The sequence below is a fragment of the Aptenodytes patagonicus genome, chromosome 11 (assembly GCF_965638725.1).
Source record: "Aptenodytes patagonicus chromosome 11, bAptPat1.pri.cur, whole genome shotgun sequence".
Lineage (NCBI taxonomy): Eukaryota > Metazoa > Chordata > Aves > Sphenisciformes > Spheniscidae > Aptenodytes > Aptenodytes patagonicus.
In genome coordinates, this window is record NC_134959.1 from 19,816,445 (window position 1) to 19,878,098 (window position 61,654).

A 61,654-nucleotide genomic window follows, 5' to 3' on the forward strand; every position below is an offset into this window, starting at 1 on the left:
GCTTATATAGCAGAACATGAGTCAGAAAGAACATTTCTTAGCACAGAAGACCTGAAAAGACCATCACTCCTCCATGTCTGAATGAGAAGTTGAGAAAGGATAAGAATAAGCATGAGAATGAGGGATGACAAAGGAATGTTTTGTTCAAGGTTAGACAAGCACAAACGGAACAGCTAGAGGTTATAAATGTTTGCATTTTTTAATAGGGTGCTGAAAGGCATTTTGCAGATAAATGCAGACATAAAGTCCATGCTTCGAGGAGCTCAAAATCCAAACATTAAATTTTGGCCAGCTGTTCAACGCGATGTTGGACTGTCCTTTAGGTTTCCCTAGAACAAAAAGATCCTTCTTAACAACTGTTGGCATGTCCAGAAACTAAGATATGATCTCTTCTGTTGCCCCTCTGAACTGCGCTAGTGAATGCAGGAGAGTTGGATGCAGATGCTGTACAACAACGCCCTACCACAGTGTGACCGAGGAAGGTCTACAGACTGGAAATCTCAGAGTGCCCTGCTGTGTAAGGCTGACCCTGTAAGCTGACTAACCCCCCCTGAAGGGGCCCAGTTAGTGCAGAATGCTTGTCTCAAACCAGTACAGTATTAGAATACCTATCCTTTCAGGTCTGCTTCCAATTTACTGATTGGTACAGCAGAAAATGATCTTGATCTAAAAAGACTAGTGCGGTGGTTTTCTGCTAAGTCTGAGAAACTGAATCTCTCTCCGAAGTGGTGTCACTCCCAATGAAATTCTCTGGGACACACACAAAAACATTCCTAAGTTCATGCCAAGAGGCACTTCCTTGTATTCGCATCCCTTCTTGGACCTAAATTAAGTTTAGTGGGTGCCTTTAGCTTAAGAACATAAGAAAGGCCATGGTAGTTCAAAGAGAAAGTCCCATCTAGCTCTGTTGTGGCTGTCCCTGGTGGTTAGGAGCACATGCCTAGAGAAGAACATAAGAGACAAGCAGCCTGATTTTTCCTTTTATAAACTTGACAAGCTTCTAAGAGTCAGTGGTTCAGGGGCTGCCAGAGCTGGATGCCTTTAGACCATTTTTCAGCAACTGATTGATCTGTGAACTCGGTAGGTTTAGTACTAGAGTTAGGATCAGATCTGGCATTATTCACCGTGACTGTATGCCTATTCATTGACATTAACATTTCCTACCTCATCTGTGGGCTGTGACCATGAACTGCAGAGGCTGTATTTCACTGCTTAATGCAAGTGAATGATATATAGTTAGCCAGCTCAACTTGACACCCTTATTTTGAGACAGTTCATACTCTTTCTTGCTCATAAGAGCTCACAGACCTGTAGCATAAGAGTTTTCATCACCACATGTGCTCTTAATGAGCAACTCAAGCACCTGAGAAAACACAGCCTAGTTGGCAGTTATAAGCAGCCATCACTCTTGGATCTTCTTCTCATGGTTCAGTGATGCGGTGTTTGGCACACTCACCGCATGCAGTCAAAGGAAGCACAGAGTTACCAATGTAGCATTTGGGTCACAAGAGAGCTTGCGAAACTGAGGGGTAGCACTACCTGCCCTCCAAATGTGTTCCCTTCGCTGTATACAGCATATGGATTGGACTCCCATAAGTACTTCTGCTGTCAGTGTGTTTAAGTGGAGTAAAGGTCTTGTTTGTCTTGGATTAATTTTAAGTTTGGAACAAGGAGAGTAAGTTGCAATTTCCTTCTTTCACCCTATTTCATTGTGTCACAATCCCATGCACACTTACCAAGTCTGATACTTGGTATCAGACACTCCTGACACTTCAGCAAGGAACCTTTTCAGAAGAAAACCTGACTCAGATACCTCCAGAATGGAAGCATTAATGCTTTTCAGTTACACACAGTTCCAGGTGATGTGTACTGCACAAGTGTCTGAAAGTCACTCACAGTTGGCTGTAACAAACTTTGATAGATCACTTCAGACGTTTCTGATGTCTTCATTAGCACTTGCTGCCTGCAGAGAGAAAACTACCTTGCATTGGTTGATGCAGAAGACACAAAATAGATTATAATGCCAAATCTTTAGAATGTCTCTTTTTCTGCCAGTAGTATAGAAGATCCTTGAGTAAATACAAGTCTGGAAAATATATATTAACTGTAACTTCAGCAAATCCTGTTGTAAGAGAACGGAGAAATTAACTTTCACCTTTTTTACTTGCCAACTAACTTCACCCATGTGTTGGAAGTATTTAGATGAATTTAACATTCTTGAATTATTTGGGCTCCATATTCTTATAAATATTTATACTCAGTATGAATCCAAGACAGTGTCTCCAGCTAAAAATAGTATACTGATTTGTGGCTTTGCAAACATGAGATGAGAAGTCAGAGCATTACAAACTACATACAGCAAGTATGTGTAATTACGCTCATTAAAATACTTTAAGTGGAAAAATTTTCATTACCCCGGGATACAAGAAAAGCAGGGCAGACACCCCCTGGATCCTGGTTGCAAGCAACTTTTACCAAGACCATGTAATCCCGTATTTCTAGCAATTTGCTCAGACTCTCAGGGACTTGCTTCTAGCCCTGAAGCTAGAACCTGTCTGTGCAGAGCTGGGGCAGATACACAGCCACTTCCTGGGTAAATCCCTGTAAAATTACTCTGTGGGTTTCTGGAAGGCTAATGGGAGAACTCTGGTCTGGACTTCCAAGTGTCAGAGTTAGAATTTGAAAAATGCCATGGAAAAGCTCTAAGCAGGACATTTAGAGTCCTGGTCTTCCAAGATTTTATTGTTTAAAAAGCAATTTGCTTGACTGCAAGCAGAGTATTTAGTGTTGCCACTCAATGGATTCTGCCTACAAATGGGATCTTCTGGAAGTAGAAGTATAAATGAAAACATCACTATCCCATAATTGCCATCTGTCTGATACTCTGCAGCTGCCTTCATTAGAATGGACATTTTACTTTCATTCTACTACTGTCTGGTTTGGTTTTAAAAGCATAAATCCTCAGTACACATTTTCTCTCCCACACATTTAGACTTTCTCCTTTCCCCCTTCACGTTGTTTCCCAAAGATCCCAGTATGATTCTGCCCTACAGAATGAGGGGGGACCACGATCCTTTTCACTTCTCCTCTGAATGAAAGCACAGCAGGAAGAACTCCTGTAGTAATGTTTATTCAGCTGTGAAACAGTCTTCCAAAGGAAGTAGCAGAATTACTAACACCTGAGTCATTTTATCACAGTGACCCAAAGTACTGCAGAATGTATGTCCTCCACTAGCAGAGCAGAGCTGATCCTGTATTGTCAAAAACCTGTAGATCATAAAAGACATCCTCCCTTGTTTGAAGAATCCAAAATAAAATACAAATCAATAAAATAAAAGTTGTGCATTGATTCTTCTTACTAGGCAATAAATGCTTTGTTAAGCTTCTGATTCTTGTTCTTTTCCAATCCATGTTGCATGGAAATGTGCTCAGTTTAATGTCTTTCCTCTTGATAGGTGACTGTGCATAGCTAGCAGGAAATGGACACCAGAGAATACATATTTACTGAATGTCTTAGAATAATGAAGTGACTGGAATTTAACAGTTTTAATTAATCCCCAACACACTTTCCCTCTAATTACTTAGTTATAAACCTAATCTTCTTGGTAAACTACTCTCTCTTCCATTTGTCAGGATGTCAGATACATTTTTAATATATTTACTCATTTCATTGGCACACACATGTTTCCACAGGAAACATGATATTTACAGTGAAAGCAATCATACTCCTAGTACACATGTTAACTATAGCACTTCTCATAAGTATAATTCTCTGGCCTGGAGCAGAAGCAGAAATAAAAGATGGCAGATAAAGAATCAAATTCAGATGGTTCCATAATGCCCCTTGCCTAGCATTTTCTCATGGTCTCACCCATTCTCTGCACATGTGTGACAGTAATCCAAAGGAGTGCGCACTTACTGACTGGTCAACCTCTAAAAGAAGGTCCTGCTTGCATTACTGGATTGCTAGCACTGCGATGGAACACATTTTAATGACCTAAATATTAAATCTTTTGAATTAATTTCATGTTGGTCTAAGTGCAGAAACTTTAGATTATGTCTAATTTTTTCAAATTGAATCTTCAGATAGAGTAAGAAACATCACCCCGTTCTGCAGCTGCTGAACCAATTCAGGCTCCAAATGGTTAACCTCTTCAAAATTAAAAAAAAAAAGCATTCTTCCTTCTGGGCTTCCTCACTATAGCCGAAACTGAAAACAGAAGTGCCAGAATACCACAATAAAGGCTGCTCTTACTGTATTTTTGAACTGACTAGAAGAGACAAGAAGATCAAGAAACCCTGTGACAGATAATAAAAGACAAGCGCTTGAAAACTGAATTGTGATGTGGCCACCAGAAATACCACTCTCAGAAGCAAAAATACTTGCAAGTGCGTCCCTAGAGAACGGACTGCCAAGCCCTGGCTCAGCAGCTATGTTCTTTTTTCAAGCTAGATTATGCAAGAATCTTCTGTAAGAGCATGAACGAAGAAAAGCAGCAGTGGCTTTTGTCAGGCATCAAGCTATCATGAAAATCTAGGAATTATCATATTAGATTAGGCTATGCCCCCTATTAAGTTCCTCTTAGCAGTCATTAGCCCCAGATGCTCCAGAGGAAGCTGAGACAGTCCTAGTATATCATATCCCGCAGGAGACCTTTCCTCCCTGTTTCCCATAGTCAGCATTTGGATAAAGCACTGAAGTATCAGAGAAGGACTGCCTCCTCTGTGCTCGCAAGAGCTCAGAGAAAATGCATATAACTTGGCCCCTAACATATGTTTCTGGATCCTTTCAGAGTAATTCAGGGTTAGCTCTAGTCCAAAGAACACTTCATTTGTAAACATTTTTAATAAAGCAATGGAAGCCACCCACATTCTGCTGGGACAGTACGGGTTTGTGTTTCTGAGCTCTTGAACCATTTCAGCAATAAACTGATGCACACCAGGATCCTTTTAAATGTCCTATCAGGCAGTAAGTGATATTTTGCATGGTGAGCTAATTAATTTAATAAAAAGGAGTCATCCAACTAAATTTTTGCTATGAACACACACAACAGTAGCCCCAGCTCAAATGTTTATGCAAGATGAGTACACAGCCCAGTTTTTTCCCTATTACCTTTTGAGAGGCAGCAAGGCAGCCTCAGGCAGGTCTCTGTCTCCTTGGGAACGTCACTGGGGAGCTGTACCACTTCAGACTTCTTCAAAATAGGAAAACATTTCAAAACCAACCACACACTTTAATTACTGGCAATTAGAAATTCCTGGTTTTGTGTGTTTACAGCTGAAAAATGTTAATGTGTGCCAGTTGTGTCAGAAAGTTTGATTAAGCTCTTTAAACTGAACTTGAAAAACTTAAAACGCTCCAAACACTCTATGATCAGAGTATCTTGGGGGGCTTTCCAAAGTGACATGTAGAAGTCAGAACCGCTTTAATAGTCTCCTCACTGCTCCCAGTGGACCACGGCTTGCCTTGCAAAGGCACACACCCAACATAGTTGGCAGAAGAGATTTCTATCTGGCGGCTTTACAAAGACTAAGCAGCATCTTAATCACATCTAAGGTCACCATCTGAATGGTAAACTGGAGTTACAGCTAAGGTTCAGATGAATATACCTGGTATATAGTGGGGTATATGAGCAACTATGAAATGAGATAAAGGTGAGGCTGTATGGGTTAGCTTCTTTTTCAGCATACAGCAGAGCTGTGTTAGTAGTTTTCTTAGAAAAGTAAAGGCTGAAAGAAACAGCATCAATAAGAAAGTGATGTTAGACTAAGTTCATAAGCAAAATACAAAGAGAACAAAAGGTACCTTTTCTGGCCTAACAGAGATGATATTTCCATAGATATGTAAGGCTGATGATGAATGCTTGCTACAGAGCTCTCCATGTGTCATAAAATATGAGCAATAAAATAAAGTCAAAGAATTGAAAAGACAAATGACAAGCCTCTGTGCATCACTAATGAATGATGAGGGTAGGAAGGAAGAAGATAACCCTCCATGCATATAATAATGATGTCTTTGACTGGTGGTGCTTCTCTATGCCTGCACGTTTAATAAGATGTGTTAGAATTAAAAATTTAAAAATCAAGTCCATGTGCTCCATAAAATATGAGGAAAGAAGCAACTCCAGCCTAAGTTAAGATCTTAGCATTGTACATCCTATTAAAGAATGAGATGTGTTCATTTATGCAAATGCTCATAAATGAAGCATGGCAGTATTCTAACACTGATAACAAAACAAGTCATACAGTCAGTAATCTCATGTCTCATTAAAGGAAGAATTTTGGTACTTAGCAAAGAGTTGGTAGTCCACAGGAAATTATTTTGTACTATGACCTTGACAACAATAAAAAACTGAATTAAAGAAAGTGCTGGTCACAGAAGTTTCTTGTAGTAAAGTAAGCAGAAGTAGAAACAGCATGACCATTATAGTACTCAGAAATGCCATTGCAGTGAGTTTTATGCTGAATGCGAAGCGCAAACTGTGTGTCTGGAGAGTATGCTGGAGGGGCAGAAAGAAAAGTGGGTCTGTGCAACCAGATGATGGGGTGAGGCTGAAGTCCTGGAGGAGAAACACATCATAAAACAGGTAACAGAGTAAGAGCATCTCACACTTTTTAAAAAGAAAGACCCACAATCCATCATGATCTCTCTCATACCTTGACATATTTTTTCTACAAACACCATTAACAACTCCCCCCCCCCCGCAACCTTGTTTGAACTTAAAAATGATGAAAATGTGCTTTAATGAACCATTAGTGTGTCTCAAATGTCTTCCAGGCTAAGTCTACTCAATTTACAAAGCAAGCGATTTCTTTTTTTCCTTTTTTTTTCCACGCTGCCAGCTCTGCAAATGCAACCTGGAATCAGAGGTCTGATCCTAAGGGCTCAAGTATCATCACCAATAATAAAAATCTGGTAACTGAAATTTACCTGAGAGTGATGCTGTTAATGTGTCAGAGCAGAAAACCAGCTCACTTTCCCACAACTATATTGTCTCTTAATTGTTAGCAATGATAAAAGCTCATTTCCGTTAAGTAAGCAGATACATCAGACATATGGGGAGCAAGTCTAGGGGGTGAGTGCCATTGTTTTATAGTAATTTCCCTCAACTGTAATGGCATTTAAGAAGTTGCAGTGTGTAAACTAGAAGTAGGATACGCATGTGGGCATTGTGTGAGAGACAGCTAGAGTAAGAAAAGCATCTGGCTTCTATACAATAGGAATCTTAAACCTTAAAGCAATTAAAGGTCTTTAAAGTAAGGAGCCCTGTCCTGTTCCCCCGTTAAGTGAATGGCCATCTTCCAAGGTCTGCAAGAGGAAGAGTCCACCATCAAAACTTTCAGGAGTAAAACACAAGCTATTTTGTTTTACTACACTTGAAAAGTCAAGACACAAAGGTGTTTGCTGTAAAGAACTCATAACATTAAGGTTCTTAGTTATGCAAATTTCCTTAGTTTACTACATAATGAGAACAAAATTATTTTTAGCAGTATATTCTGCGCAAAAAGGACTGTAAAAAAAAAATCTATTCTCATGACTCACAATGGGGAGAGAGGACAGGCAGCACCTTTAGCCCGCAGGGGCTGGGAGAGAGGGAAGCATTGCTGGGTTGTATGATAAAAGGTTCTGCCCATGCTTCAGGGGAGTATATTACACATCTTCTAAACAGACATTGCTGCATAGCTCTCAGAATGAGAAGCAAGTAACAGACTTCACAACTAGTATTATATGCCAGTAAGAGGCGAGTGATTTTTCCACATAGCCTTGCCTATTCACACTTTCATTATAGCCGTGTACTAACACTGAACAAGTTGACTTGGCCAGCCCAAACTTACTGTTTGGTGGAAGTGAAAAGCAGAACGAATGCAGTAAAATTTAAATCCAAGGCTTGGTGTCATGGGAGAGAAAAAGGCAAACTTCTTACAAAGGAACTTGGAGAATGGCGAGTAAGAGCTGCACCAAAAATCATATTTTAAAATTTTTATCCAGCTGAATGACAGAGCTTGTCACTTCTATGTAGTATAAATGACTGAATAGTTGGGATGAGCAATAATACCATGGCAGATTGAGTCAAGCCAAGATTTGATTCTTAGCTCTGCTACCAATTCATGCAGATAAATCATTCAAAGTCTTTGTGCTTTGACTTTTCCATCTGAGAAAGGAGATATTCAGCTTAGTTCACAGAAGTGTTGAAATGTTGATCATTTTTATGCACACAGCAATGTGAACTCATTGGGTGAAAGGTGCTTTGGAAGTATTAAATATTCTCCTTGCTATTAAGCCTGCTTTCCTCTTCGTACTGTTTCTGAACTTCAGCCCATTAGAACTTGACAGTATAGAATTTACATTCTTTGCAATGATAAATGCATTTAATTTTCTTCAAGCAAATACATTCCAATTCAGCATTTAAGCATAAGACTAATCTCTTTTGTTTCACATGACTATTGAGTAAAAACAAGTGCTCAAGTGCTTTGTCAAACTGAGGCCATAAGAGTTTCTGCAAGAATAAGCAGCAATTGGCAGTTGAACCCTGTAATTTGGAAAAAGTTCTCTTCCAAATCTTGAAGAAACTATCAATAATTTGGTTGCTATCCCACCAAAATGGATGTGGTGTAGTATCTGTACACACAGGTTTAAAAAAAAAAAACCCAAACAAATTTCCTATCATAGTTTTAACTCTACCTCTAGAGCTGCAATATCCCCTGTTACATCTTGCTCCGACTTTGAAGGGGAAAGCAGCACTAACTGCACATCTAAGAAGTTTGAGGGAAGAGACAGATTCTTCCCTTCACCATCCTTACAGGGACTGTGTTTTCTTTTGCAGTTATATCAAGTACAGTGCATTTCCTAAAACCATGAGAATCTAATACACCAACAATGTCTCTGACCGTTTCTGCTATCCTCCTGTTTTACACATCAGTAGTAGTTATATTTCTTACACAATCAAAAAATTGATCCAGAGTATAAAGAGTTTTGTGCAACCTATGAGGTGTAAATTCATGAATTCCTCTAGAGTACATGCAGTGAAATGAGCTATATCCACGCATATTTCATTGATTCAGATCTGTATATTCACATCAGTAGTGAACGATTACTATGAATCAGTTCTCATGATATCGGCAATAAACCAGAAAGTAATATAAACAGTGCTCACTTAGACTGGTTTTCCTGAGACATTGTATTAGGTCAGAGACTCACTGTGACAAGGGCTGCAGTTTGCAATCTGCAACATTACAGATTATTAGGATTTCATCTGACTTCAATATAACTAGGTTTCCTTTATCAGAATTAAATCCAGAAGGCTGAGGATGATCTTTCTTTTTTTTTCCCCCATATCAAAACTTTGAAATCTTGAGATATGACAAGTCAAGCAACCATAGCCCCAGCTCTACACACAGTATCAGGGAACCTTAAAGAGCCTGATGAACTTAAGTGAAACAAACGAAAATGGAAGTTTCTGTGCATACAAGCTAATGTACCTATGAAATAGCCTAGCACAGAACAGTCTACAGGTAAGCCGTAGTAAGATTGAATTAATGAGCAACGGACACACAAATATTCCTTGAAATGGTGAATTCTGGGAGGGAAATGTGGGCCTGTTCTGTCTGGAGCAGAAAACCAGAAGAGCTAACGTGTAAAAATCTCCAATGGATACATAATGAAAAACCTAATAAAGCATCTGAGTAGCTGGGACACCTAAAGAGCCATCCTTCCCCCAAACTCAGGTATTATTAAGGTAAGCAAAAACTAAATTCTGTCATCAGGAAAGATATTGGGTCAGTTCTTTTAGAAACACGGTGAAGATTAACTTATACACAATTGGCAGTAGCAAATGCTGAGCGTCACTATGCTCAGAAAGGAGTGGAGATGGAGGACTGGGTCTTGGACCAAGAGTGTGAAAAAGCTTCTTGTCTTAATTTATGAGACCTCTGTAGACCAAAATAAATGGTAAATCACTTATTTCATTCCCCAAAAAAGCCTAAATGCCCTACCCCGCCCCCCCCTTAGGAACAGAGAAAGTTGGTTTTTTTAAGGTTACAGATTTCTCATTTGCAAATTACCTGAGAGAGATTTGTAGACTGCAGGTACAAGCACCAGAGGAGTGGACAAAAGCTCAGTAAAGCAGTGTCCAGAATGTAACCAGTGTTCTGGGTAAAACATCCTGTCTCGTCTCAGGTGACATGTGAACTGCCATTCCCAAAGCTACTCAGGAGTTCAAGCAGAAGATAATTAACTATGACTGTTGAGGTTGCAAAGACTCCCAATGTGAAGAGCCAAAACCAAGAGGACTTGCTGCATTTTAAAGTATATCCCTTCCTGGAATAGGCAGATGACTCCATCACAGATGGTAATGCTAAAACAGTAAGATAAAGGAAACAGTAATACTGTACAGACGCCGCTGCACCATAGAAGACGGCATGTTTTCAGTAATGCCTTTTAATCCGTCATTGTACACAGAAGTTCCCACTGCTTTGTTTACTATAATCAAAACATGTATTGATTTGTTTATGATCATAATTCCTAATTCAAATCTTTCTCTATTACATCACAGCAGAGGGGAGAAAAGGAAATACAGAAATAAAACCAAAGTAAATCTCCATTTAGATTTCAGTGTAAAATCTTAAGCACTTTATTCTTTGAAACAGAGAAAAAAATACATGATCCAGATTTTGTGTGCAGCAGTAGTAGTATTATTTAATATCATCTTAAAATCAGGAACAAAAAACAGTATAAAACTTGTGTCAATGGCCGTAGAATCAGTCTTCCTGACAGGAAAACGTGGACATACTGTATGGCCCATCAAGTTGCCTCTGGAAGTAGTTTAGCCATTTATTTGCCCTGTATTAATAATGGTCAAGCATGAAGGACATTAACGGCTCATAAAAAGCATAGAAAGTGTAATAAAAACGTTGAAAGACAAAAAGTTGGAATTTAATCCCTTTATAGAAACATTCTCACTGACCATTAAAATGCTGCCTTTATTCAGTCATTCCCATTAACAACTAACACAGACCGCTAAAGGACAGGCAGGTGGTGCCGCTGGTTCAGGTTCTCACTCTAATGGAGGTTTTCCTTTGAACTCAATACCTCCCGCCTAACCACTGAGGGCTGGTAGACTTTCCTCACTTCTCCCCTCTGGGATTCCCATGGTGCCCTTAGATTTTTCTCCTTTCTGGCATCTTTGAGGTTGTGATTCTGTTCCTAAGATCTCTGTGATGGACCAATGACCTAGTACATCTTGTTAAAGAAAAAGAAGCTGACCTTGATACCTAATTATACAAGAAAGGAGGTCACTAAATAAAAGCCGTGAGCCTGATTTACTTAACAGCCTGCTCAAACAGCTCCTGCTACAAATGCACTGCCGGTAACTGTCTGAACAATCCTGGTATAGACACTGAACATACTTCACATCTGAGCTTGAAAATAATCCAAAGCTTTTCCAGCAGCACAAAATACTGCTCAACCAGAGGAGAATGTGCAATTAGATGACATTTACTTTGGTTTAACATTCTGAAAATGACCCAAGCCCAGCCCCAGCTGCCCTAACAATGGCTGGACATGCAGAAACAGCCCAGTGCTATTAAGACTCATATACAAATATATCTGCCAGCCAAACAGCCTTAAATAATCAAATATGAGTAAAAGTTTACTGTAGCAATTTGACAATAAAAGCAAAAGAAAAAACTCCAGATAAAACTCCCCCACAATTGTGCCCAGGATTAAATTTTAACAGTTTACAAATGGTAGTTTTTAGCAGTTGGTTGAATTACTGCGTGAAAAGTTAGTAATGTAAAACCAACAAAGCTTTTGCAACATTACCAAGAGCAACCACTGAAGAAATCAAGTAATGTCTCCTTTCCAGGGAAGTTATTTTATATTCATAAGATATATTTATATTTTTATAACTAAGAAATTATTGTCACTGCAAAGGTAAAGATGGTAACTACAGATGGTTGAATGATGTTCAAAATTTATCAAACATTTTTTCAGCAACTGCTGAAAAATTGTGAATTGTATTTTCCTACTGTTAAACCATTTCTATAGCTAGTAAATAAGACATTTCTGAATTTTTGCCAGCTTGCAGTGACTAATTTATTCAAATGCAATTTTTTCCATTATTCATCTCCCTCTCAAGGTGATTTTTTTGAAAGATCTTGATGTGATTTATTGACCAATTTCCCTTAGTTCTATTAAATTGTAAATTTTGTTTAATTTATTCGCTTTTGTATATGTAGCGGGTAGTTATTCTTGTTGGCTGGTTTTGTTTGTTTCTGATGGTAAGATCATAGATTGGCCTCCATGCACAGGATGGGGAAACTTAGGAACCCCAAACAATCAACTAATCCCACAGAAAGGAAGACCCATCCCTTAGTAGACCAGACCAGATGATAAACCTTAAAATACAACCCACAGCTGTAAACTCAAAGCCACAAATGTCCTCTGAATTTTCACCCTAAGAAGGCAGAGTAACCAGCCAAACTATGAAGTCCATTCAAAGAACTTCACAGAAGTCACTGCAGTAATGGGATAGCAGTATAAGTCCCCTAGATAAAAAACATATTTTATAAGAAATTCAGGCAAATCAAGGTATACAGTAGGACCAAATAAACTGAAACAAATTCAACTGCCATAAGAAAACCACATTCCCTGGCACCACAGATCTAATCTACAGCAATATATTCTGCTACATATTTGCTTAAGTCCAGTTATCATCACATAGGCCAGAAAGAGATGTAATTGATCACTGCACCAGGCTGAACTCTTCAAAAATACATTAATTTCCCCTACGTTGTCTGAGTGAAAGCACTGCCTCAGTTTCCCTTTATGTGAAATAAGAATTCTCCTACTGCCTTGACAAGAGTCCTGGAATGACTACTTGATCCATACACAGAATTTTAACACCCCACCTCTACAAATAATAAATAAGTATGTAAGCATCATACAAATTTGTGTCCTTTTTTTCCCCCCCCTACCAATACAGACATTTTAAATATATAAGGATTTTAGAAGGAGAAAAAGGGGTAGGAGGAGTAATCAAATGACTGCAGGCCCCTCAGCCTTACCATTTTTCCAGAGTCTATAACAACAGGGACCTCTCTATTTCAAAAAAAGCCCATTCTGTTCTCTGAATCTGCTGTAATGAAATGGAATTTGCATTCAGCATACACCACTAGTGGTCAGAGGGAATCACTGTCTCCATCAAATATTGTGCACTCTAAATCCTTTGCTAGTTCAACTGCTATACATTTGATTTTAATTAAAGTTCTGTCATGAATTATAAAAGACTAGATCTTCAAAGTCATTAATTAAGGCCCCTCGGTGTCTGAACACTAACATTATAATGACAAGTGAGATGTACAGTGCCTATCAACAAGTGTCTGCACGGCAGCAGCAGCAAAGCAAGCAGAACTATTATTCTGACATGTTCAGGATTGCACTTGTCGATTGTTACAGCAAAGAGATCTCCCATGAATACAAACAGAACAGCCATGGGGAATAGTTAAGCTTTGGCATGGCACTGTCTGTAAGTAATGTGCCTCTTCCCAAAATTTGAGAAATGGGTCACTCAGTGAGTTACTCCTTAGGGTCTGTCTCTGAAATCTGCGCAGCAGACATTCCATAGCTCTTGTACTATGGGGCTTAGGAGCTGATCACACAATCACATCAACTTAGCTCTTGCTCTTACTATGGGTGTAGCAGTGGCTACCTTACTAGCTACAGGCCAGGTCCCATCATGCTTAATCACATCTTTCACTGCAAGGTGCCTCATTAATATCAACAGGCTCACTGACAAAATATGATGCAAGCCAACATCAATATGGATGGCAGAATCTGTCCCTAGTGCTAGTTATGTTCATGCTGAGTTTACCAAGCTTAAGCAAATACAGAAGCATCGAGACTTCATTCTTTTGCTGAGCCACCAGTGATCTGGAGTATCTTTTAAAGACAAATTAGTTCTGCACATTTTATCCACAAGATCCAGTTTAACTGGGGTTAAACCACGACATTTTCAAATAGAGAAGCCATTGGCCAGATGACACTTCACAAAGTGAAATACGAATGAACACAAAATAGCTAGGTGTTTTTCCTACATTGCAACCAACTGGGCAAACTCTAACGGTAAGTGATAACCTCATTTGTAAATCACTATGGAACTGGACTCTTGAAAATAAGGGGAAGAGTCAATATGTGAAAAGGGAGAAAAAGTATAAAATCAGATGTTTTTCTTTGAAATAATACAAACTGATACACTTCTTCATGATTTAAGCAGGGTGCTTGGGTTTACGTCGGAAACAACCCAGGTTTTCTGTGCCCTTTACAGATGCACTGTCCTCAGACAATACTGGTAACTCAAAACCAAAAAATCCTTACTCAAAATCAGCTAGACTCATTTTCCAAAATAAAGGTTTCCTCTTACTCCTCTGCAGTTGAAAGCTTGACACTAAAACCTTTTTCTCACCTCACTGCTGAGGAGCAGTTTGAACTTTGTTTTCTCTCTACAAACCACAGATGGTGCGGGCAGCCAGCCCTGTTGGAGCTAACAAGCAATGCCCTTGAGGAAGCCAGAGTCATCTCCTCACTCGAGCTTTTCTTTCCTCGAGCAGCTTATCTGGACCAACAGACCAACCTGATTTCCTTTAAATTCAACGGCCCTATAAGCTAGGAGGGAGTTCTTCAGACTCATTCTGAAAAACATTATCAATACGCACTTTCACAATATTCCACACTAGTTGTCCAATTTATGATCTCTATTATCAATTAATTGTTCTTGTAGAGAAACTATTTCTCTGAGTATTTTCACAGTTTCCCCATAAGGAATTGTCCTATACCGTGCTCCATTTCTGGCGATTTAGGAATATTCCCTCGCATTATTAAACATCATCATTTTTAGTGAAAGCACTATACTTTCCATTTTATTGGCCTAATTTTCACTGAAGACACATTTCAATTAGTGACCTTAACAGTTAATAGGTCAGGCTTATGCTACTTACTATAATCAGTTTCTAAATGGACATACCTAAAATAATTTTTTTTAATTATATCTATTCTCTGTCTGAAATTCAGGGGTGACGAAATTCAGGGGTGACAAGCAGGCAATGACCAACTCCAAACGGAAGTGTTTGAAATTAGTTTCTAACCGAATTCACAAAGGCTTTATGATTTCTGAACTAACTAGCTAGCAGAATGCTCAATAGCAATGAGTAATCAGAACGCCCCAAATTCAAGTTACAAGAACCTACCAGATGTCACTTTATCCTACTAGCCACCTGAAATCAAAATAGTTAAAACAGGTAAGAATTACATTGGAAAAACGTGTAGGGACAAGACATAAATTTATCAAAGGAGTCTGCATTTTAAACCTTCTCTAGACTATCTGGCAGTGTTAAGAAGGCACAAAGAAGTTTGTCCTGGTGACACATGTAAACTTGGCCTGGGGTTTTGCCCAAAGTAGTTCAGTGTATTTCCACTGAACTAATTCACCCAACAGAAGCTTTGCAATGCCAATTAACACCAGCTGAGGACACAAGCAGGAATTTCTGGTTCAGGCAGAAGCATAATGAACAAATGCAATGGAAAATGCTTTGTCGAGAGTAACAGATTTACTTAAAATTCATTTCTAATTTAGTAGCAAGCTGACAAATGAAATCCATGTGTCAACGGAACTTCACATCCTTAGGACCTAATTTCCCAGAACAGAAGGGATGAGAGAAACAAAAGCAAAAATATAATTGCTACCTTAAATGCTGAAAATCACATCTGGTACCAACTGCTGACCCTTTGTATGTTGTCCCGCTCTCACCCCTTCGTGCACGCACACACACACTGATTTCCAACAGTTTAAAGACTCCCTCATGTGGTGGTCAGATATGGTGAATTAGATCACTGGAGTCTGAGCCAGCCGCTGAGCAGGCAGAGAGCATATCCAGATAATAAATGATGTGGATGTTTAAGGCGTACGTTCTGTTAGGATCAACCCTTCAACATACATGTCTTAGATGAGCTCACTTGCCTGCAATATAAATGAGTTCTTGCTGAAGTTATTAATCCTTTTAAGCTCAAATGGGGACTTCTGTGACTAATCATTGCTTCCTGGAGACAACTTTACTAAAACAGATAAACTGCTAGTACTATGCCTTTCTCTGTTCCTACAGGGGCACATGTCTCCATCAGTCAACTGCAGCAGACATCCACTACTTCTATTATAGGCATTGAATGGCAGGTACCTGGAGCTTAGTGTCTTGCCAGTGCCAAACACCAGGAAGAATGTAGTCCCTTAGTATATGAATACTATTACTTGCATAGATGGTCCATCTTCAGCAGAGGTACCAGCAGTGAGCAGATAAATGATACATATGCGAACTGACAAGGAGCCAAAGGCCTGGGTAAACTGGACCTGGGATAGTCCCATGGGCACCTTTCCTGAAGCCCAGGCAAACTTGTCCATCACCTGAGCTTCAGGTTTTCCAGTCGCTTAGAAGTTCTGAACGAAACCCTCTGAGAACACCACGTTGGCTCTTTCTGGCAATTTTAATCTGTTATTTCTTTTTGAAGAACCCTGCTAAAGTCAGTGCAAGTCCATCTACGTTAATCAAATTGTTGTTTTGCTTCCTAAACTTGAAGCTATTCACTGACAGCGCAGAACCTGGAAGAAGTAACAAATACAAGAAGAGGTTATACATATGTACCACAGTAGTTTACTTGAAGACACACATCCCACTGCACCCAGCTGACTCTCTAATCAGATGATCAGCTGCTTTCTTGAGATCTTAATTGTCCTGACGATTATTTAGTTCTTCAGCCTAGCAACAGGTTTCAATTTATAACATGAAACCCTACTAAGAATAAATCCATCATTCTCCCATGGACTGTGCTCACTGACACTCTGCCTAACATATTCCTCTGGAACCACCAGGAAATCATCAGCTTTTGATAAAATTTTGGAATTGGTGACAGTAGGAATTGCTACAGTGCATTTCCAGAGGGATGACTCCTCTGCCAGCAAATTACCCAGGACAACATCTGAAATCTAATCCTGAAACTGCTGAGTGCTCCTGAATAATTTCAAAAATAATTTTCTGAAAACAGAAAAGTCCTTTGATAAAACCAGAATGTTAATACACGCTCATGTGTCTCATAGTCAGATCTACTGAGATATGTAGCTTACAGCTCACAAGACATCATGATTCCCTATTTACTGTTATTACTGAAGTATATCCTCAAAAGAGGCATTTGCCATCTCGACTGTGTTGTTTCTGCCATACAGTTCCTATTAATGCATGAAAGTAGGCATTTAGAAATCAAATCTGGCATCTTACTCAAAGTAGATGGTTTAAAATTTTCAATATGGAGTGGTTCTAACCTGAAACAAACACGGTAACTAGAGAAGAGCTTTTTATGACTAAGGAGAGATAAATTAATGTATATACCAAATAAATATCTTACCTAATATGGAAGTTATATGCAACATTGAAATTAATTTTTTCCACAAATACATAAAGGCTGTAGTTGTAGTTATAACTGTGTTCACTTTCTGTAGATAATCCAGAGGTAGCATCTATGTACATAGACAAAATATCTCATAGAGTAAGTATTAATGTAAGAGAAAGGAGATCTAGGTTACTCTTTTAGCTCTTCCATAAAGTTGGTAGATGGCCGTATATGGTCCCTTCTCAGGGGGCTTCTTCCTCTTTCTCTTTGTTTTGTATGGCTTCTTTCCTGAATTTTTAACTTCCAGGAATCTATTCAGAAGTCACTAATTAATGTTAGAGGTAATCTCTTCAGAGTATGGAGTGTCGAGGAATGTTTATGCACTAAACATTAATAGCAGTTAAACCGCCAATCTGTCAATATCAAAATACATCAGTTCAAATGTTTCAGAGTCTGTCTCCCTGATTTTAAGCTTATCTAGTCTGAGAACAGAAAACACATCATACCATGTCTTTTCAAATTCAGCAAGAGCGGTAGGATCATGGAGTAATTTGGGCTGCAACAGAGCTCAGGAAGTCATCTAGCCCAACCTCTGGCTCAAAGCAGAGGCCTGCCAGCAGGAGAATTTCCCTACTTTCAGGATTTAGCACCACTGCATTCCCAGCCTGAAAAACCAGCACTTCTGTAGTACACTGAGAACAGGATGATCCCATGGAGCTTAAAGAGAAATATGAGGAGATAGGAAACATTTTACCCCAAATTCAGTCATAATGCAATAGGACTTCTTCTCTCACAAAGAAGTGTCACCAGTATTTATTTTGCTTATCTGAAAGAGGGCACCTCAGCTAGTATCTCATAAACCGCTACTGATCTCATGTGTTAAAGGAAGAGAATGCCTTTCACTGAATGGTCAGAAACTCAATATGCGGATTCACCCAGTAGCCATAAATCCAATTTTCCATTATGTATTATGTTTCCTAATTGAACATAACTTGCTTAACTGCTCACTAGCTGAAGTAATACCAGCAAAGCAGTTTACCAGCAAAACTGCAATCAAAGGTGAGAAAGAACGCTGCACTGCAGGTCTGTATGGTTTCTGTTACTTTGGTGATTTTTTTTTTTTGAGGAAATGTATTTAGAAGGTGACCTCCACCTACTCTCACTGCCAGCAAAGATAAGAAACAAAAATACAGTGAGATTTTCAAACTGCACGGACTGCACAGCCCATTCAAAAGTTTCCGCATCCATTTCTGATTTGACGTTCATTAGGACACACTGAGAATTGAGCATTCATTAGATTTCAGTGAGGCAACAGGAATGTGCTAGGACGTATTTGGCTTTAAATGGCTTCACTGCAGTACCCTTCTAAATGAAAGCTACTAAAGGCATCATAAATTACATTATAATTCTTATGAAAATGATGTGGTTCTTATGCTTTAAGATTTACAGCAGCCCTTGACCTACTGCAGAGCACAGCGATAACTGCAGAATCTTGCAACACAACATGTAATATTTTTACTTGCTTAATTAAGGATCAGTTAAGAGTAACTTGGCACATCTAGTGAAGGCTTTCTTAGCCTTTGTTCTCTTACAGTTTCACGTGGCCGGACACAAATATGAGCTGTCATCACAAACAAAGCAGGAGAGTCATTCCCCACAACCAAGTGCAGGGCTGTGGAAAAACTGGATCATATTTTCAGAACTGCCTTTATTAAAGCAACTCCTAGAAACGACTGTGGTTTTTTGCTGATGGGGAAAAGCTAAAACAGAAGATGTAATTTCAAAGCCGAACCATTAGGGGAAAGTTGTTCACTGTAACTCAAGTGCCGTTGGAATCATACATGAAAGCATGAGAGGGCATAGAATCATAGAATCATAGAATCATTGAGGTTGGAAAAGACCTCTAAGATCATCGAGTCCAACCGTCAACCCAACACCACCAGGCCCACTAAACCATGTCCCTAAGCGCCTCATCTACACGTCTTTTAAATACCTCCAGGGATGGGGACTCCACCACTTCCCTGGGCAGCCTGTTCCAATGTTTCACCACTCTTTCAGGAAAGACATTTTTCCTTACATCCAATCTAAACCTCCCCTGCCGCAACTTGAGGCCATTTCCTCTCGTCCTATCGCTTGTTACTTCGGAGAAAAGACCAACACCCACCTCGCTACAACCTCCTTTCAGGTAGTTGTAGAGAGCGATGAGGTCTCCCCCTCAGCCTCCTTTTCTCCAGGCTGAACAACCCCAGTTCCCTCAGCCGCTCCTCATCAGACTTGTTCTCCAGACCCCTCACCAGCCTCGTTGCCCTTCTCTGGACACGCTCCAGCACCTCAACGTCCTTCTTGTAGTGAGGATAAATACAAAGCTACTTGCTTATAAAGAAAGCTCCATTCATGTATGAAGTTCCTGTAACTCCTCTTTCTCTCTTGAGCATTAAGTGCTGCTTCCCATGGCTAATTCACCCAGCGGCCGTGCATACGGCTGCTGTGTTGGGTTGTCAATGGAACTGTATGGGCAGCAAAAGCTGCTAATGCTTTCTCTCTGAACCTCTCAGCCCACCCTTTGAAATCCTTGCCTGTATATAAGACTATTCAGTTCATGGATGATGGGGTGCAGTTAGCTAAATAGCTTGATATTAGCATAAATCAAAGAACTGTCAATATTAACTATTTACAATCAAACATCAAAATATTATGAGTAAGTACCAAACACCAGAAAAGTATTTCCTTTTCATTAACAGCCTATTTGGTAACAAGAGCCATATCCAGAAAACTTTCATTTAACATTCAGTGGAAAGCCGTGACAACCTTTATGCTGAAACACAGCTCAGGTGAACTGTGATGGCTGGACTCATGTTCAATAGAAACTGTTCTGTGACACTTGGCTGGCCAGAACACAGTTTGCATTTATGCAGAATTGCCAGCCTCCCATCTTAAGAAGTCATGAGCCAAGCCTCTAGATTAGGGATATTCAGCTAAAAAAATATTCCGCCTGCAATAACATCTCAAAGCTGGCAATATTATGAATGACACAATAAAAAGACTGTCCATAACAATAGCCGTATTTACACCAGAATTTCAGACTAAGGCAGCTGCACCAGCGGACCAAACCCCCAGCATAGGCAAACCCTGAATTTTACACAATTCCCCTGACGTCAATTATTGAGGATAATTTCTATTGCTGAATCTGCCTAATGATCTCTTACATGGTGATACACCATACCTATTGGTGGCAAAGCCTCAAGCTGGTTTTAAAACCAAACAAACCACAAGAATCTTATTCAGAGAGCTCTGCACGCACGTTCCGCACAGACCAGGGAGGGAGCGACGCTCAGGCCAAGTGCGGGTGAGCCCTGTGTACACAGACCTACCGTTTGTATAGCCTAAGCAGGAGAGGGACAAGAAGCCTCACTCGGCTGCACTGGCCCGTGCAGGATCTGCCTCAAAATCCATAATCAAAATGTTTACTGTAAGGCACTGTGTAGGAGTGTAACCACATATGACTAAAACAGATTATTATGTCTGTGGCAAGAAAATAGGCTAAAAAATAATAAAAATGCTTAGCCAGGAATTTTTTTTTTTTTTTTTTAATTTAAGATATATGTGGGAGACTTCGTCTTCAAGATTAAGTCAGATTTTGCTTTTTGCTGCTCTCTGGCATAACTCAATGCTTTCATATATGCAAATGAGGAGAAAATGTGGCCTCTTTCAGCGGTAATAAGTATCTGCCTGTTGCTACCTTAAAATCACAGCAATCACATCTGGTAACTGCCCTTTTCTCATGTTTCCACTAGTTTTCAGACTTCCTCTTGTGGTAGCTTGAGACTGCGCATCTGGATGTTTTAAACATACAAAGGAATTGCTAGAGCAAGCAAAAGAGCAAACGGTGCAGAGAGTTAAGATGTGCAGATAAGCAACTGGTGCACTGTGCAGCTAAAGTAACGGACAGGCAGCCAGGGAAAATCTTTTTCCAAAGAGGAGAGCACAAGTTTAGGCAGAATGAAGACTCACATTGTCTGTGGCTTCGTTTTTAAAGTACTATTAATCCAAGTATATCTTTTTAACAAAACTTTAGCTGCACCGTCACCAATCATTAAGTTTCCTGGAGACAGCACTCCCAAAACAGACAAAGAACTAGCAGTGGTAAGTGTTGGTTTCATCTTTGCTTTAGATTTATATTGTTGTTTCATAAGCAGATGTTTCTTTCTTGTTTCAGCTGAGGCTAAGGAATGACTGTAGCATTCTCTCCCTAGAGTCTCTGGAAGTGCTAGCTAGCTAGCAAAGGTATCAGCTTTCAAAAGTTAAAACTAAAGCCAAGTAACGTTTCCTCTCTTAAAATTTTTAAAGCCAGCAAAGAAAGTCTGGGTTTTTTTCCCTTAAGTCTGACCGTACAAAATAATTTCATTAAATCATCGCGACTATAATCAAAAGATTGCAATGGTAAGAGGGGAGAAGGACAAACAAGAGACATCTAATTTTTCTACTTAAATCAAGTAGAAATGAGGGCTGTTGAGACTCACTTAATGCATGTATCATAGATTTCAGAAGTTTGTTTTCCAGATTGTTTACCGTGCGTTGCATAAACACAGCTTTAAGGGACAATTACAATCGAAAGCTGGCTTGAGTTTCAGAAGCCATTGTGACTAGCTTTGACTTCGGAAAAAAAAAAATCTCATCAGAGGTTTAAAGAAATATTTTTTTCCAAATTCAATCTGGAACAAAAAAAGGAGTTTGGATTTCTGTGACATTAGCAAATTATAGCTATAACTCTACAGCATTATATTCTAACCTTATTTTAGCCCTGTGGACCTTCATAAAAATGACATTATGGGGAAGTCCATTTAAGGGGAGATTGAGATGGATTATCCTTATTTTAGCATGTAAATTATAGACATTTCTCTTCTTCAGCAGTAAGTCCATTTTAAGGAAGATTGAGATAAATTATTCTTATTTTAGGACATAGAGGTTTGAAAGTTGGTTACTTTTCTTTAGGAGTTGGTGTGCATCTTGGGAAAGCTTGCCAGGTTAAAGAAGGTCTGGGGGAGGGTAGAGAGAGAACTTCCAGATGGGAGCTGTGGTGGAAAGTTTAGGAAAAACAGACAAACTGACCCAAAAAGGGCACCCCTCAGCCTTTAACAAAACAAATTCACCCAAGGTTTTGCCTTAGCAGCACAGCAGCCAGGGGATTGGGAGGGGGGAGGGAGGGGGGGCAGTGCATGTGGGAGAGGAGAGTGGGGTCCCACATGTCTAATTGTAATTGAACCACTCTTAAACAACCTATTTTCTTAGACACACTCAGGCTTTTACTCAATAACAGCAATCCACATCTCCCCTCATCTCTGTTTCTTTCGAACAACCTATTTATTATGTGTACTCAGAGGAAAATTACAAGCTGGTTTAACACTGCAGTTCTTCTTTGTCTTTCTTGTAGTATTCTTGGGTAATGCTAACTGGCTGCCTTTCCCTCACACCCTCCACCAGAACAGCTCCAACGCTCAGCATCAGAACACAAATTGCTATGTTGCAGCTGGACCCTGTTTCATTAATGGGCTGGATCAAAATTCCAGATCACCACAGCTCCCTGCTGACTCCGAGGAAACTGAATTTCGCAGCCTAGGCCAAGATGTGGTTTACATAGACACTACATTTTCTTCAAGATTCTCTTCTCATAGAACAGCTGGTTATGTTCATTTCTCATCTTCAGTAAAATCTCCATTTTAGGAAAAACTGAGAGGGGTTAGCTTTTTATTTAGAATCCTAGCAAGTAAAATTCTTTACAATGCCTCATTTTATATTTTTGGTTGTATATCTTACTCCCAAACCTAAAATGGCAAGAGCAGCATCCTGCTTCTTCAGTAAACTTCAGTTCTGACGCATAGTCTATATTATATCATGGTACCTCATTGGGAGATGCAAACAGAAGCATAAGAAAATCTATCAAATTACATTAAAATGAAAATTGGGATAAGAACAGATCCTCCAAACTGGCCCGTTTGATTATGTTCTTAATGCATTTCACAATTTCCACCAGGCCCCATTAACTATGAGTAGACGGAAGCTTAGTGGTAGCAAAGGTGAAACCATTCTGTGTCCATTATTTGCCAGTGCCACAGACTCCACTGGAGAAATACCACATCAGAAGTTATAAGAATCACAAAAACTAGGCATAGTCTGTGCTTAGTCAGTAGGTGGATGGCGGACCTTCTGAAGGAAATGGTGTAACATCTTGATTAAATCCATTTCTGAGTAAGCTCTGAACCATTTCCTATGCAGGGTAGATGAGGTACGCCTGGACTTAATGAGGTGGTGGTGAAATCCGGGCTTGACCAACTGCAGTCATCAAATATCCTTTGCTATATTTTGCCAATGTAGTGGTCTTATCCCAGTCTTCTGCGCAAACTTCAGTCAATTAATTAGATACATAAAGTAAGATTTCCCTCAGGAATACTTCCTGGCACAAGAACTTAAACGTGCAGTCATTTTATCAGGCTTCTTGTAATCCTCAGTTAGAAATAATTCTCTCTGATATTTCTGATACATTTTTGGCAAATATACCTTTACCTTATTTAGGGTGTTTTCCTACCTTGGATTTGTAGTAAATATTTTGGATACAACTCCTGAAGGATGCTTCTTCCTCTGCTACAGACCATTTTACTGGAAAGATAAATAACTTGCAACCTTCCTGTCTAACAGCATCATTAGCAAGGGCATCTCTCAGCTCTGTGCCCTGCTAAGCACCAGTTTGGGTGGCCTACACACCAGTTTAGGAACACCCGCCATTTGACATGGCTGTAGCTTTTCTTTTAGAGCTAGGCATAAAATATCGCAAACCCAGACTTGAGTGTGGAGTGCCTGAAATCTCTGTGCAAGAGAATCGTAAGATTCACTTTACTGGATAAAGCCTACAACCCCAGATAGTTTAGTCAAGCTGTTTAGAACCTGTGAATGAAAATAATTAGATAATGACAGGTTGTTATCATTATAGAAGTACCCAAACGAACATCTTCATCATAATCCCATTTATCTACTCCTCAATGAGGATAGAAATTCAACAATCTAAAGCTGTATGTAATCTGAACTGCGTGACAGAGCCTATCTGTGCAACAGTCCAAGCTAAGGCAACAGCCTGAGTTACAGGTTTTTTCAAATTCAGGCTGGATCCAAACACTGAATCCAAAACCTCTAGCTAGCCAGCAGTCTGTTGTGTGGCCATGTTTGTTAGTCTCCAGTTAGGAACAGAGTTGACAAAGGATTTTATACAATTGCTGAAAATGTAAGTGGAAGTCTTCTCGTTTGCTTCTTGTCACTCTTTTTCATTTGAATGACTATGGTTTTATAGCAGGTTTCACCACGTGCTAGAGAATGCCAGGCATTCTCTCAGCGTTGGTCCCTACCCCAAGAAGCTCACAGTTATTCTGCCGGTCAACACTGAACTTAAGGGAAAAAAATACTAAATTGTGTGAGCTCGCTTGTGTATTGCACAGAAGGTGGGGACCATGTACGGATATTCAGGACCACAGCTGTTTATCTACAGTTTAGTTTAACATAAACACACAACCTATCAACACACATCTCAAAGACATGTCTGCTTAACTGAAACAATTGTCAGGGAACAGACTAACCCATTGCTCCTCTGGGATTAGAAGCAGCAGCAAACAACGGACAGACTTTTTTTTTCCTTTTTAACTGCACTACACCTGCTAATTAGGTCATACTGATCAAAACGGAAAGTGGAGGAGACTTGGGTGGGTATTATTTTAGATAAGAGGTTAAAATAATGGGATTTTTGATACTTTATGACCACTGGTTTCTAAGGAGAGAGAATTTTGTGATCTGCCACCATGGTTGTACCAGAAAGACCAGTCTGGCCATAATCTGCTGGAGTGTTTGGTGGAGTTTTAACTATGCAGATATTGATTGGCTGCAGTGTCCAGGCAACTGACATGTTACCAAAGACCTTCCTCGGGTCTTCGCAATGTTTGACTCAAAAGCAAACACACAACATTCAAATAGCTCTATGTGGCTTGAATAAGCAATGCTTTTTTTCTTTTCAATTAATGTGGTCTCATTTGTGTGGTTGCTTTGATACCTTGACAAGTTTCTCAATAATCCAGTCTTCCAAGAAAAAGAATACACAAAAATCTAGAACTGTAAGCAGATTTATACATTGTAAAGAAACCAAAAAAGATAAACCCATTTTTACTTTGTAGTTCTACGTTAAAGCTCTATGCTCTACTTACTAATAAAGCAATTCATTAAGTAAAGGTGATAGCTAATAGTGGAACTGATTGCTTAATTAGCAATGTTGTGTGATCAAGGATGGTTTGTGTCAATTAAGGAGATTCTGCTGGTCTCTCAGTTACTAATAATAGCAATTTTGAAAAGAAAACTTGCAAATTACAGAGGGAAAGATAACATGGAATTACAGTATTTATTTGTAATGATTAACTATTTCTTTTATGAATTTTAAAGTCTTTGTTCTGTGCTTTTTTTTCAAGCAATACCTGAATAAATACTATGGGTGCCCAAAAGACAATTGCAATTTATTTGTCCTGAAAGATACTTTGAAGAAAATGCAGAAATTTTTTGGGCTGCCTGAAACAGGAGATTTGGATCAAAATACTATTGAGACCATGAAGAAACCCCGCTGTGGTAACCCAGATGTAGCCAATTACAACTTCTTTCCAAGAAAGCCAAAATGGGAAAAGAATCATATAACATACAGGTACTGACTGGTGACGTTGGGTTTTGCTCATACATAGCCATAGCCCTTTTAAGAACCAATCAAACAAGATACTCAGAAGTGGACGAGCTGCTTAGTGGGCCAGACAGGATTTCTTGAATTAGAATCTCTTTGTGTTTGGATAACTACCAGATGCTTTAGCAAACACCTCTGAAATTTCAAATTGTAAAATTTCAGGACTAACCATCTAAAGATCAACTTTATGGTTCTGGTTGAGACTAAAGAGTTGTTGGTTTTATTCTTTGCTCTGCTGCAAGCATCCTAAGGGAACTGGAGCAGGAATATCTCACCTGCCCATCTGCTCAGCGGGGACCACAGTACTTATTGACTGCAGAGGCCATGTAGGAGGACAAACTCCTCTGCATTCAGCAGTCATAAAAATGGAGATCATCAAATAGATTTTAAAAGAAAACAATTGTATTTCAGATATATACAGGCATGATTTAAAGCAAACCTAGTGCAATAGGTTTGGCATGTTTTAATATCTTACTCTTACTCTGAACAGAGTTAGGGACCAATATAGCTCTCATTGAAGTCAATAATAAAAAAAAAAAAAAATCTCATTTACCTTAGGTGGTCCAAGAACAGACTTTTAGCACCAATGAGAACAAACAGCAGATTTATCTTAGCTGCTTGACTTGGTCTGCTGCTTCCTCACAAGTTATGACTCAAAGCATCCCTCATTCTGCGACTAGCCTAATAAACACTGAGAAAACCCATGGCAACTCTTGCAGCCTCCTCTTGCTAATGTGCTTCCTCTGATTCTCCCTCATTCTCCTTAGGCACAAAGTACTTTCCCTCACTATGCACAGCCCCAGCAGCAAAGAATGGGAACAAATGTCTTTACATGGAGGTTAGCTGGCTATAATATAAGGCACTAAGAAGTCCAGTGAAAATATATGAAGAAGAAAGCAATGCACTTAAGAGTTTGTCCCTTTCTCATGTCAGGCCTATGGCTCTATCTTACATACTTTTACCTCCGATTTCCCCATGTATCCTATTGCCAGTGTAACCAACACACTGATAAAGGATTAGCATTCAACTGGGATGAAACAATACCCAGCTAACTACAAAGGTGAGGGAGAAGGGCTGTTTTTCTGTTATTATTAAAGAGCAAAACAATCCACAGTTGCAACTTTCAGAACGTTATTGAGCTCTTTTTCTGGCAAGTAAATCTTAGATATCAAGATGTGCTTGTATGTTCATGTCTAAAGTGACAGTATGACTTGCAAGCTAAGTAGTCTACAAAAATGTAAATCTCAAATCTAATGGAGCAAAAGAACATAAGGTGATGTCTTGCCAGCACCTCAGCGCTGATGCAAAACCCTGACTATTTTGTGCAAGGCCCACTGCCATGCAGGCTTTACAGCCTCTGGCTGTATAATTTTCCTCATGCTGCTGCATCAATTCCAAAGGAAAATGAATAGTAAGCGCCACATCTAAATACATCTCTGAATCAAAGGGAAGTGTCTAGATCTCACGTGGAGCAGTGTTACCTCTTAACCGGTTTCACTACTGTGTCTACTCAGCATTTTGATCAATACACAATAAATACTGGGAGGGGGATTGTGTTATTTAACTCTTCCTCTTACTTCTAAGGATTATAGGCTATACCCCGGATTTGGATCCTGAGACAGTAGATGATGCCTTTGCGCGAGCCTTTCAAGTCTGGAGTGACGTCACACCGCTGAGATTTAACCGAATAAACGATGGAGAAGCAGACATTATGATTAATTTTGGCCGATGGGGTATATTTTTTTATTTTTACATATGTGTTTTGATTTTGTTCCTTTCATTAATCCTTAGTATTGGAATGATATACCCTCAATAAGTAGTACCCGTGAGCCTTTCTGGCAAACTTTGTCCTAGTTTGCACTTGGCTTATACAGGCTAAGGTCTAATTTCACTAAGAGATTTTTTTTTCTTTCTTATACATGAGAGAGAGAGAGAGAGAAGTATTTATACAGTAACCTTATACTATATTTATCTTTCCAAAAGAGAATCACTAGGGGCAACATTTTATTTTTAAATTTACAGATCAGAAATAGAATGAGAAATATTGGTACAGATCTTCAGATGATGTGAGCTGGCTGCCTGCCACAGAAGAGAATGGAATGCCATTGTACTGTTTATTTATAGCTCCATACTCAGTTTTCCAGTGATAGTGCTGGAGGTCCTAACATATTGGAGCTTAAAAATGCATTTGTGACTTTCAATGTTGACTCCATAGCTGGTTTCTGTTCTTTAGCATAGCAGAATGCAGGCTTTCAATGCATTCTTTGGTCTTGAGGAATTTAAGATAGGGATTGTAAGCTGAATTATGGTTTGAGTCCAGCTGATGATGGGTGACTTGATTCATTTTCGTTGTACATGACTTCTCAAATAATTTTGGTTTCCCCTGAAAGAACGTCTATAGCTTTTCAGTGTAAACCTGGGGCATTTTAACTTCTTACAGACAGTCACAGAATTTTTAATGCTAATGAAGAGACTTGTGCAGCCAGTCACTAGGGAGGTAGACTTTGGAAGTGAAGTGAACAGTTCAAAGAATAACTGAGCTCTTTGTAGAAGCCTCCATTTCAAGCTGGTTTTCTTTGCTTTAGCTACTGATGAATTGACCTCAAAAGCTTCAGAGATTTTGTACAGAACTCAAAACTGCAGATCCTCATCCAGGCTGGCTTGGTTTGCAAAAAAAGTCTTACAAAAGCAGAAGTGTTTCTGCTGGTTTTAGTACTTGCTGGTTATAGTCAGCTCAGAAACAGTGGGAGAAGAACTTCTTCCACATTCATTCATTCATATCACTTTACTGCATGTCAGATTCACAGGAGCTGGGACATCCACAAGGTTTTTAATTTTTAAGCTTTCTCTTAAGCAAAGGATCTACTTCGAAATAAATGGGAGCAAAGCATCTAACATATGTCAAAATCTTCTCCTTGACAACTGACACACTAGTCTACTGAAATGAATGAACTGAACTAGTATTAGGAGAGTGACACCAGCATGAAATCAGTGTAACAGAGTAGAGAATCGGGCCTGTGTGTTTAGGGCTTCTGTTAAATGGCAAGACATCACACCAAGAGGCCTGAAATGATGCAACTGGAGATGCTGGCAGCCAGCTTTGATGCACAGGTCAGTGTGGTGGGAAAGCTATGAATACCAGGGTTATGCCCTTGCCAGCCTGCCTTACCCACATGCGGTGTACTTCCAAGAAAAGCCTACAGTGTAATAACAGGAGAACTACTTAACGTGCTGTTGCCCTGTGAGCTGCCTGAGTCTCGGAGTGGTTGATGTGGAGGAGGAATAGGCTCATTCACAGGACTCAGAGCACTGAATAAGAGCTAGCTTTCCAGAGGCTCACTACTGAGACACTCAGCTGATTTGCTTTCCTACTTAAAGTAGTTAGTATCCTGCACAAAGAAAAGAGGACAGCAGTATGAGATGCAGCAGGAAAGAGTAGCCTGCAAAAAGAAATCTGCCTTGCTTTCCAGTCTCTGTGTTGGAGACTGACATGAATTATCTGAAAATACCTCTCATCTACAACGTTTATTTTACAGCTCCTACCAGTCTCCATTGAGAAACAGCAGTGTGCATGCAGTCACACATCTAATGTACAATATGTCACTCTTCTTCACTGTCTTTGATTCCTTTCCACAATACTTATGAGATATAAAATAACATGCTGTGACAACTGCAGTACTGACAATGTTCTCTGTAAGAAATGGCGGCTTGTCTTCTGTTTCAGTCTTGCCAGCACAACCCATACCAATAAACTCACTCACTATAAGATTCTGCTGCTGTCTTGGATGGGAAAGTACACATGATAATCATCATTCATGTATAGACTCTGACAGAGCTGAGGTCATTAGAAACTGCTCTTTTTTGTCTGCTTCCTCCTGCAGAACATGGTGATGGCTATCCATTTGATGGCAAAGACGGTCTCCTGGCTCATGCCTTTGCACCAGGGCCAGGAATTGGAGGAGACTCCCATTTTGATGATGATGAACTGTGGACTCTTGGAGAGGGGCAAGGTACCAGACTTTTTAATGTTTCAGAACGTATGGCCTGCTGGCTGCTATGTTTTAATGCTGTTCCAGGCACTGCACTAAGTATTTTCATTGACATGTCAATAAACGTTAGGAGACGAAAATTAATGTATACAATTTAAATTGTTCTCTACACAATGTTTATGTAATTCCTAAATAAATGTTACCTAGAATTTCCCTTTCTGTTCCTCTACTGTTGCCCCTTCAAAAACTGAACTAATAATGGGCCTGATGCTGCACAACCTTCATAAACTGTGGGAAAAGTACAAAGCCACGACTATGATTTTGAATGCTTCAGTTCTCAGGGACTCAAACTACAACATCTTTAAGTTCATTTGTAAGAGGCAGACTGGCCAGTGCTTTTTGGCTGACATACGCTTTTTAAGATGACTTAAGCTGTGGCTCCAGTTGTTAAAAATGGAACCGTCCACTTGAATAAGGATTTATATACTCATGGTATCTGTCAAAAGCAAACGGAATATAAATCCCTCATGTTGATGACTGAAACAAAATCGACATCAAACAGTGGATTAAGAACATCTTCAAGAATCTGTAACAGGCAGTTTGCCATGCCCTTTAGAAGAAAACAACTGAAGTCCAGATAATATCACTTGAACTAGACAAACAACACCAAGTATTAGTAGTTTGGAACCTCTTTTTCTGCTTCAACTTTGCCACAATCATGTAGTATTAATTATAATTCTTCTACTGTAAAATAATTTGGAAAACTTAGAATAAGAATGCAAACTCATGTTTGCCTTTCATTTCAAATTCTAGTTCTCTCAGCTGTCCTCCCATTGAAAAAAATAATTGAACTTTAATACCAGCATAGTCAACTTCCTTCTGTTTGGCTTTCTTTTAACTTAGCAGAAGCATTAACTGGTAGTTGTACTAACTGGGCTGGATCTCTTCCTCAGACTAACAACAAACAGGAGGAAAATATTTTCCATATTAGCGGAAATACTGCACAAGCATCCAGTTAGTTACTGCCATTAAAAGAAATGCTATGGATAAGTGAATTATCTATACATTAACATATATTACAGCACCAGTACTGTACTCTTAGGACTACGTGTGACAAACTGAAATAAAACCCAGGATCTGGGTGTGCCTGCATTACCACCCTATCCCCCAGTGCCGCAGCAGATCTTATTCAAGTCGAATTGGAAATACCAAAGAGGTTTATGAGGCACAAGGCATGTTCAGCTCATGCTCAACTACTGCCTGGAACCTCTCAAACTATACTGAACATTTTAGATCATATTACCAAAGAAACTAAATTACTAAATGTATTAACAGCATGTTTATAAGTTTGCATTGCCATAGTAACAACAACATATATATTTTTCTGGGCTGATTCTAAGGACTGTTCATTCTAACACTTCACCATGAGTAATATCCATGTAATTCTTTCAAAATTACCGGTTATTATTTCAGCTATGATCATCTTGCCAATAGAGAGACCAACAGCATATTGAATTTCAAAGTGGAAATTCAGACTGCATTTCTACACCAATGTCCTCCAGGAAAAGATGTCCAGAAACTGTATTTTTTGTATCAGTTGGTGGCTAATTTCACCACTGCATTTGTTCTCTTTATAGTGGTTAGAGTGAAGTATGGAAATGCAGATGGTGAATACTGCAAATTTCCCTTCTGGTTCAATGGCAAGGAATACAACAGCTGCACAGACGCAGGACGCAGCGATGGATTCCTCTGGTGTTCCACAACCAAAGACTTTGATGCAGATGGCAAATATGGCTTTTGTCCCCATGAGTGTAAGTAGATCATTGTTTCTACTGTTTTTCTCCTGGTAGACTCTTCCCTACTTATTTTGCCTATCCACTTCTCCTTGTACTTTTTCCACTTCCTTTCTGGCAGACTAAGATTTACTGCTCTTTAATATCTCCTCAGTATATAAGCAGACAAAAGGCTCCCTTAGTGTAGAAGAGTTTGTAACTGATGATGACCCAGGCTGGGGCATTTCTCGAAAAACAAGGACATATTGAAGATGTCTGAAGCAATGTCGGCCCCATATATACATCAAAAACACTACAGGTTCAGTTTCATGATCCAGGAAAGACAACCACCTTTTAAAGTAAGGACAGGGCCAAAGTTGGAGGTGGAGCACACTAAATGACAGAAATCTCTCCCTAAATTGCAGGCCATTCCACTAACAATTGCAATTGCATCTCGTTCAAGAGCAGTAACTGACAAAAACTAACAGTTAAAGATGAAACCCGTTAAGCCAAACCTCTATAACCTTGCATACCAATTTTACCAACTGGTGGCCCAAGTGCTCTGAGTCTGGGAGCCCTTTCAGTGCAACATGAGACTATTATTGTCACAAATCACCCTTTAAATGACCTCATACTGCTTTTCAAAATAAAAAAGCGATTGCATTTTAAGTGAGTATCTATGCTGGTACAAAGTTATTTATATGTTGGTACATTGTAAATTGCTAGCCAGGAGAGCGCTCACATTTTTAGAATTTAGGTTTTTATTTTTACCAGTCTTATGACTCTTACTCATGAAGCAGTTCCAACAGCTCACTTCAGATACAGGAATGACACTGTATTTTGGAAATCATAACTCTGTATCACTAACTGTACAAAACTGCTAGAGGGTCTAGGAAAGCTAAGATTGTACTTAATTTCTAACTTTTTGGAATGTGAACAGAAACCTCTGTTTCACAAGCAATTTATTTCATATGTGGAAACACTCATTTACAGATTAGAAAATGTGTACAATGCTTTCATGTAGCCGTAACTTTTTAAAAATATACACAATATGATTATTATCTTTCAAATGAAATTATGACAATATGTTTCCTGTTAAACATCAGGAACACGTATTTATGTTTGAAAATTTTGATGAGTCTACTAGATATAAAATTTTGGACAATTTCTTATTATATGAGTGTTAATTTGATCTCCTGTATATCACACAGCAGGAAACCTTTAGAGAAGCAATTAAGTATAATGGGCTGTAGCCTGCTGTGCTAATTTATCAGCAGTGAGAAGAGTAGAGAAGGTAAGGGGCTTTTAGCCGCTTGTTCCATCTCCTGTTTGCCAGCTCCAGTGCTGGCACCTATATTCACAGACATTCCCAGTACTGCAGTTTCCCACATTCACTTTTTTCCCTTTGTACATAACTGATTGCTATAAGCTTTTGGCAGCAAGGAATGTTTCATCACTCTTGTTACCTTATGTCCTGAGCAATGGACCCACAGGGTCACCAAAACTCCTGCCTGCTACTGCTGCGCCATTACAAATAATAAGAGAAGAACAAAACACAAAACAATGGAGTTTTTGTTGGACACATGCTAATCCTACTTGGAACAATAGTACTAAACTTATTTATAATATTAGGGCTACATGCAGTCAGTACAAGGAAAGAGAATGCAAATTGCTGAAAGAAAATTAGTGATGTTTAAGATGCAAAGCTAACAAAACAAGACATGTTCAGGGTTTTGCCAGACCAAGAATGCACAAGCACAGCCCAACATGTCCCAGGCAAGCCTCAATGAGTACTGTAAAAACACATGTATGTGCGTTAATATGCACGTGTCAGTTAAGTACACATAATTTTTCGAAAGACCACAGATATGTGTGTGTGGAAAAAGTTCAGATACCCTGTCTTCAAAGCTTCTCTGGTATCCTATTGTAGCCAAACACTAAATGGATTCCTGCCTGACAAATTTTGGGGATTTCTCAAGTTCATTTGCAAGACCATACAGTTTCCAATATAAGATTACAAATTTTCTGCATCAGGATGCTAGTGGTTTGCAAAGATAACCTGTCATAGAACATATCAGTCTTCTAGCCCTAATGTGATAAAAAAATATTCTTTAATTTCCAAAACCCTAATTGCCCATTATAGATCACATCTAGAGCTGGGATCTACCATGGTGACAGCTATTTATACCACTATAGCAGATGAACAAGCAGAAGTGTGAACTTTTAACAGACTTCAGTAAATTAAAAAAAAAAAAGTTATTGTTAGTTACATGACTTTCAGAACTAGCTTCTTTAGCCTAACATTTACTTCAGTAGATTATATGCGTGCTCACACACATACCCGCACAATCATTTTTCCCCCCTAAAACTTTGCCGTCTCCTTCATTCCCCACCTTTCCCCAAATCTCCTCTCCCTCAGGTTAATCCTTCCAGCTGGAAAAGAGCAAAATTGGGCTTATTTCTTTAAAAGACCCCAAATGCTCAGATATAGTCGGAACAAAGCCCAGATTATAGGTAGCTGGACAAACCGAGATCCATATACCCTGACTGATACCTTTGTAAAATCCCGAAGTCATACAAGACCGAAAATATAAGCAGTGAAGCACGCTCAGGCAGAGTTGGTTCTGGAAGTTGATGTTCCTGGAAATGCTTGTGTCAAGGTTTCTGAAACGGAACAGAAGGGTTTCAGCCTTTTGTTTCTGATGTAATTGTTTTGCAAGATCCTTGAACAGTTATGCACAGATGTTTCTTATTAAATTCAGAGCGGCATTGTTCACTCATTATTCCAAGACACCATTTGCTAAAAACCAGCTAATAAATTCAGATAGGGGAGTATTTACATCATAGAGTCTGTGTTGGGGGTGACATTCCTAGTTGTCAGTGTTTATTTCTCCCCCATTTAATTCACTGAAGTTAGTTTCAGTTCTTCTCATTATAGAGCCACACTGCATATTTGGAAACATTTTTAAAGCTATGGTACTGCACCACGCTTTTCTAAAGTTAATCCCAGATCTGTACCCTAATTTTGTAGACTGATTCAACTGTAATTTGTCAAAGCAGAAAAAGGGAAAGCAGAAAGTTATCTACCTACTACACAAATCTTACGCAGGTGTGCTGAACCTCTCCTTTGCCATATGGGATCAAGGGATCTTGAATCTCTCACTTTACCAAACTCCACTGACACTACAGGAAGATTAGGCTCCTTTGGTCCTCCGATATCTAACGTTACTGATATCTGTACTCTGCCTGTACCTCCCTCACACATCACAGTTCTTGTAGGCTGCTGCTCGACTGCTCTCTGAGGCAGAACCCTCATGTAGCTGCAGCTACCTCCACCTTGGATCTGTGCCACGGGGTTCTTAACAGCCTTCCAGCCTGGGGCTTCCTTAAATCACAACTAGCTGATTTGTTTGGGAAGAGCTAACAGTGCAGTGCAGCTCACAGATTAGTAATGTCCAGTCTGAATCTGCTCTCACATCAGCACATCCTCACCAATTTTTAAATTGCTGAGCTTACCATGATGCAGAACAAGGCTCAGGCCTTTTAAGATCCCTTTAGAAGTCAACAAAGCTTTTGTTTTGTTTTGGGGGAAACTGACCTAGTCTCTGTCTTTAACTTTCATTTACATAAAGCAAAGAATTTTCTAGTTAAGGCTGAGGGCGGGGAGGGGGGAGGATTTGAAAACTTAATAAACCATTGTTGTTACCATCACATGATGTTACCTCAAGCAAAATGAAAAACTGCATTTTGACTGTGACTCAGAAAGGCTTCATGCAAAGCAGTAAGAGATGGACTTTCCATAAGGTTTTTGCAACTTAGCCACATTTAAAGCAATAAAAAAAAAGGCTATTAAAATACAGAGTTTGCCAGATCTAGAGCTGGAAGCAGCTCATGTGGTAAATGAGTCATCTAAACAGCTCAGTTTAATTTTGCCTTCCAATTCTATCATTTCTTTATAAAAAAATAAAGTCTTTCTCCAATCATGATAACCACAGTCCTAGTTAATGCACGTTTCCTAACTTATTACAGCATCTGAGACAAATACAAACATTTGCCACTTGCTCTTTTGGGGTGGCACAGTGTGTGTTGCAGTTATCTCGATGAGCACCTTTTGCCTAGAGATAGGACCTCTGCATAGCTGCTTCCATGTCCAGGATGCAGAAGGATACAGATGAGAGCTTGGCCAGATCAGAAGTTCAGCGAATTTGCACGCGTGAGCCAGGCCTGCAAAGCTCCAAGGCCTCTCCTTAGTGGGACTGGAACTTAACCTCAGTAACTTAATGGTTCATGCCCCTGATACTGTGGCCAATTACTGATTTAAGTGGAAAAGGCAAAATGAACCATCTGTGTCACAATACCCCATCATTAGAACCCTTCCCAGTCACCCTTCAGCCAGAAAAGGTCTTGTGGTTTTATTTATTACTACTCTAAAAAGGGAAGCAGGCTCTTAAACAATGTCTCTTCCTATCAATGTATCAGACTAAGCAAAGGCAAAACCCCTCAAATCCTACACAAAGACAGAGGCTACAATGGCTTTTTGGTCATCAAAAATGACAACAGCAAAGTTAGAAATAACCTGCCAAGCCTTCCCACATTCACATTTGGGTTTTAGCTGTAGCTTTAAACTGGGGGAAGGAGAAGGAGAAAGGTGTCCCCTTGGGCACCTTAAAAAAGGCCAAATCTTGCATACTTTACACTGGGAATTCAAACAGATGTGTTTCATTCCGAGGTGCTGTTCTTAAATCTCAAGGAGAATTAGTGCATGGCTGCATGAAGGATTTTTTTCTCTCTGTTCACTGCAAGGCCTGGCCCAGTTTGTTGCCCTCACTGTTTCCTCTCACCAGCACATGACACTCACAGACACTGTCCCACCATTGAGGATTCCACTGGCAGATGAAGTTACTAAGCCACTATCCATCGTATTTGAGAAGTCATGGCAGTCCGGAGAAGCTCCCACTGACTGGAAAAGGGGAAACATAACCCCCATTTTTAAAAAGGGAAAAAAGGAAGACCCGGGAACTACAGGCCAGTCAGTCTCACCTCTGTGCCTGGGAAGATCATGGAGCAGATCCTCCTGGAAGCTATGCTAAGGCACGTGGAGGGCAGGGAGGTGATTCGAGACAGCCAGCGTGGCTTCACCAAGGGAAAGTCCTGCCTGACTAACCTGGTGGCTTTCTATGGTGGAGTGACTACATCAGTGGACACAGGAAGGGCTACAGATGTCATCCATCTGGACCTCTGTAAGGCCTTTGACATGGTCCCCCACAACATCCTTCTCTCTAAACTGGAGAGAATGATGGGTGGACTGTCCGGTGGGTGAGGAATTGGTTAGATGGTCCCATCCAGAGGGTAGTGGTCAACAGCTCAATGTCCAGATGGAGACTGGTGACGAGTGGCATCCCGCAGGGGTCCGTATTGGGACCGGTACTGTTTAGTATCTTCATCAATGACATAGTGGGATCGAGTGCACCCTCAGCAAGTTTGCAGATGACACCAAGCTGAGTGGTGCGGTCAACACGCTGGAGGGACAGGATGCCATCCAGAGGGACCTGGACAAGCTGGAGAAGTGGGCCCCTGTGAACCTCATGAGGTTTAACAAGGCCAACTGCAAGGTCCTGCGCCTGGGTCGGGGCAACCCCCGGTATCAATCCAGGCTGGGGGATGAAGGGATGGAGAGCAGCCCTGCCGAGAAGGACTTGGGGGTACTGGTGGATGAAAAGCTGGACATAAGCCAGCAATGACACGCAGCCCAGCAACAGGCTCACAGCCCAGAAGGCCAACCGCATCCTGGGCTGCATCAAAAGCAGCATGGCCAGCAGGGCGAGGGAGGCGATTCTGCCCCTCTGCTCTGGTGAGACCCCACCTGGAGTGCTGTGTCCAGCTCTGGAACCCTCAGCATAAGACAGACACAGACCTGTTGGAGTAGGTCCAGAGGAGGGTCACAAAAATGATCAGGGGGATGGAACGCCTCTGCTATGAAGAAAGGCTGAGAGAGTTGGGGTTGTTCAGCCTGGAGAAGAGAAGGCTTTGGGGACACCTTATTGCAGCCTACCAGTACTTAAAGGGGGCTTATAAAAAAAGATGGCAGCAAACTTTTTAGCAGGGCCTGTTGCGACAGGACAAGGGGGAATGGCTTTAAACTAAAGGGGGGTAGATTTAGACTAGATAGAAGGAAAAAATGTTTTACGCTGAGGGTGGTGAAGCACTGGCCCAGGTTGCCCAGAGAGGTGGTGGATGCCCCATCCCTGGAAACATTCAAGGTCAGGTTGGATGGGGCTCTGAGCAGCCTGATCTAGTTGAAGATGTCCCTGCCCACGGCAGGGGGGTTGGACTAGATGGCCTTTAGAGGTCCCTTCCAGCCCAAACTATTCTACAATTCTATGATTCCCACGGGTAGAGCAGCCAAGAGAAGACACAGGCAGATTCACAAGATGTCAGATACTCTGAGCCACCTGCATTTTCATGTAATTAATCTGGACATACATTTTTTAAATAGCAGCATAAGAAATTTTATCTGCTTCCTCTAGATAGTCCAGAAAGTTTACTAAAATCCAAAAACAGATCCCAGAACTCTTGACTCAGTTTAATCTATACTCCTTCATCCACAAGAGAGATTTCTGGTTCTCAGGGTTGAGCCATGGGGCCTTGTTTGTGTATAAACAACCCCTAGAAGACGAATAAACTACGTTCAGGAACATTAATGAAGCAAAAGACAGGAGAAGGCTCCAGCGTTCAGCTTTGTTTGAGGAGTCATATTTGTCCTCTCTTGCTTATCTGTTGAGTGCCTGAGCCCAGCTGCGTGGATGCTCAGAAATGAGAGGCAAAGCCTAGAGGAAAAGCCTACAGGGTATTATCTGACTTTAAGATGCTGACATACAGTAGAGTTAAAGAAACTGAAAATGTACACAGATGGCCATAAGGAAAAACTGATCTGGCTTGTCCATGGCTCTGTACAAAGTTTGCCATTCTAGCTAACATTTTTGATGCAAGGTAGATGAATCAACAAAGCACTAAGGAACATGAGTGACTTTCCCAGCATCCTCCTTCTAAATGTTGTTTCAAGAAGGGATATTAATTTTATGTTATGAGGCAGGCTATAAAGGATTCACACAATTCAAACCACATTCAAACAGCTTAGTAGAATTTTCTTCATTCCCAGTTCATTTATAAAGATCAGTCAGTCATTCCTTTCTATACACTTGTGACATTGTAACATCCCTTGTCTATCTTGCCAAAGCATTTCATTGTTGGTGTAAAACAGAGGTTGTAAGTGTGAACTGCACCACGCACAACAGCTGCCTAATCTCTGTCAAGACCTTCGCATGTTACCATTGGCACATTGTGATTCCTCGTTGATATTGAGCATTGCATGTTGACATTTTTCTCTCTCGTTCTCCCTACAGCACTTTTTACAATGGGAGGCAATGGTGACGGGCAGCCATGCAAATTTCCCTTTAAATTTCAAGGCCAATCCTATGACCAGTGCACAACAGAAGGCAGGACAGATGGATACCGATGGTGTGGAACCACTGAAGACTATGATAGAGATAAGAAATATGGATTCTGTCCAGAGACTGGTAGGAGGAATGTTGTTTGCATAACACAGTCTAATTTGTCATTGTTTTAAGCAACAAAAGTCTCCTTTTTTACACCTTCACCAGAGCATACAAAAGTTGATGAGTTAGGTGCAATTTCAGCATAGGTGGCCAAGGAAGTAACTAGAACAGGAGCAATCTGTGTAAACGATACGGTATGCCATAGCACACCAAGTTTATCAGGGATACACAAGTGTCATTGAACCACAGGACTAAATGTCTACCGCTGCAGGATAATTACAAGTAGATTACAATTTGTTAATGGCCCTGGAAGAGAAGTCTCATGTCATGGAAGAAAGCATGAATAATATTTTAGCTTAATACTTACCATTTACACTTGAAAAAGGAAATCCTGTTTAGTATGTTAAGCTTGAGTTAATAGATCTTTTCAGCAATTTAGAAGAACTAAGTGAAATGGTTTAGCCAGGAAAAGAGATTTCCGCTTTCTTCACAATTTCTTATACTTTTTAACTTGATTTTTAGTACATAAAGGAACAGAAATTAATTTCTAGCCTTGTATAGCTTGGCAGGTGTTCAATTTTAGGATACAGACTAGAGCCGTAAGTATTTAGACTGTTATAAGTTAGCTATGGCAGTTCTAAAATCTCAGGCCTTTAACAGAGCAAAGGTGAAGCTACATTCACCCTGTAGCACCCTGAAGCGACATTCAAACCTACATGCACCCTGTTTATTGAGTCTTTTGAAAACACCCTAACCATTTGCAATAGGGATTTAATGTATTGGTATTTGGCTTCCTGTTACTATTGATAACCGGGTGTAACCCTTGAATTTTACCTTACAGATGTTAAAAAAAAATTAAAAGAAAGGATCAAATTCATTATAACTTGCTACACAGTTAGGAAGAGAAAAAAATCAAAAGGATAGTTCAACAAACAAAAGAACCAGTATATCTAGAATCAATATATCCAAAGTCCTAGGTAACACAGTCTCTATCATTGGAACCAAGAAATACACTTAATTTAAGCTTCTTTTCAGCATAAAAGGTTATTGCCTGAGGTAGCTGTGTTTTCTTTTTTTTTTTTTTAATTTCTGGCTTATTAATTAATAATAATGAATGAGAAATAAATAATAATAAATAATTAGGGACACAACCAGCTTTGCCTCTGTGTTACTCTCCTGTACCTTCCCAGAAGACAGACCATAATTTGAAAGGAACTGTAATTGCCAGGTAACAGTGTAAATGAATTTAAATGAGTTTTATATTCTTTTCATATTCTGTTTATGATACCTACTTTAAAGTGTAATTTTAAATTTAGTTTCACCCTCTTCCCTTTAGAAAATACTTGTACGTGCATATACAAATGTTATTTCTTACATATTACTACCATACACTACATAGATGAGAACACACTCAGGGGAAAAATTTACAAGTTTTTGCAAAAATACTGGTTAAAGAAAAAAAAAAAAGTAATCCACGTTTGATATCCTTTTCTTTAGAAAATGTTTAAACCCATATGCCTTTAAACTGTATCCTGCTGTCAGCATAAAACAATTCCTCAATTTATTTGATATGACTTCTCTTCTGGACCTTTTGGGGTTTTTTTTACTTCAAAGCTGATACTTCAGTGGGACATCTACTAGCCAGGTGGATACTCAATAGCCCTTTAACCTTTCTGACACTAAACCTACCTTTGACCTATTTGAGACACTTTAAAACATCACCAGGAAAGACCATCAAAATGACAACACAAAGATACTTGCTACGCAATCACCTTCCACAAAACACAGTTAACTGCTGCTTTCTCAGAGCTATGAACATAAATCCGGCGCTCATTCTTATTCCCCCCAAAACTATCGGCAAGTTCATTGCAATGGCAATGCCCGGACTTCTTCCTTTTTTTCCTATGTCAGACAATTTTCTTTTCAAATATTACTTTTAATCTTACTCCTCATATTCTTAAGAAGATTGCAGATTTTCTGCTTGCTTTCTGTTCTTAATGTGTAGTTTAGGAGAAGATGCATCAGCTTAATCTCACAAAAGGGATTCCCTTCTCACTGTGTTTTTCTGTCGTTTTCCACAGCCATGTCAACAGTTGGTGGAAATTCAGAGGGAGCCCCTTGTGTATTCCCCTTCATCTTCCTTGGGAATAAATACGAGTCCTGTACAAGTGCAGGTCGCAATGATGGCAAGCTGTGGTGCGCTTCTACCAGTAGCTATGATGATGACCGCAAGTGGGGCTTTTGTCCAGATCAAGGTAGCACAGTTTGTCAGAGCAATACAATGGTAACAGCATATTGACCACACCGATGACATCACACTTACGAGGATTTCATTCTCATACTTATCACTCCTGTCTGGTTACAGTACTTCTCCCCAGCCCGAAATCTGAGCGAAAACCCTACATTTAAATGTGAGACTATTGTTTAAGAGTCAGCCCCAGAGCTCATCTGCTTGAAACATTCAGATTTTCTAAAATTATAACAATGAAGTATCTTTCCAAAATATAAACCCCAAAACCATTAAATAAATAAATAAATGGTTTTCTCATCACCAGTTTTTCCTTCCAAGGCTAAAACCACAAGTACTATAGTATTTCCCTAGTATGTAATAATTATACTCTGATATTGGCCAAATTAGGAACAAATGCTAAATGTAAAAAATTAATACATTTTTGACTGATATTGCTGAAGATGAAAAACGTTTAAAAAATGAGAGAGACAGTATAACATTTGTATGGTGAATATCAGTTTTTAAAATTATTTTGATTAATCTTTGTCCTTATTTGTAACATGGGTAAAATTAAATATAGCAAAAGGCTTTTTACACATTTACAAACAAATGCTAGAGTCAGGTTTTTCTTTTAGGGGGAAAATAACTGCCAAATTTCAGAAACTGTTTGGGCATAATTGATAAAATGTCATCCTATAATAAAAGGGTTTTTTTTAACCTAACAATATTTGGTACAACAGTACCGATTCAGGCTCTGTTCACAGACACACAGATATACAGACCTGTTTATCACTTGCATGCCATTTCTTGATGAGAAGTAAGATTTGAGGCCTAGACTGCAAGTTTAATTCTTCTGTGCTTAAAAAAAAAGTCTGATTTTATTTGCTACACTTCCTAAGACTGGTCAAAGTCACTTGCATGTGAGACAGCAGCAAACATCAGCTGTTTTAGAATCAGAAGTTTTAGAATCTCTCTAATGAAATGTCATTTCTGGCAATATGTATGACATTCACCATTGGAAGCTGTAAATACTAATTATGATATTTATTACTGGGAGATTTTTGATGGGCAGCAAGGAAAATAAAATTGTAAGACTATGAATAACCTGCATGGTACACTTTTATTTAGATGCAAGCAGCTAATACTACCTTGCTATGTTATTCAGGATACAGTCTCTTCTTGGTCGCTGCTCATGAATTTGGCCATGCTATGGGATTAGAGCACTCTGAGGATCCAGGAGCTCTTATGGCCCCTATCTACACCTACACCAAGAACTTTCGACTTTCTCAGGATGACATTAAAGGGATCCAGGAGCTATATGGTAAAGTCCTCTGTTGTCAGCAGAACTCATCAGAAAAGCATGCAGCACAGGTTGAAATTTGGGACTTGGAACTTGCAGTAAATTACATACCGCACAATACCACCAATGCCAGAAACATCCTCTGTTCCTTTCTCCCTGCTTTCTTTGTGTTATTACCAGGCCTCCTACTTCAATCAAATATCACAATTTAAGGATGAGGGGTCACTAAATTTACTGAACTAAGAGGAGCCCCAAAACTCCCCATAACCAAACCTTTAGATGAAAATTTCTAATGCCTTTACTGGGACAATGAAATTCCGTGCTTTTCTCTAGCTTGAAATACCTGATGCAGGTGGTTTGGGGTGTTATTGTCTACAACACTCTGAGCTTCCCAGATTGCAACTCCCTGTAAGAGGGGAAGGACATTGTTTCCTGTACCGTCACAATAACATTTACAGATAGTGTGTAGGATCTGATACTTCAACGTAAATGTATTTGGCAAGCTCCTGAAGAAAAAGTGGATTTAAGTATTTCTATGTTGGTACATCTTTAAAATTTATTATTTTCCCCACTGATACTCTTAGTAAAATGCATAAGTATTATTATGATTAAAGTTCCTTCCATGTATATATTTTCTACTTTGCGGAGGCACAAGTATACTACAGTCAATTAAGCAGTCAAAGAAAATCTATACCATTTCTCTTCCTGTGCTTTTCACTCTTCTACTGAGATATCTTCCTAATTGTAAGTGACTATATTCTACAGTATTCAACACCTTAGAAATGATAATAAGAATACACCAAAATGATTACTACGTGAGACACCTTTTTATCAAAAATCTGATTTGAATCTTCATTTTTTCCTTGTTCTTGGCTGCTTTAATTAAGACTGGGAATTAAGACATGGGCAAGGTTAAGTGAATTTTCTAAGCTTGCACGGCGTATCTTTGATAGAGTTCAGAATTTAACCCAGTTCTCTCAAGGAACGTTTCAAAACCTGAGACAAAACTATCTTTCTTGCCTCTTTATAACTGATATAATCCTTTACAAACTGCTTTCTATATAAAACAAGTATTCAAAAAAACCTTTGTTTTCTTCCATTATTATTATCTCAAATCAGCTACACTCCACTTTGTTTCATTCAGTAAATCAACCTGAGGTCTAAGAAAAAAGGCAAATGCCTCATAAGGCAATACAGCAGCAGCCAAATAATAAACCAAAATAAAATAAACCCGATGGCAAAGTGCATGTTCTGAAGAGCACATTTTGATTATTGATGAGGGCAGAAAGATCATACAAATGGCTCAAAATGCATCTTTGTAACTTGCAAAATACTGGCACTTGTAGAAAGAAGAGAAATCCACTTTGACATCTCTCTCAGCAGGGTGGCAGATAATTCTGAATAGAAGGACTTTGAAATGCATTTCTCTTCTTTTTAGAAGCCAGCAAAATAAAAGCTGTAATGTTAACATTTGAACCCAGTATAGTCACTTCTGAATATCTTTCAAGTTAAATAGGCAGCTCAACATGGATAGACACTCACACAGGCACAGTGTCCTGAAAGAAGCCACACAGCAGATTAAGGCAGGACTGGAAGCTAAGGCCTTCTCAGCTGTACTCCACCACCCTTCTTCTGAAAAGATTTTATTATAAGGTTTTTTCTCCTTCAAGCACTGCCTCCAAATTATTCCCCTTCTAGAAATTATCGTAGTTCATGTTCTCTGTGTAACCTATGCAGCACTGTATTTCAGTGTAACAGAATATCTCTGTTCACTATTACAGAAGTATCGACTGATGTTGAACCTGGACCAGGGCCAGGACCAGGGCCAGGCCCACGTCCAACCCTTGGACCTGTCACTCCAGAGCTCTGTAAGCACGACATTGTATTTGATGGAGTCGCACAAATTAGAGGAGAAACATTTTTCTTCAAAGATAGGTAAGTGAGATAAATTGCTTATCAGCGGGGCCTCAAATGAAGGAATCTGTCAGACCCATTTATCAAAATCTAGAAACGTATCATCTGACACAATCTCTGCCCTTTCTTTTGTGTGTTCAGAGACAAAGTGTCCTAATCAATTCCTAAGGGAAAGAGATGGCAAATTCTGGTTTTATGGTTAAATAACATGGCCTTCTTTGCCACAAGGGTACACTGCTGGCTCACGGTCAACTTGGTTTCCACCAGGACCTCTAGGTCCTTTTTCACAAAGCTGCTTTCCAGCCAGTTGGCCCCCAGTATGTACTGGTGTTTGGGGTTGTTCCTCCCCCGGTGCAGGACCTTGAACTGGCCTTTGCTGAACTGCATGAAGTTCCTGTCATCCCATTTCTCCAGAGGTCAAGGTCCCCTCTGGATGGCAGCACAACCCTCTGGTGTACCAGCCACTCCTCCCAGTTCTGGGTCATCAGCAAACTTGCTGAGGGTGCACTCTGCCCCATCATCCAGATCGTTACTGAAGATGTTAAACAGTCTTCTACCCAGTACTGATGCCTAGGGTACACCGCTAGTTACTGGCCTCCAGCTAGACTTCATACCGCTGACCACACCCTCTAGACCCAGCCAGTTAGCCAATTTTCAGTCCACCTCACTGTCTGCTTATTTCACCCATACTTCAACAGTGTCTCTATGAGAATCTTATTGGAAACAGTGTCAAAAACCTTTCTGAATTGCTCTCCCCTCATCTACTAAGCCAGTCATTTCATCATAGGAGGATATCAGGTTGGTCAAGCATGACTTCCCATTTGAGAATCCACGCTGACTACTCCCAACCACCTTCATGTCCAAAAGATTGTCTGTAATTAGAGAGAGGTGAGATGATTATGCCATAAATTCACCTTTTCTTAGAGCTACTCTCAAACTTCTTTGAGAGTCTGGAATTTTCAACTTCAGTCATTATTTTAGGCAGTTTTGTAGTGGTTTTTAATTTCTGGTTTCTGCCCTACACTGGGATTGCGCATGCCAAGATGCTATGACAACGAGTGGGCTGGTGGTAGTTCTAGCTAAAGTCAGGACAAGGAAATGCCACAAACCTCACAAAAAAAGCCTGTTCTCATTATATGTTCTGCCCAATTTTACAGATTGGAGAGCAAAAATTAACCCTGGTGTCAGCCCTGCTGGCTTCTGTGGAGTCACACGAGGGTTGCTCAAAAGGGTGACGTAGCTGGGAGACACATCCAAACTTCTAAATGCTTATGCAAACCAGATATGACCCCGAAATCTTTAGAGATTTACCCATCTGTAATGTTAATCACAAAATTAGCAATGGAAGAGATGCATTAGCCAGTCTATTGCCTGCCAAAGAAGGATTCATTCCCTATAAAATATTTCCGGAAGCCTTTTGTAGCAAAACCTACAAGGATTATAATTCAGCAATGGAAACCCCATCACTTTCAGTGGAGTAGAGCTCTGGAGGCACTATCCTTCCTGATTTCATTTCATATAGTCTGCACTCTGGGGGAAAGCTTCAAATCTGATTGCAGGAAAATTTCCAATCTCAACTTCTAAAAACACCCCTCCAAAAAAGTAGTTCATCCAAAGCTAGTGGCAATAATCTCAAATGCCTGTTCCACCATGGAGACACTGTTTTAGCAAATCTTCAATTTTAGCATAACTTTCGTTATGATAGGCTGGTCCAAAGAGGTTCTGTTCCTTTCCCATGTTCATAAAGATACAATCATGGAAATCTGTGAGCAAAGTCTTCTCCCTGAGTAGTTTAATCCAGGTTGAGTCCAAAATCATTAAACAGTATTATGTCACTCATGGCTGCTGTAATAACACATCAAGGACACTGGTGATTGGGATAGGCTTCAGGTGTGCAAAGCCTCCAAGGCAGAAGACACAAAAGGCATTTTTGATGCAAGAGCAGAGACATTCCTGATAAAATGAGGTGGCTGCACAGCTGCAGCTCCCACTGCCTTTGCCAGGGCCTGTATTACCCAGCTGCTCAGCAATGAAGAGCATCTCCTAAGGAGTACAGGACTTGGCAGCACCATGGTGAGAGACACTAAAGCTCCTTTTTCTCTGCCATAAATCAATGCCCAATTTGAAATCATTTATCCTCAGTTACCCTGAACATTCTCCCAAAGCCACTGAAGATCTGGGCCCACGCAGATTCACTGCGCGTGCCTAAATCAAACACTGTCTCCTATCATATAGAAACATATACAAGCATCTGAAGCTGAGGGAAGTATTACAACTCACCTGTTCATTGCTCCTTGCCAGATGTCAGCTGAAATTTAAAAGGAAGCAGGAACCAACAAACAAGGTCCCTTTCACAAAAGAGCAATTTAATAGTTATTTGTATCTCCTGGTGGTGTAAAGTCCAGCCATCTCCTCCATATTTAAATTTTCAGCTAGAAGATATGAAGGATTTATTAGTATGCTGCACAGTTTAACTCTACTCACCAGCTTTTCGTAACAAAAACTCACCGTCAATTGGGCAATTTTACAGCCTATGGTATACAGTAATTCCTTCAGTGCATTTCCTTCTAGTTCCCATCTACATGATACCCAGAATAATGGTGCTTTGGCTTTGAAGTTTGACTTAATGTTTGTCACAGGCTTTGTGTTTTAGCAATGCAGAAATGGGATTTAAAAATTCTGGTTGTAAGAACATAATATTCCCCATTTCTATTACACCTGCGAGGGGCAAAAAGGATTCAACACGTTTGTGGAGACACCTTTTGTACTATTCTTCTTGGCCCCATCAGTGGCAGACTAAGATTCCTTACAATCCAGTGATCCCTAATGGCAAGAAACAGCCCTTTCTTGGCCATGAAATGGCCCCACAGTACCAACAGATCAGCCTCACAGAAAGCCAGCACTGGACCCTTCCACCAACAAGCTGCACAGAGCTGGCCCCACCACCCCGGCCTAACAAGTTTGCCAAAACCAGTGCCCACTTTTGCTAGCATAGTCATCAGAGAGCTAAAGTATTCACCTCAGCCCTGTGCCTTCAAAAGGAAAAACATTCTCACAGCAGTAAAAAAACCTTTCAAGATCCGCAGCATTCACAGCATACTGATCCTCTTTTGCTCACTTGTGGGCCTTGGTTTTCAGCCAGACCTCAACCTTGCTTCTGCTTTTGTAAACTGGTAATCACGCAAGGCTCAATTCAACAAGAAACAATTTGAAATCTACTCCTAAATCAGCAAAGCGATTCAGTATTCTATATGACCCCAACAAAATAGAAGTAGTTTGCATTCAGATACAGTTGGTCGAAGAACTATGCAAACACCAAAACAATCTGTTCAAACTGACTTGTGCATTATCTAACATGCAGCAAATGCAGACAATTGTTGAATTGTTTTGCTCTGGAATGGCTTTGCCTGTCAGTCTTGCAGCTTTCCAAATATCAGGCAAGCAGCATTATGACTCACTTTTGGAATTCAAAAAACAAATGTCTATCATGTGTCGTGTGACTTTTATGATTCATGAAAATGACCATAGCATCCAACTGTCATATTACACAGGCAAAAGGAATAAATAGCAAAAAGGAGGCCAGATCAGATTAATACTTTCAAAAAAGTATTTTTCCCTCCCCCCTCAAACCAAGGAAATAAAAGGGAATTACTGGAGGTGCTGTTGGCCATAGAGAACAGCTGAGCTTCTCCACTAGGCACAGAATCCTCCAAGCAACGAGAGTGCCTGAGTACAGCATTTACACAGATGTTTTTGTTCTGAAAGTGAACAAAAATTCAAACTTCTGAAGTTTACCAAGACATTAAAAAAGACCCACTGATTTAGTCCCTTTATATAACTGCATGTAATAACAACAACAACAACGGCAAATCTTGATTATGTTAAAATAAAATGTAAAATACTTACTGTAACAGAGTATTAAATCTGTCTATAAATGTAATATTAAAATTTAACCTGAATGAGTTAAGACATTTTAACATGTTCAAAGTGAAATAAGAAAGCCAAATAATTAATTTCACCATTTCCTCAATAAGATGAGTAGAAATAGAAATACCTCCTACCCGATTCAAAAACAAAAGAAAATTCAGCTTTGACAAAGTTTCCCTTTCCACGAGAAAACCTCACCATTTTAACAAGTCCCTTGAAATGTGTGCTTTAATAAAAACCTGGTGTTCAAGTCTCTGTTGGCTCTGAAAAGTTCGGAATTCATGCAGATAGTAATTATTACTGCTGACTCAGCCATAAATCAGGTTGAAATTTGATTGAAAATACCGTAACTTGGATTTTTAAAGGAGCTACTTTTATGAATGCAGTGTTAGAAAGATTTGTTATATGGATTTCCATTTCATGTCATATTGGATCTGCTTTTCTGTCTAAAAAGAGATGCATGAAACAAACGTTATTACCTTTTACAGCCTTTCATATGTGTTTAAACAGTGTCAAGAGCAAGAGTAACTAGCTAAATGCCTTATGCCTTGCCTCTTTTTTTAAATAAAAATTATGAGTTATGCTCAGAGATATTTTTGTACATGTTAAAAATATATATGTATGCAAAAAGAGAGTAAGTTAACATATTACTATCTTAATTATTAGTACCATATGTCAGGTTACATTAATACGTATTTTTAATTAAGAGACAAAAAACCAATGCACTTGCCAGTTGTACTCCTCATATCAAAAACTATAGATTATCATAATTCAGTATGCAGCAGCTAATCATACTTGCAAATGCATTTCAAAATGTTTTACTTATCCTAGCTAGCTCTGTTTGCAGTCAAACATCTGTTGATAAAAATACAGCCATTTATTAAATGAATCTAGGACTGCTCCTCCAAGTTTTAGGCAAAACCAAAATTCAGTTTCCGATCCTGGGTTTCTCAAAGGTGTAATTATTCTAGGTAGGAATGGGTAATGACTATTTATACTTTGCAAAAAATAAGATGCCAGTAGCACACTGAGCTTCAGCAACATAATAATGGTAAAAGCTGTTTGACCTGAGAATTTAATAGCTATAGCCTGGTGCAAGAGCGACTCCACCAGCCCGCTGATTTTTCATTTTATGACCATGGCAAAACTTTTGTTCTATTGGGGAAAAAAGTTGTTCATTCTATGGAGGAGGAAATAGTGCCATTTTTAATACAAAAAGCCCTCAGCACAAAGCTCTGCCATTTAAAGATAATTACAGCTTTTTAAAGCTTAAATCAAATGATGATCCTACTTATACCTAAAATAGACAATAAATTACTCTTTGCATTTCTCTAATGAACATTTTTAGTGCTAGCAGTTTCTTTTACAGCCAAGCTCACTTCCAAACAGTTTGATATACTGTTATTAAATTTGAACTTTTAGTCACTACAATAGTAATTGCAAGAGCAATTCACGGAATACAAATCTCTGCTTTTGTCAAACGCTCATCCATCTGCTCCATACACAACAGCAGGAGAGCTCTAATAGTTTAAATGCCTTGTAAATGAGTTTATTTGTATACTCAAAGCACAGAATACATTTTGCCCCGATGCGAAAAGCAACAGGAACTCCAAAGCAATCAGTGCAAGCAATTTCACCTGCAGTCCAGCATGCAGCTTATTGTGCAACTGTTTTAGCAGCATGCTTCTAAATGAATGATTTGTCTTTTCAGTCACTGTAGGAACACAGTTACAAGTGTGTGTTGTTGCTAATGTGTGTGTGCGTGCATGTGTGTGTATGCACGCTTATGTGGCCTTTGCCAGAAATGTTGAGAAACAGATGTGCTGGTGAATTAGTTCATTGTAAATCTCGTACAATTTTCTGTTCTGCTAAGATTCATGTGGAGGACTGTAAACCCCCGAGGAAAACCCACAGGTCCTCTTCTTGTTGCTACATTCTGGCCTGATCTGCCAGAGAAAATTGATGCTGTCTACGAGGCCCCTCAGGACGAAAAGGCTGTATTTTTTTCAGGTATTGGTTTTAAGTTTTAAAATGTAAGTAGCCATTTGCATAAGTGTTGCATTCGAGCTCAGTTTCCTCTGAGTTGTAACTGGGCCAGGGAATGGCCTGCCTAAGAGCCAGTATAGCCAGCAGCTATGGGTGACAGATCTCAAACATCCCACGCTGAGGATTTTAGGACAAAGGCTGGATCTGAAAGACTCTGAACAGCATTCAGCCTCCATTACAACAAAGGGAAGCTATAAGCACCTAGAAAGATACATTCAACAATAAGCAAGACTAAACAAAAGTCATTATTTAAAACAAAAAGCAACAACAGTGGGAGCTCTGTTTCATCAGTCACTGCTTTGTTTTTCTTCTGTTTCCTCTCATTTTATGTTACTGTCTCTGTACATGTTGCTTGAGAAGATTAGATCTTTTTTCTCCCCATGCCCTTCCTTGTATCCTCCTCTTTTGCCAAAGACTGACTTCCACTTTCGTTTCCAAGTATCTGCCTTGATGGCTCATCAGGCAGAGGATACAGGCGGACCGTGGGAGCTGCCTCCATGGGAGAGGAGGATAACAGGAAGCCCCATTCTGTCCATCATAAGTCACACATACGGCTCAGCTGTACTGGCCAAATTAGTGGAGCTGGGAGGCTGTTTTCAACATGAAAAACTGAGCCAGCAAAAACTGGGCTCCAGTATCTACTAAAAACACGACTAAACATCTCCAATCACGTAAAAACCATATGGCCGATGCTGCTGTACATTTTCTGTACAGGAGGGAAAAAAGTAATGATAATCTATTCCACATGTCTCAAAGGCCATTTGCTTTAGTTTACATGGGGAGGAAGCTTAAAGTTTTTTTTCAGGTAAGCCAAAACACTTTAAATATTGCATATACTATATACAATCCTATTACATCTAAACCTCTCTCCCTCTCTTTATAATTTCCAGGAAAATGTAACTAACCTGCTTTTAAAAAAATAAATAAGAACTATCAAACAAAGATTGGTTTGAAAGTTACGTGCAACCCAACTATCTTAAAATACTCACTACTGAGACCCACCCTTTGCTCGTGAATGGTGAAATAGTAACTTCTCAGGAACTCAAGTGCTACACTTTACACTTTTCTCATATTAATACCTTTCTTTCTTTCTTTCCCGCTAGCACAGAATCAAAGAAATGTCCTTTCATGAATGAATCTTTCCGTGGCTTTCAGTGAATCCAGTGAGAGTATTTACTAAGTAAATTATAATTCCATGTAAAGAATGCAGAATACTAGTACATCTTCCACTAGTACATATTTGGAGAGACATTAGAAAATGTAGTATGACAAAAGACAACAGAAACAGGAACTCTGGGCAAAAACTTCCTGTTACTCACTCAATAAAATCGCTCCACAAAACAAATCGCGGGTGAACGCGAGCTTCTACGTTTGACCTTCAGGTGCAATCGTGGGTGAACACGAGCTTCTACATTTGACCTTCAGGTGCCCATGCCTGGTTTCAGACCATCTTCATCATACAAAAAATTACCAATATTAACTATTTAACATAACCCCAACTGTACTAAGACAGCGTCTGCCTCAAAGATGAGACAGCTAAGAAGGGAGGAAGCAAGAGCACGCTGAGGTGATGACTTTTGCTGAGAGGCAAGCACACTTAAGAGGCAAAAGCAGAAATTGTAAACACAGTACACCTGCACTGTAATCTAGTGCTTCACAGATGGTAAAATACTAGAAAGACTAGTAGTACATTAGTGAAATAAAAAGTTGCGTAAGAAAGCATAAAAGAAGAAATACTCCTCTGTATCTGATTAATAAACAGCGTTTGCTTTGTTTTCTCCCCTACTTAGGAAACGAGTACTGGGTTTATTCAGCCAGTAACTTGGACAGGGGCTATCCAAAGAAACTCACCAACCTGGGACTACCCCCTGATGTGCAACGTGTTGATGCAGCTTTTAACTGGGGCAGAAACAAGAAGACATACATTTTTGCTGGAGACAGATACTGGAAGTAAGATGCATTGAAATGGTGATGGTACGCTGTTAGCCGAGCTGTGTCTCTAGGGCTGAAAGCACACTGAGGTTCAGGAGGCAGGAACCAAACACAGGGGTTTCACCCTTTGAGAATACAAAATTCACACTGACAGCAGTGATGCGCGAGGATGCTGAACCAGGGAGTATGGCTAGGAAAGCGCTTCAATACTGCAGCGGGAAACTAGGATGTATTTGAGAAAACAGCTTGCAAGGGAAGAGGATATCTAGGAGTCTCCGTCAGGCTGCTCATCACTAACAACCCATCCCTCAACCCCTATGTACCAGCAACTGCCCCACATCAGTCTCAGGCTCTTAAGAGGGGCAAGCTGTCCCTACTTGTCAGCTCACAACTGCTGGGAGAAAACGCTGAAGGAATTCCTTAAAAATGGGCTGATCTCCAATTGCTTGAAGCCAAAGACTGACCAGATTGCCTTTGAAATTCTTTCACTAAGCCATCAGGTTTGGAGGCGCTGGATGTAAGAGAACAGCAGTGTGACTAGCAAAGCATGCTGGGGATGACTGTAAATCCTTTCAGCAGCTGATGTACCAGTCACACACATTTGCTCTACTAATAGAGTTGGCACTGAGGAGATCTGACGAAACCACAAGTGTATCTGTTAGTACTTTGGGAAAAATTTTAGCTTCAATTCATTTTGACAGTCTCTACAACCCTTTTCATATTTCCAGTACATGCTCAGAGAAGTTTTTGTTGCAAAGAACACCACAAATATGGTATTCCACAAACGCGTGTAACTCTGTATTTGCACTAAGGTTCCTGTTTGAAAGACTCTATGAGAAGCAAAATATGATGCAACGTAAGCAACCAAACTCAGGTGACCTGCTACCACGCTCTGTCCAGGAAAGATCTTGGACTCTTAGATTAGGAAGGAATGTCTTTAAAATGTCTCAAGGCTATTACTGTGGTAGAAATAAATATCCTACATTACACCTGATGAAGAATCTACTAATTGTATTTAATAGAATTTAATTATCATAACTGGCAGAAGATTTGGCACAAAAGATCATCTTAAAAAGCAGAGGCACTTCGGTGCTTTGAGGAACACAGAGTTACCTCTGTGCTGCCTGTCAGAATGGCATGAGAACAAAACAGACACACTCACTCCTGCTTTCACCAGAGGTCTCTTCCAGGAACAGGACTTTACTTCAGGAATGCAGACATTACACAACAGGCTGAAAGTTGAACCATTCATTAACTGACAATTTAGAGGAAAGTTAAACATCAGAAACACCCACCAGAAATCTAAAAGATTCGTCAAGCTATAAGGGTTCCTTCTGAGAGATGCTTTCTATAAAATATCAAAGGAGGTCTCAGTATAATTGAGTCCATTTTATGTGAACATTAATTTCATGTTATGATCAAACTGGATGAGTGTCTTTATTATATCCTAATGGCTGTGGATTCCTGTAAGTAAATAAAATACCCTTTCACAATTGCCACTTAATCATAACTTTCAATTACTTTGAGGACAGTACTCTTCTCCATTATCTAAAGGAAAAAAAAAAGAACTTAAAAGATAAAGAATGTTATTAATTTTTTAACGTCGTATTGTAGAGACCATCTTAAACATTTGCAAGTAGTTCTGATACAGCCATTTGCAATACTTCAGATTCCTACCAAAACCTACAGACTATGAGTTAGCAAAGCTGCTGGTCTCCTCTGTACCAACAGCTGTTTTGATTAACTGTACTCCAGGGCTTCCAAGTTATTCATCACTCTAATCACAGACAGTATTTCTATCAAAGTACCTTATCAATTGCAGTCACTGCAGAATGCATAATTTATTGTTAAGGAATCAAAATAAGCTTAAGTGATTTCTATCTGTGTAAAGAAGAAAGCAAGCAGTCGACAAATAATTTGGAAAAAAAATGCATCTCTGTTTAACACAGATGCTATAACCCTGAAGTATGTGGCTGTTTGATTTTATACAAGGACTCTGCCACATGGAATCAAAATAGTTACATACCATAGTCCTTCCTGTGCCATTATCACTCTTACTTTAAATGGATTTTTTGGAAGCCTTCTCCTCTCCCTCCTTCCAGCCCCAAGCTATTTTAGTGTTATTATAACAAGATTGTTAAGCAAAGCGAAGTTTTGTGAGGGAGAGGAAGAGGAGCTGGCTCAGATTCCACAGCTGAAGTTTTAAAGCTACCCAGCAAGGTACTAGATTTTCTTTAAATATCCAAGGAAAAAATAGTAAGTAATTTAAATTAATCATTTAAATCTATTTTGACCAACCTATTGCTCATCTGTACTGGTGTAACTTTGGATATAATCCTAGTAGTTCCATACAGCAATGAGGGAAAGGTAACCTGAGATACATACAGATATGGATAAATAGAAGTCAAGAACATAAATACTTCCCTCCCTCCAGTACTAGTCAAAGACGACCTCTCTGAAGTCCACTGCTCCTGAAGAGGTGCTGCTAGGGTGACTGAGGCCCCACATGCATTGGAAGCCTGGTTCAAACCATATCCCATGTCACCGCTCCTCAGGACATCTCCACCCCTCCTGCTCAGCACCGACTCCCATCTATGAAACAGAAAAATGGGGAAACCAGGCCACAGTCTTGCTCCTTCCATCTTCACTCTCATGGACCTTGCATCCCCGAGACATTTATTCCCTCTATATAGAAAGGGAGATCCTGGATTACTTGTTTGTGGGAATGTAAAACTGGCTTTGCACAAACGTATCTTTGCATTCTACAGTGGAAAGCACACAGAGTAAATGAAACAACTGATCAACTGCAGATGTAGATACAGACAGACCCCCTCTCTTCTGAAGGACAGTGCAAACTAGATCCGACTTCCATGGAGTTAGGTGGATTTACATCAGCTGAGCTTTTCCTCTTTAAAGCATAGATTGTGAAAGCCATTGGGGTTTTGGGGTTTCCCCCCCCCCCCCAAAGAAAAGCATATATTTTTAACTTGGCATTTATCTGTTGATCATCACTGAGAGAGAGACTGTGTGAAAATAATAGGGGTTTTCAATGAAATGTTAGGGAAAGTAATTAGTAATTTAATAGCGATCCATCAATTACATGGACTACAAGCATATTTCAAATAAGATTTTAAGAAGATAGCCATTTCACATTAAAATCTGCTATCTTCAGATGTTGGCTGCTGCCTGAAAAAGTCACCTTTCCTAGAATTATGTTTGGAATTTTAAAGCTACATTTCTGAAAAGGGTTTTGCTTAGAAAGTGTATTTTCAATTCAGCAAGAATTACATTTCCAAAAGGAAAGATGTAACATTTCACAGGGTTTTAAACGAGTCAGGAATAATTATAATGAAATAGAAACAATGTTACAATCTCAGTTGTTATATATCTGTTTGATTGTTTTATATAGTCACATTTGCTGAGGAGTCCCTGAAAAATTATGTTAAATTTTAACATTAAATTCAGATTTGTAATGCAGGGATATGATTTTCTTCAGGTACAATGAAGAAAAGAAGAAAATGGAGCTTGCATCCCTTAAATTCATTGCTGACTCTTGGAATGGAGTTCCAGATAACCTCGATGCTGTCCTGGGTCTTGGTGATAGTGGTAAGCTGTAATTCTCATTTAAGTCACTAACAAGCTCTCTTATTTGTCCGCTGTGGAACTTACTTTATTTTCTTGTGGCCCATGAGTAGGAGCCAAATTCCCATTCAGATTTACAAACTATTGGTTCAAACAAACTTTTTTTGTCTCTTTTTTTTTCCCATTAAATATCAGTTGATAAATACCCTACTAACCACAGTTTAAACTTTTAAAAATGAAACATTTAGGGAATACGATATCTCCTGAGAATTTTTATCCAAGCAAATAATAGTTATGCTAATTTCCCTTTTCATGAAGGTCATTTAATTTCAATCTGCTACTACTCTTTATCCTTTACTTCCTTGATGCTGAACACTTTGCAAAGCTTAACAAGGCAAGAAACAGCTTTTATTAGCATCTTTCCCCTTTTCTTCCTTGCTTTTTCTCTTTTTTTAAAGGCTATATACTGTCTTGTTTAAGTGTCTCGAAGCATCTTATTGCTTTCCATTGCTATGTTGTACAGGTCTAGAAACCTGCTATACAAATGTCAGACAGGACTTCAAGGAAAGTAATCTGTGATGCAGTCACTTTTACGTCAAGATGCCCCTGAGGCTCACATCTGGGTCCATGCTGGTTTCTAGTTTGGGCATGGGGAAAATTAGCTCTGTGGAGAATTCTTTCTAGTGTAGTCTGAGACAGAGATTTAAAGCGGCTCCTGCCACCCAATGCCTGATGCACAGGATGTCCTAACACCAGAAGGCATGACTGGGTCAGACCCTGTAGCCTGGAAATTTCCCAGCTTCTTGACAGCCTCATAGGTTCCTCAGTACCAGCATGCAGTCACAGCACCATTTCAGCATCACCCTGCTCTAGCACAGCCAGAACTTGAGTATGATAATCTCCTTGATCACAGGCACAAATGGGTTGTATTTTGCTCTTTTTTTTTTTTTAACATCCTATCAACTGCAGCTGAGAGCCTGGCCCACAGTTTTAAGTGGCCTCATATTTTGCACAGATATGCATAAATGTCTGGAAGCGCCGCTGATATCACATGAGTCTCGACTCGATTACATTTTCAACATCTATTTTGCCAGCAAACATTTCTTCCCAGAAAATTCTGGCTCACAAAATGGTAACCTGACTTCAGGCTCCATTTAACAAGACCCCTCTTCTCCAGGATGGGAATTTTTATGTATTTTTAAAATAAATCTTTTTTGTTGTCTAAAAATATTTCGGGAAATAAGTCTTCCAGTTCATTAAGCTTCATGAAATCAACAGACAAAAAAAAGCTTTGATCAAGAATTATGTGCTCCATAATCTGAGTATGCTTTTTTATTTGCCTTCACAGGATACACCTACTTTTTCAAAGATCAGTACTATCTACAAATGGAAGACAAGAGTTTGAAGATTGTTAAAATTGGCAAGATAAATTCTGACTGGTTGGGTTGCTGAACTGTGTGAGATATTAATAACCAAATATTTACTTTTTCGTTATATGCCTTATCTGTAATTAGAAATAGATCTGAATGCTAATTACTGGACCAGTCTGGTACTGGCACCAAAACATTAAGTACCAGTACTGTACACATCAGATAATTTAAGAGTGTTTGCCTCCTCAGTATACAAAAGATGTTTACGTATATATTCTGGTACAATTTTTCAGTTTTCATGCTAGTCATAGTAATGCTAGTAACAGAACATCCATCAATCTTTATTCCCCTGGTGCTTAAACAAAGCATTGAAACCATTGGAGACTGGATCACGCCCCTGTGTTATACACAGCCCAAACAGGCTCAAATGAGATGTACCAGCAGTGCACTTTGATTTTTTTTTTTTTTTAAATACAACTCTGTTATAAATAGATGGTTTGTCTTGATGTTTTTCACCCTCTTGTGAGTTTGATCATTACTTCCATTTATTTACATAATAATACAGAAAGACTGTCAAAGGCACAGGTTGCCTCAGGATTTGATTTGTGTTGATGCATGATGGAATCATGGCAAGAAACTGTGTTAAAGTATTGTTTTAAAGTACTTTTTATTTTAATACCTTAGTTAAATTTAGCAATTTGCTTCATGCACTTTGTTACTACTATATAACTTGTTTATATGGACGGAATGACTCAGATTTCTGAAGTCAATGCGTTATACATAAAAGTCAAGTATTATTGTTTAACTTGTTTTATTTTTCTGTTCTTTATAATATTGAGGGTTTGTTCAGTTAGGTTTTTTGCTTATGCATTGGGCAACAGAAAATGTTCTTTTCACAATCTGATGGAATATTTCTCATTAAAAAAATAAAACAGACAAGAATGTCCCACACAGAAATGCCAACGATACAAATAAAATCAAATTACACTGTCAACACTTCTCATGGCCAGGCTTCCTTGTATCATTTGAAATTAGAAATTCAGTAGCATGTTACAGTGAAATACCTGTCAAAGGAAAGACAATATTACCCCAGTATATAACTGCATACTGGATTTATTTAGAAACCGAGGTTATTTTCTCTGTTAGTTCTAAGATGCAACTGCAGCAATTTACATTAAAGAGATGATATGGTCCCATGCCGCCGCGAAGTCCGCTGCCTTCTCAGAACAGTTTACATGCCTGTCTATTATCCACGCTCTTTCTCCCTATCAGCAGGCTACCTCACCACAACCCAGACAGGAAGAGTCAGCATAGACACAGCGGTATACATATCCTATAGGGAAAGTAAGCTTGAGAAACAGAGATGTAAAACCTTACTCCTGCCCAGGAGATCAGACACCATTTGGCCAAGGATCTTATCCAGCTCCATGCACATGAAACGTTTTGAGAGACTCTATGGACTGCTTCATGCAAGTGGCCAACCCAGATCCTTCTCAACACATCTCTCATATTGAGTCCATGATTCATAGAACTGGCTAGTAACCAACTAATACCTGAGCCAATGATCAATTGGCTTCTTCTCATGTCCTCTACAACTTCATGCTTACACTCAGTGCTTTCCTGTTCAGAGGGTTTTTTACTACAGTATTCTGAGAAGATACCACTTCTAAAGTGGCTGCATTTGCCAAATCATCTTTCCATTGCACGCTATCCAGATATAACTCCCACTTTGGGAAGCTGTTGATTACTATAGACAATTCTCACCTGGATGAACCAGTACTATTTTCACCTATGCCAAAAGAAAAGATGGCTTATCTCCTTCTGAGCATCCTCATTCTCTTCAGAAATCATTAAGCGCCTTCCCAGTTAGTCCTGCACCAGTGTCAACAAAATAAGGCACAAACCAAAGTAGTTGTAATTGTAAAATGTTAGTGTTGCAGTTTTTACAGACACCCGGCAACCTTCTCAGGATTGCAGGATCTATCGAGTCATTGCAGGGACATATGGTCTGTCCTGACCATAAACATCTTCCTATACTAGCGTTGAAAATACTCTGTAGCTTTAATGATTGGCAGTTCCTTTTGAGTGTTGCAATAATTTCTCCCTACATTTAAGCTCTGTTTTAAGCATCCTCAATAACCATCCCCTCAATATTTTTACGTTCTTGTGTCAATACGGCCCCAAACTGCATGCTCTAGCACCTGTATTTAATATGGAAGGGTTTTGAAACATAGATACACTCGAGGAACATTTGCAACGGGCCTTTTCAGCTCTGAACTTGCTAAATCACATTTCTACTGATGACTGAAATAGTTTCCTTTTCATCTACAATGTACGTATACATTTTGCAACATTGGCAAATCTACCAGCTTATCTTCTGTAATAATAAGACCATAATCCTACAAAACTCTGCACATCTGGTGGGTTTAAGGAGTTCTGCTCAGCTTCTTGTTTTGTTCTTGCCTGTGTAAATCCATTCTCCAATGACTACATCACTGGCAGAAAACCAGAAATAAATTTTCTATCCTTAAACTAACTCACACTTCTTTGGGTTCGGTTTCAGACTGGCAACCTTAAGCTTATCACAGGTCATTTGTAAACACGCCTGTTTCTGTTCATGAACTGTAGCATTTGCCAGGTTATCACCTACATATATCAGACAAGCTGGAGGAGTATACTGACCCTTCTCATTAACCTTTCACATTTGACCTGTGAAATACCAGAAGTCACAAAATGTATCCTGAAAAGGTCTTTGGGTCTAATTCCACATGCTGGTAGCCACTTTTAAAACCTCACTGTTGGAACCCAGAAACAACCTGCTCCACCTCCAGGATATCACCATGATAATGGCGAAGAAACTTTAAAGTTACTTTAATGCATTTTCTGCAGTTAGGGATGCTTTGCTTTTTCCTATGGCCAAAACTCAAGAAATTGCGCATTTCCTCAACGATTTTTGTACCTCTTCTTTCCTGTTTGTTGTAAGTTAACCATGAGATGGAAAGTCCTTGCCTGAGCAGCATTGCAGCTCTGCCTGTACCCGGCCCTGTCCCATGCCGATCCGTCCCACTGACTTGCTTCTCTGTTTGACTTTGGACCTGCCCTATCACTATGGACTTTTCTGGTGATCCCTGGACTCTTGGCTGAACCAAATTACCCTCCCCAGGCCTGCTCTTTTCACCTCTCTTGGGCACTGCGAGACTGTGCCCTTGTCAGTGAGGCCACTGCCCTTGCCTTTCCTGCCCTCAAGTTTCTCTCAAGACATTTTCAGAACTGAATCAAGATTTCTACCTACCTTCTTTACAGAGGAAGAAACAAAGGCCAAAAGCATAAGGGTTTATCTCAAAGCTATATAAAACCCAGCACAAAACTCTATCAAACCTTCATCTAACTTGTTCTACTTCTACAGTTTTATTAAACTGAAGTCAGGTTCACTTCGGACTTTTTGGTGTTAGGGTAGAGTTGCACACATGCTGTACAGGGGCTTGTTGCAACATGGATAGAGCTCAGACATTCCTGCTCCTTGAGCTGAAGGAAATTTTCTATCAGTTATGAGCAGGACAGGCTGTACGCACCCAGCAGGGCAGTTCCAATCCAATGGAGTAAAGGGCACTGGTTTAGTAACCAGTCTATCACAATACATAAAAGGCAACCAAGGCTGTAACAAAATGTCACAGTTTAAATACTTAACAGACACAGCAGCCTGAACTGTGAATCATGCTTAACAGTTTGTGTCTCACTAACGCTCTGTATTTGTTAAAAATACACTTTCTTCCTGCTACTCTGTCATGATTTTACAAAGCAGCAGTTACCCATAAATTTAAGCACTGACTGTAACTGTGCTGTTCTT

At 39.5% G+C, this 61,654-nt stretch overlaps 1 protein-coding gene across 1 annotated transcript; it reads left to right on the forward strand.

The window, feature by feature from the left end:
• The first annotated feature begins 21,232 nt into the window (after positions 1-21,232).
• MMP2 (matrix metallopeptidase 2) lies at positions 21,233-58,801 on the forward strand. The gene is made up of 13 exons (XM_076349317.1): positions 21,233-21,574; positions 25,930-26,156; positions 27,774-27,922; positions 30,071-30,199; positions 31,816-31,989; positions 39,354-39,527; positions 41,588-41,761; positions 42,902-43,057; positions 44,818-44,971; positions 50,751-50,887; positions 52,714-52,873; positions 56,352-56,461; positions 57,786-58,801. The coding sequence occupies exons 1-13, from the start codon at positions 21,431-21,433 to the stop codon at positions 57,887-57,889; spliced, it is 1,992 nt and encodes a 663-aa protein (XP_076205432.1). The 5' UTR covers positions 21,233-21,430; the 3' UTR covers positions 57,890-58,801.
• The last annotated feature ends 2,853 nt before the right edge of the window (positions 58,802-61,654 follow it).

Coding starts and splice junctions, on each gene's coding strand:
- MMP2 (XM_076349317.1), top strand. CDS start 21,431: ATGAAGACTCACATTGTCTGTGGCTTCGTTTTTAAAGTACTATTAATC. Junction 26,157..27,773: donor AAGAATCATATAACATACAG/GTACTGACTGGT, acceptor CTTACTTCTAAG/GATTATAGGCTATACCCCGG. Junction 56,462..57,785: donor CCTGGGTCTTGGTGATAGTG/GTAAGCTGTAAT, acceptor TTGCCTTCACAG/GATACACCTACTTTTTCAAA.